General features: G+C 32.6%; 4 protein-coding genes and 1 long non-coding RNA gene across 5 annotated transcripts; 2 read left to right on the forward strand and 3 right to left on the reverse strand.

Moving 5' to 3' along the window:
* Window positions 1-2,592: 2,592 nt before the first annotated feature.
* Window positions 2,593-9,734, forward strand: LOC108208507 (uncharacterized). The gene is made up of 2 exons (XR_001804319.2): window positions 2,593-3,301; window positions 9,642-9,734. It is a non-coding gene; the product is annotated as an uncharacterized LOC108208507 (long non-coding RNA).
* Window positions 9,735-11,436: 1,702 nt separating this feature from the next.
* Window positions 11,437-17,698, reverse strand: LOC108204961 (uncharacterized). Its single transcript, XM_017374667.2, has 12 exons — window positions 17,492-17,698; window positions 17,304-17,406; window positions 16,526-16,601; window positions 15,740-15,836; window positions 15,401-15,503; window positions 14,575-14,708; window positions 13,971-14,148; window positions 13,403-13,560; window positions 12,761-12,970; window positions 12,088-12,435; window positions 11,872-11,998; window positions 11,437-11,788 (listed from the first exon to the last, which is right to left on the reverse strand). Exons 1-12 carry the CDS (start codon window positions 17,621-17,623, stop codon window positions 11,637-11,639), a joined length of 1,818 nt encoding a protein of 605 aa, XP_017230156.1. The 5' UTR covers window positions 17,624-17,698; the 3' UTR covers window positions 11,437-11,636.
* A 948-nt stretch (window positions 17,699-18,646) lies between these two features.
* Window positions 18,647-25,210, reverse strand: LOC108204727 (potassium transporter 11). Its single transcript, XM_017374308.2, has 8 exons — window positions 24,577-25,210; window positions 23,204-23,429; window positions 21,931-22,176; window positions 21,671-21,721; window positions 21,271-21,531; window positions 20,965-21,132; window positions 20,405-20,659; window positions 18,647-19,751 (listed from the first exon to the last, which is right to left on the reverse strand). The coding sequence occupies exons 1-8, from the start codon at window positions 24,700-24,702 to the stop codon at window positions 18,721-18,723; spliced, it is 2,364 nt and encodes a 787-aa protein (XP_017229797.1). The 5' UTR covers window positions 24,703-25,210; the 3' UTR covers window positions 18,647-18,720.
* Window positions 25,211-40,360: 15,150 nt separating this feature from the next.
* Window positions 40,361-41,640, reverse strand: LOC108211982 (uncharacterized). The gene has a single exon (XM_017383718.2). It carries the CDS (start codon window positions 41,466-41,468, stop codon window positions 40,515-40,517), a length of 954 nt encoding a protein of 317 aa, XP_017239207.1. The 5' UTR covers window positions 41,469-41,640; the 3' UTR covers window positions 40,361-40,514.
* Window positions 41,641-55,974: 14,334 nt separating this feature from the next.
* On the forward strand, window positions 55,975-57,666 carry LOC108216610 (pelargonidin 3-O-(6-caffeoylglucoside) 5-O-(6-O-malonylglucoside) 4'''-malonyltransferase). Its single transcript, XM_017389423.2, has one exon. The coding sequence runs from the start codon at window positions 55,975-55,977 to the stop codon at window positions 57,664-57,666; it is 1,692 nt and encodes a 563-aa protein (XP_017244912.2).
* The last annotated feature ends 10,157 nt before the right edge of the window (window positions 57,667-67,823 follow it).

Here is a 67,823-nt window from a genome sequence, read left to right on the forward strand (position 1 = left end):
ATACTAATGAATAGTAAGAGATCTGGAAAGAAGATGACAAAAGGTATTATTGAGGAGGTTGAGCAGCTGCACCTGATAATGGAGGCTGGGATATTACAGGCTTTAAGGAAGGGCAACTACTCGCCACCAGGTATGCCTACAACCGCCCGTAAAGAATCAAGCATTGCATAGATTGAACATGCTAGAAAAAGTAAAAAAAAAAAAAAAGACGAGCTAGCGGTTGAGTAGGCACTTCGGAAGCTGCTACCTTGTACATAGGAAGGTCCAATCATCAAGTATGGAAGCAAGGCAATACAAAAGAGGGCAGAAAAAGATGAGGAGCTACACAGAGATTTTATATTCAGAATTGATAGACAGTAGATGAAAACGTCATGAAAATGGAGAGGGAAGGAGATAAAGATGGAATAAGAATGGCACAGGCAGCTCAGAAGGAAGCATACGAACAGTACAAAATGATGAAAAGAGTTGGCAGCTAGTTAAGATGAAAGTATAGAAAAGTGGAGGGCAAAACAAAACCGAATGTTATTGTTAGAATTTATGGGTGATAGGTATCAAACAGGTTAACTAGATGTAAATTTACTTAGTTTATTCTAAGTGGAACATGCTGTATGCATATGTTGTTTCTTTAATAACTGTCATGTAATAAGTATACTCTTGAAAAAAGTTCATTCAATTGTTCAAGCCTCAAGATGTACAAGGGAATGATAGCAAGAATAAATGAAAAGTTACTGTCGACAGTAAGACTATTGAAGACAACTAGTTGCAGGTCACGACATTTAAGTATTATCTAACAGCAACATTGACGAAAGTTTTGAAGACAACAAGTCCATACAGTAATGACAACAAGGTTTGGATTGCCTGACAACAACATGTGCAGTGAATCATATTGTCACTTCAATCCATTCCACGATAGCAAATCTTGGTGCTTCAAATATACAGTCTTCAGGGATACAGTTTGAATTGGATCTTCAACAAGACAAACTTGTGGCAGATAAAGATGTTTAAGATCAAGTATGCTGTAGAAGTTTGTTTTGTAGCACACCCGCAAAGATTACGACAGAAGTTTGAGAGCTAACAAGTCAATTCCAATTTATGGAGTATGACAAGTCATTATACACTGAAATTAGTTAATCTCAAATTTTTTCAGGTTGTTCTTTATACATTTGTAATATCAATATTATCAAAAATTTAGGAAAGTCACGTGGGTTGCACTTTGTAAGAAGTTGCAAAGTAATATTTGTCGGCAGTTTCAGAAACCCGTGATGGTAGTGATGTTTTGAATTTCTAGTCAAATATGAAAACATCTCTCATTCTATTGTAACCATTCATAGAGATTATCTTGTATCTCTTGAGAGAACTTAAACTCAAGATTACATTTTTTAAGATTGTAGCAACACTACGAAATTAATAAAATATTTATTTTGCAAAGTTAACATCCTATGTTATTACAATGGAGTAACTGATAAATTTGAATTTTGAAATTATTGTTGATTTGAGATTCGAAATTATCAGTATTGCATTCAACATCCTTTCTACAATACTTACAGGACCAACAGTTACAATGTTTATGACCGGAACAAGAGATGGAGCTAAAATTTGGGAAATATGGAATTTTCTTTTACAATAAAAAAGTTGGATAATTATATTACAACATTATTTTCGAATATCAATATTTTATTATTTATTATTTGAATTTGTAGATAACAACACCCGAGTTGATTTGCGTCATAACCATTTTTGTTTGTAGCTATTTAAGAATTAAATTTTATATTAACTCAGTTTGTTATCACTTTGCTCAAGTAAGTTATTAACTCTATTTCTTTTTATTTATTCCAAAAAAAAAACTCTATTTCTCCTTATATCTTTGTTTTTTGTACATAAATATATCAATTTAATTGTGGAATACCCTTTAGTTATAAACTCTCTTTAAACCCACAAAGGATCAGATCTATACTATACTATAATAAGTCAACATGGGTATAATTTGTAATCCAAGATTTTAGTTATATTTTTTGGTTTGGTACTACAAGTCTACAAATGTGGAGTCTATTACTATTACATTCTTAAACAGTTTCAAATACTAAAAACATTCATAACAATACATTATCATATAATATTTCATTAAAAAAATTATAATGATATCATAAATAAAATTATAAATATACAATTTTGAATATTTTTTTTAACAACAACCTTCATATAACTCTTTTTAATTTTAACGTGTTCAATTTCAAGATAAACACGAAGCATTACATAACCCTTTCTAACTCTAATCTTAAAAGTTATTGTTGTTAAAGAAAATCAAGATTACAAAATCACGTTGAAATTCGATTGATTAAATTACTGAATCTTTCAAAGGTATTACACGATCGGTTTTGTTTGGAAAAGATTTGAATTTTCAGATTTTTTTTAATTTTTAAATCTACATGTACTAAATTCGGATTAAATATAATTAACTAAAACTCAATCTATTAATATTAAAATATTAATAAAATGATGTTAAAATTTAAATAATAAATTACGAACTATATATTCGCGCGGGTTAAAGGCTAGTATATGTAATATATATTCATGTGTATTGGTTTCCTCTGTTTTATGCAATTATAGAGTCTATGGGTAAATCGTAAATATATGTGTTGGGTTTTAATAAAGTTTCAATATTGTGTATGTTTAGGTTGCATAGGGTTGAGTTCTTGATTAGTTGCATCGAGAGAAGGGGAAAAATCAAGATTCTTGGGGGTGAGTTTGATTTTGAGATTAAGGGGTTGTTTGCCAAATGTTTTTTTTTAAATGCTTGTCATATTGCTGCGTTTAACTCATCTGAGTTGTGTTGGAAATATGGTGAAGCTGCGAGAAAGGAGAAAGAGGATGAGGAGGAAATTGAGTATGATTCCGACGGATTATGACCAGCTACACTTGATCCCGTGGATATCATAGGCCTCCTACGGCTTGTTGATGAATTAACAGGACTTGCGTTGATGGAAGCTGGGGAGTTGGATTCGATTGTGATGAAGAAGATGGTATGAAGGAACCCCCGGTTGTTGGTATGATGAAAGCAGGTTCTGTATTGGGTGGTATGGGTGCAGTGAAGGGAGCACTAGGAGCGAAGGAGGATGCGATGCTGGAGAAAACTGCGTTTGAACTGATGTTGGATGCACCTGGAAAGATTAAAGAGTTGGTGGAGAAGATTCCTGCAGTGTTTAAGAAGAGCTTTTCTAAAGAAGAAGCAGAACAAATAATCATGAAGATGAAAGCTCTTGGTGCCAAAGTTGTCATGAAGTGAACTCCAAATTAATCAGGGGTACATTGATTCACTTTCTAAATTTAGTTGATGTTTGCTAGTTATCATCCATCCTGCTTTTATGTTTGATAGTGATATAGAAGCATCATCTTAGAGGTAACTTGGTTTAAGTAGGCGATATTGTGAATAATAATTGCTTGAACTTGGTTTTGTAGGGCAGAAATATAATCAACAACTTCCATATGTTATGCTAAGAACCTGTTTACTGAATGCTTTTCTTTTTCTTTTTTCTCATTCTGGGTTCAAACCGTTCACACATTTAAAAATTTTAAGAGTTTTGGTATGGTTTTTCTTTCGCTCTTCTTCCTTGTACATTTTTCTATTATCAAGTTATCTTGTCTTTGATCACTAAACTTTTGTTAGCACTCTTTACATTGTGTTTTGTGAATCTTTTGGACAATAATTGTTGTTCTCTTTCACTTAATACAGTTTTCCTGTATTACTTGTGCACATGTTGAATCGTTATTTATTTCAGTGTCCGCATGGCATGATTGCTACACATTTTGATGGATGCGAGAATAACTGCATGGCTATAAGAGAATCATCTAGTATACTGACTGATACACACATTGATCCTGGAAATATATGCATAGTTAGCATTTTATTGTCTAAAAGTGGAATGACGATTCTATTGAAACTGTTGAAAGCTATGATGTGTTATGCAAAATTTCAAATGCTAAAATTTCATGTTGTTATATATAGGGTCCTATTCCAATAGAAACTACTAGAATAGAAACTAAATGGAAACCAATGCGATTAAGTAGAATGATGCGGGTTTTGGGATCGGGGATGTACCCCGAGATGGGCCTAGACGGGGTCTAAGTGGGGCCTAATAGGGCCGGGTCGGGGCCTAGTGGGACCATGGTGGGGCCAAGGTTTGGCTCTTTAAGATTGTCTGGAGCTTGTCCAGGGCTTGTGAGTAGCTTTGGCGAGGCCCTAGCGGGCCCGGGGTGGATTGAGTGGGGATGAGGGTGGGCCCTAGGTGGGTGATGACATATAGGGGGTGGGTGATGACACATAGGGGGTGGGTGAGATGATTTAGGTATAGTTTCTCTTGTGTTCCATTTTAGTTTCTATTTTAGTGGTTTCTATTTGAGCAATTGCCTATATATATATAGGTTAGTGATCAAATACAAACCAACCCTTTAATAAAAACTAAAAACCAGTACAATTTAGTGATATTCACTTTAGAAAATAGTGATTTGCGTTACAAAAATTAGTGATTTCTTTTAAAAAGGTTGTGATACAGAATCTACAAACTGAATTGGATTTGACAATTCTATTACGACGATACCTATGTGTTTATACTTTATACAGTGCAGCATCTTGAGTCATTTATTTCAGGATCAAAACAAATATAGCTTGTACCCTTTACACAATAGTATTTGTTTTCACTTACTCAATAGTCTGTGAAAATGTAGTTACAGACCTGCATCCTCACAACAGAGAGAGAGAGAACTTGGTAGTATCGGTTTCTGTTGATACTTGGTAGTAGCTGTACTATATGCATATTGTGGACGTGTGGTTTCTGTCAATTGCAATTTAACAAGATATTTGCTGCATGAAAATTTCTTTTTATGTTTATACACGCAGTCACAAATTTGAACTTGTCCAAACTTATTACTCCTGCTTTAGAAATAATAATGTCATTCGTTTTAGAAATCAGTGATATTCGCTTTAGAAATTAGTGATATTTCTCTTGGGTTTGTAGTTTGTAGAATAAGGGAGTTTGTAGTACAATAAGATTATATATATATGTTTGTAGTACAATAAGACTCTATATATATGTGTTTGAGGCTTCATTTTACAATATTGATGATACCATGATATTAAAGTTAACCCCTGAAATTTGGAAAGTTACCTTTATGTTTGTATTCAATGTACTACTGTCATTAACAATTACTCCCTCCGTACCATTCAATTGTATACGGGTTTTTTGTCCGCTGCTCGACACATATTTTAAGGCTCTTACAAAATATAGTTCTATAACTTATTTTTAAAATTTTCTTTTTTTGTATAAAAATGTAAATGTTATATTTTTATACAGAAAAAAAAATCTTAAAAATAAGTTACAGGACTATACTTTATTGAGGCATTAAAATCTGTGCCGCGCCCCCGGTCCCCCAATGTATACTATTGGGTGGGACGGAGGGAGTAATATACAAGTACGATGTATGCGAAATGATATATACGAGTTTCGCATACAAAATTGAGTCATGCAATTGGTGTATAACCTTGAAGCACATAATCTTAGGTCTTCTTTCTCATGAGTAATCACCTCTTAAGGGTTTGTCCAGTGTTGTGAAAAGCGCAAATCGGTTCTAAGCGGCAGGAGGACTTTCTAGCGCTTAAGCGGTAAAGCGGACGCTTAAGCGGAATTTTAAGCGGGTCAATAAGCGGATTAATTAAATATAATTAAATATTTAGTTATAATATTAATATATTTAAAAATAATATTATGTTGTGTTAAGAATATGCATTTTTAATATTTTTGATAAATAATATTTTTTTTAATTTTATAATATAATTATAGTTATATTATTAAAAAATTAATATTTCAAAATTATTTTTTAAAAACAATTTAGCAAGTCAACATTTTGAGCGCTTAATTACCGCTTAATCCGCTTAATTGTCCGCTTAATTTTCAAAAACGCTTAATTTCCCGCTTAGTATAAAATCGAAGCGCTTTAGGGCCGATTCCGCTTAGGCGGCCGCTTAATCGGCCGCTTAATGCACTTTTTATAATACTGGGTTTGTCTCAGTCTGACAAATTTGATCTTATTAATTATTGTACTAAGATAAAACTGTAGATAGCTTTCATGGTATATATATGAGTCTATATTATGTATTATTCAAATAAAATATAAATCACACATTATGACTGTATTTCTTCTTGTATTCCTTCCATAACACATCTACCGGCTTGTCTAGTATATCAATAAAATATTCATCTGCATAAGAATCCTTCATTTTTTTGTTAAGTTGTGCCACAAACCCTCCTAGCAAACTTTCACAATATTCAAGAAACCGCGCTGTGATTCCGTAACCTTGATCCCATCTGTCTCCATCACCTGGGTGAGCTAATACAGGTGGATAGTAATTGGCCCTGATCATCATATAATCTGCTATCCCTTCAATGAGTCCTTGTGGAGCATTAGAAGGGATCCACTGAAAAACATGTGTCATTTCATGATAAAGAAGAGAAGTAAATTCCCATCTCATATCCATATCATATTCTTGTATGTAAACTGCGCTCACATTAATAGTGTTTCCTATGGTGATTGCTGCAGCGCTTGGATCATCGTATTGATCTATAATTACTATCACGGTGTCTTGTGGTCTTCTGTCATCAGGATTATCTTGTTGATCAAAAGTGTCATAGATGAATTGGTTTATCGTGCCCATTGTTTGTTTAGTAAAGTCAACACCAACTACTTTTTCGAACTTCATTCCTCCTGGAGTCTGTGGTACTTTATCGATAACTTGATAGTCGATGGCCAATACCACTTGGAGCAATAAAGTTGTGGCTATCAAGATAGAAAGAAGATGGAAATTAGTCATGTTTATGTATGTATTATGTGTATAATATGATTATTTGCACACACATATGCAAAGTATGACCATATATATAGAGAGAGTTATGGCCAATCTATAATCTAAAAGATTGTTATTAGTTATTAAATTTTCTATCAGATTATATGTGATGAATTGTCAAGGATTATGAATGGATATGAATAAATGAAAATCATCAGTTATGTATTTACATGGGTTTTATTGTTTTAATGTACATGGTTATAGATTTTTTTCCAGATTTCATAGTATTCCCATTAAGTGTGTAATTTTTTTAAGATTTGATATTATTGTCATTAAATGTATAGATGTTTTAAGATTTGACGTATTGGCTCTGTTTGACAATTGGGACAAACAATTGGGGTAACTGTCAGGGGAATAAATTAGCTGTTTCGAATTAGTTGTTTTAGCTAACAAATTGAAGATAGATGTTTTGAATAATGACACTGTTTGATAGAAAGCTGTTGATTGGTTTTCTGTATCTTAAATACACATGATGGTCCTCTCAACAAATCTGTAAGAACCACAAACCCATAATATATCATATATAATTTTTTATGGAATTAATATTGTTATATAGAGAGGGTCCTAACCTGGCAGAATTCAAATAAATAGAAATTATATAGAAAACAGGATAATCGGAAGGGTTGTGGGTCCGAGAATGGACCCCAAGGTGGGCCTTGGTGGAGCCTAAGTGTGCCAAGCAGAGGCGAGTGGGCCTAGTGTGGGCTTTTGGACGTGTTTGGATCCTGCCAGAGGCCTGTTAGGAATCTAGATGAGGTTTTAGTGGATCTAAGGTGGATTGAGTGGGGCCGGAGGTAGGGCTCGGGTGAATGATGTAATTTTAAGGGTGAGTAATGACATATAGAGGGTGGAGAGGTTCTCTTGGTTTTTATTTAGTATATATTTAATTAGTTTCTATTTAATTATTTGCATATATATAGGACTGTAGACTGTAGATACAGATTTTGTTAGGCTACAAACTTTACAGACTGCAGAAATAGCGCACTAAGAGTGCAAGTACAATTCACGAAAAATTAAAGACATTTAAATCTGTATATGTAGAAATAGCACACTAAGAGTGCAAGTACAATTCATGAAAAATTAAAGACATTTAAATCTATATTATTGATTGTCGTACGTTATATAAACATCAGACTCCCTCCATATGGCTTTATATGAGTCGGTCACTATTACATGTTTTAAAAACATGGTAGTCCACTAACTGGGTGCACCTGTTATTTCTGATATCCTATAGTTAATGTTTTATGTTGATGCAAGCAGGGACAGAGCCACATGGAACCGAGGGGTTCTGTGAGTTTTGGTCTCTATTATTAGGCTGCGTTTACTTGGATGGAATATAATAAATGGGGAATGAAATGAATTTTGTACTCTAACTTGGGGTTGATTAGGGAAAAGGTCCATAATTTTCATTCCTTCAATCATTCCATTCCAACTATTTAAACTGGAATTCTAACCCACAAGTTTTGGAAGGAATGGTCATTCCACTACTGCATCATGTTTCCTTACAATCTTTATCACAAGAAATCTAGACTCACTCATATATAGTCATTATTGTCTCATACATTCTTCTTTCTCCATAAAACTTGTATACAATTTTTCATCTATTCTCCCTTCATTCCATTCCATCCAAGTGAACGCAACCTTAGTGTATAATATATATAAAAATTGTCATGCATCCAAGCTCTGACATACATTTTTGGTTGCTATACTATTAAAATAGTATAACTTATATTGTAACATCCTATATCGATTAGATAAAGAGTATTGCGAACTTATTATAGATAAAGAGTATTGTGAACTTTATTAGCACAATCAAACAACGTTTAATAATCACTAGCACTTTTGGACTAACTTATGGGTCTGTGGTGGGTTGTTGGGTCCGGTATGCATGTAGTTGTGGGTTGAGGTTGTTATAAGTGGTATCAGAGCTCTACCTAGCCGGAAGTGCAGGCACTGCCTGAATTTCTTAAGTTTAATTGTTGGTTCGACGAGAATGTCCACCATATGTCGACCATATAAGATGGGGTGTTTGTAACATCCTATATCAGCTGGCCTGGATAATAGAGTATTTGTGAACTTTATAAAAACAAAGAACTAATATATGCTAATTTGCTAGTGCTTTTGGAGTAATCTGTGATGAGTTGTTAGGTCCGGTATGCATGTAATTGTAGGTTGAGGTTATTATAATACAGGCATACACAATGAACATAAAAGTTTTGGCAGGCAGGTGCTTGCTTTATTCTCGTCCTGAACAGATATTTATTGGAGTACCCTCAAGTCTAATGCTACCACAGTGCTGGATGCAAGTTTTGATGCAAGTCTAATGCTACAACTATATTTGATCTATCTGGGTAATAGAAGTATTTAAGTTTCAATTAAAATTTTGCACCGAGTATATTACTATCTATGCAAGTATATTTTTAATTAATGACGTTATTAGTTTGATAACACAGAGGTCATTGGAACAATCATGTTTGATCTATTTGGATAACGGAAGTATTTAAGTGTCGATTAAAATTTTGCACAGAGTATATTACTATCTATGCAAGTATATTACTAGTTGATGTGTTGAATCACATTATTAGTTTGAGAACACAGATTAGTACCATGTGGTTATATTATGTGGTTATTAGAACAACCATATTTGATCTGTCTGGGAATATATGCTTCAAGCCAACTATATATCAGTGTGTTTCGTTTTATTATACTTACTGACAATCCAGTGTGTATCCTTGCATTTATGTAGGCACCTGTTTGCACCATGCTTCTTGATATTTGGCTTGCAAAGACAAAGAATTTTGGATACTCTAACAGGGTGTCTCCACCAAGAACTCATGTATGAGATCATGTCTTGAGCAAAAATGTACTAGCAGAATTCGAGTACTGTTATCTTACAAACAACCAAATGTTACAACAGAGCGCAATTGATGCAGAGTTTTCTCCTGAGATTGCAACTATTAAAACCAATTCTCATAATTTTTGTTTGTAATCATCAGATAAAAAACACACACAATTGGCAGAGAAATAGTAGCAGGAGAGTGCAAGAGAGGTGTGAATTAAGCGGGAGATGATGTGGCAGGTTGGCTTTGCAATCAACAGAAATAGTAGCAGCTCAATTCTTGATAGCTGAAAATTTAGGTGACAGGAGGTCGTGGCTGGAGTTGTGCAGAGGAGAGATGATAGCTATATTTCTTATTGTTTAAAGCCAGCTAGACCCTTTGGAGTTGCTCTAAAAAATTAGCCGCTTATTTTCGCCGAAAGTTTGCAAAATTCTTTTCGCTAGAAGTTTAGTGGGTGTTTGCAGAATTCTTTGGCAAACATCTTTATGATCATGTTCTTGATCAACACCTTGGAATAATCCGCCAATCATCTTAAATTTTCACTACTATTAGCTATTTACAGAAGAAATTGCTGTGCATGAGAATAATCCCAAACAACTTATATTTTATACGACTGTAAGAAATTTTTGGGGAATTTGCTATGAATGAGATATGTGGTTTATTCTTTTTCAAAAGGGTTTTAACAAATTCTAATTCTTATTTATTTTTTGAAAACTATTAGAAATAAGATTAAACAACATCTTTATTTTTTAAAAACTATTTTGATTTTTTTAAATAGAAAACAATTTTTTTATAGCTATCGAGCATGCAGTCATTGATGTATTACTAAGAGCGTGTTTGCCAGGACTAAAGCCCGGGTTTTAAGTCATCTCTGTCTTTAAGCTTAAAAATGTCTATACGTGTAATAAATCGGAAGTCAGCTTAAAATAAAAAATAAGCCCGAAACCGGCTTAAAGCTAGAAGTTAGTTAGAGGTATTTTTTTCGGCGACTAATTTTTTTTTTAAACTTCTTTTTGATAAAAAATTACCCCTAAAAAATAAGTTACTCATAAATTATTTTTATTTTTATTATTATATTTTTAACAATTCATAAGTCATTAATAAATCAAAATTACCCAAACAGACATTTTAAGTTCTCAGCTTATGAGATAAGTCACATTAAGTCATAAGTCACAAATAATAAGCTCGGCCAAACGGGCTCCAGTACACCTCCAGATCAGAGAAGTTGCAGAACTGCAAGTCTGGTACTGGCATGGTGGTTAAGAGCATCTCCAATAGTCTTTTTATGGTGGCTTTTAAATTGAAATTTGAAGAACATTGTAATTTTGCTTGCTCCAATAGACTCCTAGCCACTCTTAAATTCTCTAAATTTCTATTCTCTCTTCTCAATTGTAAGAGCTACTAGTCACTCTTAACTAATATTTTATAATAAATTTGTAAGCACTCGTTCTCTCTCCATCCACTTTCTTTTGTACTTTTATGCACATGACTTATTTTTAATAATATAAAAACAAATAAGGAGTAAACATAAGAGGTGTTGTTGGAGTTGAACCTACATTAAATCACTAAGAGTCAATATTTTATATTATGTTTAGGAGTGATTTAAGAGACTATTAAGAGTATCTCTAAAGAATGTTTTTAGCTAAATAAAAAGAGCTATAACAAATTTATGATTGGGGAAAAAAACGAAATTCAAGATCATAAAATTTTAAAGTTTTCCATCTCACATATAAGAAAACTTTGCTCCAAAATCTTTTCTGCAAGCATACAGATCACAAACCTCCTTATTCTGCAACTCAGCCAAGGCCAATAAAGACGATGGATATCAAAATTTTACAAGTTACACATTCCGCAACCCCTGAATCAGCATCCACAAAGGAATAGATGGATTCACTTCTCTGCTAATGCCTAAAGTGCCTCACATTAGTGAAGAGAAGTGAAACTCCATACTTATTACAACAATCAACTGCATCATTGTCTCTTATGCTACCCCCAGGCTCTGCTATTACAGCAACTCCACTTTCGCAGGCTTCTTCAACTGCGTCTTTCCAAGCTGTTTACAGAAACAAGGCTGGATTAGAGCCAGACACAAGACCCTACATTCAGATATCTACTAATTCATGAATATATAGTTACCAAATGGAAAGAATGCATCACTAGCCAAAGCTGCGCCTTTAGCCTCAGTTCCAGCTTTTCTTAAAGCTATCCTCAAGCTTTCCACACGGTTTGGCTGCCCGCTTCCCATGCCCAACATACAATTATTCTGTGACAGAGAAAGAATGATCAGCATGTATATAGTAACCGAAAGAAGATTGCAAGATAGTTATTGCAAGGTTCAGAAAGTGGTTTTACCTTTGCAACTACAATAGCGTTGCTCTTTACATGCTTCACACATAACCATGCAAACTCTGCATCATGAAGCTCGCTTTCTTCAGGTGTCTTCTCAGAGACTGTTTTAAATTGTATATCTTCTGGTCTTAAATCATCAGAATCTTGAGCTAACCAACCCCCACCAACCTGTCTGAGTGAAAGCTTCCCTTTGCTATTCTGGCTAGCCTCAAGTATTCTCAATGTCTTGGACTTACCACGAAGAACCTCTAGCCCCTTTTGTGTATATCCAGGAGCCACAACTATCTCATAAAACATTCGAGTTTCTCCGTCAGTGGGACTTCTGAATTCTCGAATATCCTTGGCAAGAACCTGCCAAACAGATCAAATCATACATCAGGATGCAACGATACATAAACTTGATTCTTATATTTTTCCTATCACTCGTAGCTTCTCAAGGCATTACAGAGAAAATTATTTTCTTATCTCCACTTGGAGTGGGATGTAAGAAATTAATATTGATAATCTGTGTTCGCAGTCATACGTGTGCATGCAAGTGTGAAGTGTGCTTCAAATGACTGCAGTGGACCCTTCCTCTTGCTACGGAGTAGTGTAGGAAGAAATTTGTATGGAATGCAAGCATGCAACCTTAACCAGAAAAAAGCCCCATGAAAATTTATAATGTCAGCAAACTAACCTCATCAACTTCTATGTTAAAGGCGACAATGCCACCAAAAGCACTCACTGGATCTGCTTTTACAGCTAATCTATATGCCTCAATTATATCTTCACGCGAAGCTACTCCACAGGGATTTGTATGCTTTACAACTACACAAGTAGGTTTTTTAAACTCGCACACACAGTTCCAAGCTGCATCAGCATCTAGGTAGTTGTTGTAGGACATCTCCTGCACCAATATAAGAATATGTTGGCAATGAGAAGAGAACATACCTTATACAGATTATTAATTTTAATGAGTGTAACAGAGAAAATTGGTGGCAAGACTTGTCACATAGTTTTAAGTAACAATATGACAGAGTTGCAGAAAGTTCAATGTTCAACCAAGAATTGCAATTTTGTTGTCACTATTTATAAATAACATCTACTTGACATTGATTCCAAATTTGTATCGCACATCATTAGCTGCAATAATATATACATGTACACCACACACACACACACACACACATATACTCATACTCACTGCCAATAATGTTAACAAAAATAGTCTTCTTTTCTGACAGGGTGTGTGGTATATATAACTTTCAAACTACTATACCAGTGAATCCTGTGAGTGTTACAACAAAGGTCAGAGAAGTAAATAACATTATAGTCTCACCTTGCCATGATGTTGAATAGCAGTTGCAATACCACCCGCATTAAACTCAGCAAGACTCTTGTCAACATAAAATGCAGCCTTTTGATGAGGATTCTCACCATAACGAAGAGAACTTTTGAGAGAAAGGGGCACCGTTAAGCTGGGAGGAAATTTATCTTCTGTTACCAAATAGAGCCCGTCAGAACACGTGCTTCATAAATTACAAGGAACCAGATATAACTGATGTCTCTCATAGGTATACTAAATCAAATTATGAGATCTATAATATCACAAACATCCTTGCTTGATACACTCTAAAACAGATTTGGATTAGTATGTATTATATTATATTTTGCAATACATTTTTGCCCTATCCCCATTACATTGACATTCCTTGACTCATCTTCACAAAAATGGCGAGCAAATTTATACATTGATATTATTATTCCTAATGATAGTTCAATATTTAGTCTGGATATGCACAATTATTTCGAAATTTCATCCTCTGTATGCTAATTATATCTATAATTTATATAAAAAATACAAATGACATAAAACTAGATTGAAAGAGGTACAAGAAAAGAATTACCTCCCTCAGTCTGCTTCCAAAGCCACTCTGAAACTGCAGAATCATAACTAGCTACATGTTGGAAAGCCTTCCATGCTAGCTTCCTTCTAAATTGTTCATTGACCTTATTTGCTTTAAGAGATTCCAAAAGTTCGGGATAGTCTTTTGAATCAACCACCACCAGGACATCCTTGTGATTCTGTTCAATTAATATAAAGTGACCAGAAGCTGATAAATATGGTAATAACTAGCACTCCTGTTTGAGAAACAGAACAGGCTCTATTATCTAGTAGGGAAAAGGGCAGATTGTCTTCTAAGCTCTATATACTGTAACTTGATTTAGTAATGATTTTATGAGATACTAGCTTGTCATCATATCACAGAATGGAATACAACAAAGTGTTGAAGGATCAAACGGCTAAATATGTTCAATGCGTTGACCTAATTTACTTATTGCTGAATTAAGTAGTAAATCAAAATTGACTCCTATATATTTTGATTATTTTCTCTTTTATTTTTGTGTTGTTACACATACACGTGCCTAAAAGGATAGAAGAAGCAAAAAAAGAGAATGTTATATGAACAGTAATACTACAAAAAGAGAAGTTTTTCTGAGATAGACAACCTTTGCCGCAGCTCTGATCATGGCAGGCCCACCAATGTCAATATTCTCAATTCCATCCTCGAATGATATTTCGTTGGTTGAGGAAACCGTGTCATAAAACGGATACAAGTTCACAATTACCACATCAAATGTACCTGCAGGGAAAATTCTTAGCTGTTGTATAAAGAACAATCATTGCTCGTAAAAACCTATGAATACGGAAGAATATTGCATTTATCTGTTACCCAACACTTTTATTATTTCTATAGTTCTATCAAGAAAACTTAACTAGTTTCTTTCCTACAAGGGTTGGAAAATCACAGATAACCAACACTACACTTGTACTTACAAGGCTAGAAATAATTGTCTATTTTCGTGGCCACAAACTTGCACCCCAGAATAAATTTCAACTGCTTAGTCAACATTACCCACCTAACTTACACATAGAATAGACTGCTAAACTATTGACTTGCAAATATTAGTTTCTCAATGTATTGTTTCTTAGCAACATACAGGTCTTGGTTTAGAAGTAAACATTACTAGAAGCCCACGATGCCAAACAATGGTATTCAGATTTAAAACCAAGGTCAAAATGAACAAGGCAAGGTGGTAGAAAGACAAAATGAATCAGCCATGGTGGTAGATAGAAAAAGTGTAACAAGAGCATTATGATGTGCACATTACAAGAAAAAATGTGTTGTTCTAGATCGATTGAGCATATGAAACATTATGATGTGTTTTTCTTTAAGGCTTTGCAGCAGAGTGTCATGCAAAATAGGCTAAGATGAACTGAGGCTACAGAATGGGAGGCAAGATGAACTTGTTGAACATTAAATTCAGAACTCACCAATTCCATGCTTATCAAGAGCTTCCATGTGGTGGCTTTGATCTCTTCTAGCAAGGATTCCTCCATGGATGTTGGGATGTAATGTTTTTACACGACCATCAAGCTGTGAAAGAACATAGATTTTTCAATACCACAATCTAACACAAAGGGCATACATGAAGGCAAAATGAATAGAGGAACTTGGAATTAAAGAACACCTGGATAATTTTCGCACAAAATAAAGTAGATTTTCATCATTATTTTAATATTTACACATATATTTGTGACTGCAAGTAAGTTGAGGTGTAAGTTAGCAATTAATAAAAAGGAGTAGAGGTTTATTATATGAACTGGCTTTACCATTTCCGGAAAACAGGTGAGTTCTTCCACTCTAGTGACAGACACCCCATTACCCTCCAAGGCAGATGCAGTTCCTCCGGTCGAGACAATTTTATATCTACAAAGTAGAGAATTAGAGATGAAGTCATCAAGAGCGGTAACAAGACTCTTGCAAGAGCTTTAACAATACTACTAGAGAAATCGCACATTGCTTGCTACCAAGGAACAATTCTAGTTTGTTTTTACTTACCAAAAGATAACGACTTTGCATTTTGCAATATAATTTAGAAAAGCTGTCTCCTTTCCACAAAATCAATTGAGATTAGCTGATGGTTCTGAGCTTCTCTTAAAAAGCCTTTAGATCAGCATATGATAGTTTATGTAGGCTCCAGATTCACTATATTAGATTACATGATCAAAACCATTTATACAAATACAGTCCACTAGTGTGTCAAAGTATTCAAATTTACTAATAATATTGTCTCTAAGCTACCAGATTGTCGCATCACATGTCAACCGGCAGATCTAAGTTTCAGCAGAAATAACATATCATTACCACTAAGCAGATCAGCAGATGAAGAATCATTTACATAGTTACACCATACCAAATAGACTGGTGCAGGGTGAATCGGGATCTACTCTGTATCGAACCCCAGGAAGACCAATAAACATATTACTATAGGATAATAGTGTATGTTCTTTTTCTTTCCTTTTTTTTTTTTGGTTTGGGGGGGGGGGGGGGGGATCATAGACAAGAAATAGGAAAGTAACACAAAAACTGCATTAAGACTGGGCATCGCAAATCACCCTAATTCCTGGAGTCCATTGCCAAGCAGAGCCAAATCCTTTTTATCTGAAAGCGAAATCAGAGCTTGTTTGCTCCCTGTAAGTACATACAGTTTTAGTATTACAAACACACATATAATGCAACCAAAAGGAATTGTAGTAAGGAGCATTATGCCAGTAATCTACTCTACTCTTAATTTTCGTAAGAAATAATAATTTTACAAAAAAAAAGAACTTTTTTTAATCAAACAAATGAAATGAGTAGTAGCAGCACCAACCATTTGCTAAACAATTATTAATCACTAACTTCAGTGGCTCATAGATGTAATCAACACTTATCAAAACCAGGAAACAAAGTAAAACACAAACGAAAAAAGACGACGTATCTCCTTGTCCTAAGAAAAGATTAACTCTACGAGCACATTTTACAATATTCTCTAAAAGAGAACGCACACATCCTTCCACAATATACCAACAAGTAAAAACTAATTATCACAAAACTTAATCACATCAATATAGAGATTTCAAGAATTAATCTTCATCTATCTGAATGCATAAAAAGTTTCAAACTTTAATGCAAAGACTTCAAGTATCAAAACTTAATCTATCTACTAGTCTAAATATATACACACAAACTACCAAAAGCTGTATGTAGTATGTACACATATACATATACCAGAAAGAGGAACTAGACACAGACACAGAGGGGGAGAGAGAGGGGGGGAGAGAGAGGGAGGGAGGGAGGGGGAGAGAGAGAGAGAGAGAGAGAGAGAGAGAGAGAGGGGGGAGAGAGATATACCAGAAACGGAGGAACCAGAGGCAGCAACAGGTGAAGAAACGGTATCGACAGCTTCTGCCATAGCCTTAATTGGATAACTATTCAACCTCAACACAGCTGAGCACTAAAACAACAACAAACAAACACAAAAAGATTAGATTTTCAACACTCTCTTGCAAAAAGGTAAAAACTTTATGAAAATTAATTACCCAATTTGAAGAAAAACCGGTTCTTGGAGAGCTATGGAGCTGAGGAACGGCGGCGCAAAGGGGCTTACAGTGAAGTGGGTTTTCAAGATTTGTGACTGAGAACACGGCGGCGGAGGTAGACACAAAGCCCATGTAGAAAGTGAGAGAGAGAGAGAGTTGGAGTGAGAGAGTGTGTGAGCGCGCTTTATCTTGCCGCTAATATATTCTATTCTATTCTTTTCTTTTACTTTTTTTAATGTTATTTTGTGCTGCTTTTTGCATAATTATAATTTATAAGAGTTTTTTATTATTAATCAACAAGAATTTGTCAGATAATCAAAAAGGGTTCTGTTATAGTCCAAATAGCTAAATCTTTTGGACAAAAGTAACTTATTGGTATATCACATTCGTATACGTTTAATTTGGTAATCGTTCAAGTTATACTATATGTTTCGTAACGGTTAATCATAAAATTTAAGTTTTTAGTTTTTGAAAAAATATAATTTTTATAAACTTTTTTGGATAGAAAATTTAAGAAGATATTTTACACTTATTATTTAATAAAAATGACTTATTTTAAATTAGATAAAAATCTATATATTTTTCTTAGAAATAAATTATTATTTCTGAAAAACAAGGTTATTCAGATAACTCCGTGAGTTATCGGTAGGGAAATGGCATTGCAAGTTTTTGTGATTTTTTGGCGGGATTTTTAGCTTTTGACTTGTTTTATATTTCAGATATAAGTCAATTATCCTTGAAACAATATGTATAAGATACTATTTTTGTAATAAGGAAAATAATTAGAATCATGTTGGCAAAACAAGAGGTAGATGATTTGAGTTTCAAAGGGGAGTTAGAGGTACACAAGTACCTAAATTATATATAGAATTGATATAGGGTCGTTTGGGTAATCTTAAAATAAGTGATTTTTACTTAAAGTAAATAAGTGGGATAGAAGTTAAAATGAAAATTAGAACTTATAAGTGGTTAAATTGTTTGGGAAAAATCCTAAAACAAAAGCTAGCATTCCTAGCTTTTTATAAGTGCTTCTTGACTTTTTACACAAACAGTACGAATAAGTGCTTCCAACTTAAAAACCCGGAAGCCCGGCTTTTAAGCCCTCCCCAAACATCCCCAGTGTATATACAGAGAAAATTTTAGAACTTGCAGAGATCAGATCAGAGAGTTCTAATTTACCAACAGTGAACTTCAAACATAGAATTTAGCAAAAAAAAAAAAAACAAACTTCAAACATAGAAAATCTGTCCAACATTTAGCAGACTCTCATGAGGAACATTAAATATAACACTGTTCTCCCTACATATCTTTCTTAAAAACGCATATATATAGTCTATAGCTATCTTTTTATGGAACCCTGCATCTCGCCTTGCTCTTATCACAGTGTTCCCAAGGATGTGGACGACCCCGGCATCTCTACTAGCGTTGAGGAATTCAGTTTCATCGATCTCTGTATGACTGCTCACTTGTCCAGATGACATGCCAGTATGGTTTGCATTGGCTGGAACAATGGAGTCTATTGTAGAAATTGTGGAGTCAGCGTAGGAGATATTGGTATTTGGGTTATCTTCCAGCATCATGTCTCTTGACTGTTGGGTTTGTTGACCATACAAGCTGTACTCTTCAGAATCAGAACATCCTTCCATCATAGACTCGAGCCGAACAAACAAAAAGAGGCTAGCGAAGAGCTTTTTCTCAAAATCATCGTCTTTCTTGTGGAGATCTTTGTAGCCATATCTTGCAACACAGCGAAACATGTGAAAATTTTTCGGTCCAATGCGTTTGACAAGAAACCTTTCATCTTCAGGTACTGTGTAAACTGGCAGGTACTTGACACAGACAAAAACAACTACAGAATGAATAGCGGGCAAGTTCGTGATGAAATGTGAAAAAATACGAGGTACCCCACTTGCCAGCTCTGTGTATACGAGTCCCACCCCAGGGACACGGACCAGTCCCAAACTGGGGCCGAGGCCAAGGATCCATCCTAGGGAGACCTTACTGTGCATCTCGAATTCATAACGTTTCACAGTACCATAATGCCAAATATACATTACTATGAGAAATGCCGCTGCAATAACAAGCGGAACCCAACCACCCTGATCAACCTTGAAAAGTACAGCTGAGAAGTAGGTACACTCCACCAGTAGGGACAAAACTGTAAATATAAGGACTATAATCCAATGACAGCGCCATACTAACAGCATGATTAAAGTCATGAGAAACGTGGTAGCCAGCATGACAATAACAACTGCGGTCCCTGCACAGAGACGAGATACAAATGAGGAGATAATTAGTTCTTGGAAAAAGTTACAACATTATGTGAGAATAGCAATTAAAAAACAAAAGTATAAATACTATTGTATGCATCCAAGAAAACAAAATAAACATTTGTAGAACCCAATTCATCGTGCTCAAAGCAATAATCAGAATCCAAAAAGGTAGGATTGTTTCTAATATAATTGATGAGACTCGAGATGTACAGACAGAGAAGGGATGAAAAAATAACCATATGAATATATGCAAGGAACTGAAAACTGACTATGTATATACATATATATTTCTATTATTCATATACTAAACCTTTTCTTGGTCCGCACACACATGTCTATCTAGAGAACAAAAATTCTATCTTTTTTAACCATAAGTGCGGCTTCTTTTGCCAAGCCTTTTCCAGATCTGTATCTTATGTGATTTCAAACTTATTTGTTTCATGAATTCTAAAAATCCAAGACAAATCAATTCTCTTATAAGCCAGCAACTTGACAAATTTGAGTGGGAACTTTCTGAATGACATCTCGGAAAGATTATCTCATTTTGATGCAATCACATAATACTTGCTAAGAATAGAACATTTACGCGATAAGAAACATATATTTAACATTAGGCTAGATAAGGAATAGATGCACTGACCATAAGCGTTACCAATTTGGCTTTGATTTCGGAATCCAGCAGTAACAGCAATGCAAAGAAGCATAAGGATCCAATTAATATCGGGAATATATATTTGCCCAAGAAATTTTTTTGATGTATGTACAACCTTGACTCTGGGGAAACAGCCAAGTGCAAGGGCCTGCTTGATTATTGAGAAAGTAGCCGAGATGGTGGCCTGACTTGCAACTATAGCAGCTAAAGTAGCAACTATAAACATAGGCCAGTACATGGTGTCTGCACATTCAGATTTCATCCATCAGATATATTATGGTTACAGTCCCATTTGGTCAATTTAATAATTAGAGAGTTTTATACATATGATGGCTACTAGTTTAACTATTTAATTAGGCCGAAAAGTTTCACAATAAACCTTGGTTAATTTAAAAATATATGCGTTGGTAAATCAACTATCAAATCATATCGTCAATAGATGAAATGACGTTATTATCATCATTTTATACCACATTCAGAAGATCACAGATAATCAAATCTAAACATCAAGAATGACTAATGTTATGGAGATGAACATCAGAATGGACCTGGAATGGAACGATAGAATGCATCACGCACATGTTCGCTGTTCTTCATGAGGTAGGCTGCTTGGCCAGAATAAGCTAATAAAAGACAAGGAAAAACAACTACTGTAAAAGCAAGTTGTATTGCTGAAACCGGGAAGTGGGCCAGGTCAGCAAAAAGCGCCTCCGTCCCTGCGTAGAAAGAATCAACATGACATCATCAGCTTTCATATAGACATTTGACTCTGTGAATCTAAAGTCTAAACACATGATTTGTTTTACGTCAACAATGTTACAATTGATAATCAAAATGTACGCACAAAAAAGAACCTGTGATGCTAAGCATGATCCCTCCGAGAGAGGTCCAAGAACGTTTTCCACCCCTTCTAAAGTAATGATATATGTAAACAGGGGAGATAGCCCGCACAATTTTTCTGTCATATTTCAGAATATTGTACATTCCAATACCTCCGATCAATATAAACCAAAGCAGAACGATTGGGGCAAATATAAACCCAACTTTATCTGTCCCATAATGTTGCATGCTAAACAAACCGACTAATATGACAACAGCCACAATCACAACTACATCTGCAACAAACATAAGAATCTTAATATTCATCTGCTGATAAGAAGTTAGCAATATGCTAACATACTGAAGTTAAGTGGGAGAATAAAGTTATAGTAGGACTAAAGTTTTAATATAGATTTCTATTTTTTGCATTAGTACCATTACTCATCTGCGGATGGTCCACCTTAATTCCTCCAGAAGCTGAAAGAACTGGGAAAAATGAAATTTTATGAGCATAGTATAGTACAACTGAATATAGTGGGTAAACCATGTTTTTTGCTGACAATTCAAGCAACAATTTAATTGAAGCTACAGGACTAAGATTAAACATATTTAGAAAGTATATCTATAAATGGCTCCAAAGCATGAAGAACTCTCTTTCTAAAACGCCAATAAGAAAAAGTAACACAATTACATACCTGATATAGCTGGAGTAAGAATCCCATCACCAATTACCATGCAAGTGCCAACAAGGACGAGCATAAGAAGACTGTTTTTTCTAAATCCATTTGCTTCCAACCATTTCTTGGTTTTTGCAGCAAATGAATTTTCATGAAAGATGCTACGACTATAAGTTGTCAACTCCTCATCAGTCCGATGCTGGTTTGGAACTGTATTAACTTTTGCATGTCGGCGGAGCAGTGAGTAAAGAGCAAAAGTACCACCTGCGCAACAAAGAAATAAACTGGTTGTTACATAAATAATTATTGATATAATCAAAAAAATAAAGGTAAGTAAGAAAATACATACATAATGGTTTTTATTTTATTAAAAAAAATTACTTTAATTATTTTTTAGCTGAGCAAAACTAGGTAGATTACATTCAAACATGTCATGCTCCAACCATCAAGGACTCCATATCACAGTTATTATACAAGACTATTAAGCAAAAGATGACCTAGAGTTGGTGGCAGAATCTTAGCACAAGAATATTGGTAATTGGTTTCCTACTATTAAAAAAAAATTATAAACTTTGGTATTAAACTTTATCGAGTGAAAATCATTAAGCATGCCAATTAAATTTATCATATAGGAGATATAACTTTGAGTCAGATGTGAAGGACAAGTCTATTTATTATTGCCGGTAAATATGTTGCATCAGCTAGGAATACGCAACCAGCACACAGGTCATGACTCAACTTAGATCTCAAATTATAAACTACATTAGATAGATGGTATCTAATGAAATACACTCTTTAGTTGGAAGCAAGAACCTGAGCCAAAAGTCTGCATAAAATTTACCATTACCAGGAATCTTTTGTATTTTTTTTTCATCCTTCTTTTAATTATAAGACGCCTAGTTATAAAGTGGGCTTAGGCTAAACCACTTGCTTCTTTCCTGGCTCTCAATATTTTTCTAGTTTATTCTACACAACCTTGTGGGTATAGATATAACAAACTGAAGTAAAAGACAAGGACTTAAGTTTTATATTAAACCAACACACTCTTCCACTTAAGTTACTGAAAACATGAGGTGGTGCATACCACTTAAGTTACTAGAAAAAGTTTTAGTTTTGGTTCTACTATTTATTTGTATATCTATCTCTTCCTTTTACTTATATATAGAGGGGTGGGGGGAGAGAGAGACACGCGCGCGTGCGCGCACAAACACACACACACAGAGTGAGAGAGAGAGAGAGAGAGAGAGAGCAGCAACATACAAATAGGTTCTGCTATTTAAAGTTTGCTTACCTTGGCCATTGTCATTCGCCCGACACACAAGGAAGACATACTTTAATAGTGGGATGAGTGTGAGGGAGTATATAATTAATGACAGTGCTCCGATGATCTCTTCTGTGTCTTTGATTCCATCAGGAAAGGTATTGTAAAAGACATATAAGGGAGATGTTCCCAAGTCTCCATAAACCACTCCAAGACTCTGGAATGCAAGTCGCAAAAGCAATATAGCCGAAAATTTCTGCATTCAAAAGATAAAAATATTTAAATTTATGGTAACTGGTAAGCCGGTACAACTCCACAGTGCTGATATGATGTAACATACACTGATCATTATACCTTAAAGTCATATCAGGCTAGCATACGGGAGAGTAAGTTCCTTATTAGGCATATTCATAAAGACACGCATCATATTAGCCTATAATGTTCGGAAATACAACAAACTAATAGTGAAATAGAAAATTTAGCAAGGGAAACTAAAATAGAAAAAAATCAAACAAAACAACAACGGTCCCTGAATTGCACAATTAAATAATATTCATGTTCTTGATGAAAAGTTACTAACATAAATCCCCAAACAAGAATCCAATTCAAACCTGGACTATACAAGGAAAGAGGAAGGAAAGATTGACAGGCATCAATGCATCATCAATTTAGAACCCACATCTAAGCAGTAATGCCACAAACATATAAAACTTTACAAAGAAAAAATTCGACCTTTATATGTTACATTTACAGTCGCCCAGCTACAAAAGACCAGCAAGTAACCAAGTAAAAGCTTTGCCAGAAGCAAGAGCAGGAAGCACGGAAAGGTGACTGAAAAGTAGAAGAGGACATTGATCACTAAAACCTAATGCCATATCTGGCTTACATACAAAGAGTAAGTTCCTTATTTTGACGTCAAATAGCTTATAATGATGGCGAGTATAACCGACTAATTGTGAAATACAAGTATTAAGCAAGAAAAAAATGGACGAAAATCGACCAACACAACAGTTCTAATATGGTCCCCGCATTCATAATTTAAATAATCCTCAAACAAGATATCCAATTTAAACCTGGACAATAACATCAAAGAGGAATAAGAAAAAATTAAGGAAGAAGATGGCATCCATCATCAACTAAGAATCCACATCTAAGCATCAATGCCATATCACTAATTATTTTAATAAAGAAGTAAACCTTCAAGTGTTATAACTTATATTAACAATTGTCCTGTTACAGAAGACCAGCAAGTAGCAAAGTAGAAACTTTGCCAGAAGCAATAGCAATAGCAAAAGCAACAAGCACAGCAATTTAACTGAAAAGTAGCAAGAGGTAGATAGATACACACTATATTCACTTGGGGGGGGGGGGGGGGGGGGGGGGGGGGGGGCGCAGCGGCTTACTTTCTCTCTGTACATATTCTTTATTCTTCCAGCCTCCTCATCCATAGGCTGATCAAGCTTCTGGTCCAAATCCCACATACTCCCTTTAGTTCCACCATTTTCACAACTATCTTCCCCACTAGCCATTCAAACTCAACAACACATACACAAACCACAACCCAATTTCAAGAACCTCCGAAAATTCAACCCCAACACAAAAAGGCCTCAACTTTCAAAATCAAACACAAAATCAAGAACCTCCACACCCACAAAAACAAATCTAAGTAACTCAAGAACTCAGTACTTATCCCACAAGAAGAAGACAAAATAAAACAAAGAGACGGGCTCAATTTTGATATTATCAATTAGTGGGTCCATCGCTGCTCAATCAGGTGCAGCCACATAATATAAATTTCATCAGCCTAACAGCACAAAATGATCAAATTTGAATAACAAGCTAGAAAAAGACTATAAATGAATCAAACCCATCTCCCATTCTTGTTGAATAATTACAAAAACCTATTTATGCAACAAAATTACAAAAGGGTAGGAGCTTTATGCATTAAAGTCTGTGATATTTTACACTGACTTTATAATGGAGAGTTTTGCAATCAAGCACACAGCTTTAGATACTACCTTAAAATTAAATAATTCAATCATGAACTCTGTAGCTATCAGTGTTGGACATATGTATAGAATAATAGGATCTGAATATATGCTTTTAATAATTTTCTTGAAAATCTGTAGTATTCCCTCAGTCCCTTTTTATCTGTCCATTTTGGAAAAAAACCACATACCAAGAAATAATTGATTGTATAAATTTTTTCATTAAATACCTCTAATTAATATCTTGAAAATGATGTAATACCCCTACTTTATGTTTTGAAAACATGAATTCAACCAAGTTTTAAATAAGTCAAGCCTTGAAAATTGAAATTATGGAGATATATTTGAAAAACTATCATTAAATTAGTTTTGAAAGTATAAATGGACAGATAAATAGGGACAAATTTTTACTACTCCCTCCGTCCCTTTTTATCTGTCCATTTTGGAAAAAAAACGCATACCAAGGAATAATTGATTGTATAAACTTTTTCATTAAATACCTCTAATTAATATCTTAAAAATGGTAGAATACCCTTACTTTATGTCTTGAAAACATGAATTCAACCAAGTTTTAAATAAGTCAAGCCTTGAAAATTGAAATTATGGAGATATATTTGAAAAACTATCATTAAATTAGTTTTGAAAGTATAAATGGACAGATAAATAGGGACAAATTTTTACTTTCAAAGTGGACAGATAAATAGGGACGGATGGAGTAATATTTATCATTTTGACGAGTCCTTTTTCCAAATTTTTAAAACGTATTTTCAATTTATAAATTATAAAAATTTTCAAAAAACACAAAGTTTTGTAATATCAAAATTAATATCACATGCTACTTTCATTCGGAAAAAAGACTCTAAACATCAATTTTTTCTGAGACAAATGTCTCATTGTCATTTTAATAACATTTTATTTAATGAAAAGATGCCAAAGATAAATACGAAGAGTGAAAACAACTGATATAAGTAGGTGAAAAAGGTAATTATACAACAATATTTTCTTTGAAATAAATAAATTGGTTTGCTAATATTGGATTAACAGATTTTCACTGAAATTATTAAGTAAATTTATAATAACTAGGTGTGCCGAAATAAATTTTAGTATAAATAAATTTAGGAGAAATATGTTTAAATTATAGATTATAATGAAGCATGTTTGTTCGAACAAGTTTTAAAACAAGTGGACTCATCAATTAATTAATTTATCAAATAAAATTTTTATTTATATAAATTGATCAAAATTGCAGAAATTGATAATTGAAACTAATCGGTTTGATCATCAATTTAGGATTTATCAGCAATTTATCAAATATTTTTTTGATATATCACAATTTTTTTTCAAATCAGAATGTAATCAATAAATTGATAACAATATTTTTTTTTAAAACCGAGATAAATAAATAAAAATATTAGGAACACTAATATTAATGTATAAATATATAAAACCAAAATATATACTTCATCCATCCCACACATTTTTTCACAAATGGGTTGGGTATTGAAATGGAAAAGTTAAGAAATGTGTGGAAAGCAGCAAAAAAGACTGAAAAAAGCGGGTAAAGTAGTGGAACCAATTATTTTTTAACGTATAAACTGGAGATAGCGGAGGAAAATAGTGGATTTAGTTTATTTTTATATTATTAAATGTTACTCCTTCTGTTATATATATTTGTAAGTATTTGACTGCATTGATAAAATCATTATTTTTGAAATTTTCTTCTCTAATGTTATAATATTGATCATATATTTTTATTCAAAATAGAATTTTTTGAAAATACCGATTTCAACTAAGCAATTAAAAGATTTAGAAGGATGCATTAAAAAATTAAAAATTTAATACATCAAAACAAAAGAAATATTATTTTTGATAAATTTTAAATATAAAAAATTGAAAAAAACATGCAGAAAAAAATTGGTTTGAGACATAACAAGGGTGAACATCAGTTACAAATGAGCGCAAATATCAAAGCCAACCTGGTATAAATAGACAGATCAAAGGAAGAAGAGGGGTGGGCCAGCAGCAAGAATTAAGTAGGAGTATTGATCAAGCGACTGTATAGCTCAGATGGGTTATTTTTTTGTTGTATGCGACATTACGGTTCGACTCTGACTCATCCCAAAAATTATTAAAATAGATACTAATTTATAAGCCATATAAAAGCATCTCCAATGGGTTGGTTATAATCGTTGGCTAAATTGGACTTATAGCGCATTATGTAAAATTTGCTGAACATGTAAGACATTGTGCTTCGATGGTATTGACTATATTGGTTGGCTATAATTTGAAAATGACATGTTATTAATATTTATATTGTTATAAACAGAATATATCAGTTTAATATGATAATAAATAATGTGTAATCACCCCACAGATTTCTTACAGGTCTGTAGAGGTTCGACAAATTTAGCCATCCATAAAGGTTTGGCTAAATTTATAGATAACAGATCACTATAGTTAGAGTGTGAACTTTTGAAGTGGTTGACAAAATTTTTTATTTTTGATATGACAACTCAATTTTTATCTGAGGGGTCTTCATGGTTGGAGATGGTATAAGATAAGAGTATTGATTTGTTGTATAGTGAAGAACTTTGTGACACGTTTGTTCGTTTATACTGGCGGGGGTCGTTAGAATTCAATATTCCAAGAATATGCCAAGTACTGTGGCTTACGAGAGAAGTATCTTCAAATAAAATATAATTAGTGCATTTCAAATCTCTGTAACCAAAAATTGAGCGACGTGGTCGCATTAAATCATGAGCATCTCCAAAAGCGTCGATTATAATTGTTAACTAAATGGGACCGATAATATATTATGTAAAATTTGCTGAAGCTGTAATATATTTTGCTTTAATAGTATTAGCTATATTGGTCGGCTATAATTTAAAAATAACATATTATTAATATTTTAGATTGTTAAAATAGAACATATCAGTTCAATATGATAATAAATGATGAGCAATCTTCCTACTGATTTCTAATAAATGATGAGCAATCTTCCTACAGATTTTTTACAGACCTGTAAAGATTCGACAAATTTAGTCATCCATAAGAGGTTGACTAAAATTATAGACAACAGCGGGACATAATTGAGTATGAGTTTTTCAAGCAGTTGGGCTAAAATTTTTATTTTTAGTATGCCACTCACATTTTAGTTTAGAATTTTTAATGGTTGGAGAGACTCTTAATCATGCGTTATGGTCTTTGTCTCGTTGTGACCTTGTATTTGTAAATGAGGATCATAATTTAATGATTTTAATAAAAACGTTCAAAAAATCTTCAAATCTTTTTACTGATTATATTATTACTGAATATCAATATGCGAGAGAAAATGGTTTAAAAATCATACATATTTAAGTATTGAATGACTAAAAAAAATCTAGATATAATTTTTCTTGAGACGTCTGAAATGGTTGGTCGGTAAGAGCAAGTCCAACACTATGCTAAGAGGTTCCCTAAAAATATTATAAAATAATATGTCTTGGTAATTTAGCACAAGATTTAGCACATGAGCTCCAATAGTATTCCCTATATCCATTCCTTATTATTACTAGATTTTCTTACCCGCGCTCCGCGCACGGGTGTCCTAATATTGTAGTTGTTTTTTTTTGGCGTTGTGAAATAATTTTTATGATTAAGAACAGAAAATTAAACCATCAAATAATCCCAAATTAAAAATTAAATTTAATAAAATAAAATGTCATTTAAAATCAACATAGCCCGGATGAAAATACTCCGTCCATGATACGAAAACATCAGACTTACCACCCATCATTTCTTCATGCATCATATTTGTATTAGTCTTGCGATTCGTATTTTGAGCAAGTCAAGTTAGACCGTAAGCTCCGAATCTGAAGGTACCTGAAGAAACAATTTCACAACCAGATGGTTTAGTACCTTATGTGGTCTTCGTTTCTTCAACCATTTTAATAAATTATCGTTTGAAAATATTTTAAATAAATTTAAATTTCAAATGTTTTGAATTATAGCACTTATTGAATCAATGCTTACGTATTAGTTAAGACAGTTAAAAACAAAAGTTAGAATGAATGCATAATTTGTGGGATTGTGCTAGAATCAATGCTTTGAATTATCGTTTGAAAATATTTTAAATAAATTTAAATTTTAAATCCTTTTTGCTATGAATTATAGCAGTCTATATCCATGTATCGGGAAATATAAAAAAAATTAATATATAAAAATTTCATTATCAAGAGCTAAATTGTAGTGTTAAAAAGTGTTCCATTGATCAGGAAGTATAACAAAAAGTCTTGATTTGGAAATTAAATGTATTGAATATGGAAACCAGTATATATTATACAAAAAAGTATTGTAATAATAACAGCCAAAATCAGTTAAATCAAATAAATTTTGACTGTTTTTCCTTATTTACATATGGGTTATAGCAGGCTAGACTCATGTATCAAAAAATTTAAAAAGTCAAAATATATAAAACCTTCCTTATCAAGAGTTAAAATTATGGAGTGAGATTTTATTCGAAATTATGACAAAAAGTCTTGATTTGAAAATTGAATATAATGAACATGGAAACTGCAAAAATTTAATAGAAAAGTATTTTAGTAATTAATGTCAAAATCAGTGGAAATCAAATAAAGTCTGACTTCCCTATTTGCATATGAGCTATAACAGTCGAGATCCATGTATCCGAATATTTAAAAATCTAATATATAAAAACTTCCTTATCAAGAGCTAAAATTGTGGAGTGAAAAAGGACTCCATTAATTTGAAATTATAACAAAAAGTCTAGATTTGAAACTTGAATATAATGAATAGGGAAACATCTTCATATTATACAAAAGAAATAAATGCCAAAATAATTGAAAATCAATATTTTGACTACTTTTCCCTATTTACATATGAGTTATAGCAGGTTAGATTCATGTATCTGGACAAAAATTGCGTCATATTCATTCTCGGTGGTTCTTGTCAAACAACAATGACACACGATAAGATGTAAACAAAAAGTCTAGATCAATAAGCAGATGTTGAGGAAAAGTGAATATAAATCTTCACACGATGAGCATCCGATAGTTGCATAGACGAATCATCTCCATTCAGCAGCTGCAAGGAAAACTCAATAACAAAAAGTGGCTCAATAATGCATTAGAGTACATATGTGCATCCTAATCACTATCAATACGAAAGGAAATTATGCAAAAATAATCATTAGAAATCAAAAATAATCTCAAATTCCTGGAACATGAAATCAATAGAAATCGTGAGGACGGATTTCTCAGCTTTTCTCTGTAGCAAATTATCAAACACGTTAAATACAAAATCATATACTGATTATGATACCTGCAGCGTTCAAACAACAAACTTCAGAACCCGTTCAACAATAATAGAATAAACAAATATACACAATGGTGCAAATATTGTAAATTAAGCTCGAAATAGTGCAAACCTATTTCACGACCAATGGTGTTATTCTCTTTTTGACTTCGAGACGTCATCCCTTGTCGAAGCATTGTCGCAAAAGAACTTTGACAGATACTACCTGATGGATACACGGATCAACGCATTTTGTGCAAGATAAGTAGAATTTTATTATTAAATAAAGTAAATAAGCGCAAAGCAAAGTTCGTAGGTAGAAAAATTAATGTGAAAAGAAAGCCAAGATCAGTAGTACTGCAGTAAAATCCAATCGAGGACACAAATCAGTTCGAAAACTAAGCAAGAAAACATACTCGTCACGATTAGAGGCTTGGAAGAAAGAATGGTTTTGAATGTGAAATTAAAATTATCTGCTTTCATCTGATAAGAATATCATATGCAAATAAGTAGTAAAGCTTAAATCTGAACTGACGTCGTGATCAGTGGCACGATTCAAGGATGCGTGATTAATGCTATTTTGAAATTCTAATCTTGATATGATGATCGTGATATGATTTGAATGTGCTCTCAGATCCAACGATACTCGGGTCGGGTTTCTTGAAGATCCGAAATGTTTCATCACAGTGTTAATTTGAATAAGAAGATGCGGGGTCGAACCGGAAGCTTGATGGGTTGATCCACTCCAATGTGAAATTACCATATCAGCCTTAAAAAAGAAAAAGAAAAATAAAGATGAATACAAACAATCAAGTATATGAGGTCTTGATGACGGTTATATATATATCCACTCTCTACCAAATATATAGACATATAGACATATACATATATACATAGATATGAAATCAATCAAACAAATTAGCATAATATATATATCCACTCTCTACCAAATATATGGATATATAGACATATACATAGATATGAAATCAATCAAACAAATTAGAATAAATAAAATCGTTGTTTTAATTCTTGTCATACTATTGTTTAACGAAAGCTATAATCAAGGAAATTTGAATCTAATATTGAAGAGAGACAACCATATGATTCCAATTTTGCAAATTTTTAGATGGTAATGGAAAGAATCGAATGAAATTCACTCCATTCCCATTCTGAAGCACCAATCATGCATATAATCAACCAGAGCTAAATATTGACCACATGTGCCTTCTAAATTGCTTACAATTTCTGATCCTCAAAAGATATTATTTTTCAAATAAAATTAAAAAAATTCAAACCAATTAAATATATAAAAAGCATTGATTATGCAGCTGATTGAACATGCTTAAATATCAACTAAATGCTGCTTCACACACCCTACCATTGCGACGCTCTGTTAGTGCTTTAGTATATAATTTTGAACTAATTTCATATTTATTTTAAAATAAAAAATAAGAGAGTAAAACATATATAATGACGTATCTCACATTTTTTATATATAAGAATTACTTTATCAAAACTATAAAATAAAATAATGAAGAAAACAATAACACATAAATAAATTGAACAAAATAATAGTCAAATCATAATTTTTTAAAGTATAACATATTTATTCGTGCATTAATACCTTATTCTTTTTAATATAATCTTATGAAAATATTTTAACTTTACTTTATTTTTAAATATTTTAAGAAAAGACGATTAGTAGTTTAAGAGGTAATCACTCTTTCAATCTATTGAATTTCTTAATGCAATATCATACAAAAATCTTTTAAGTGCTTAGGAAGTCTTTACAAATTTAATTCGAAAGAGATAAGCAAAAAAATATAATCAAAAATTGGTAAATATACAAAAATATATATATATGTAGATGTGAAATAAATTAAATGTATAAAGATAAGAAAATTATTGTTTGAAATTTTCATAAATATATTATAATTTTAAATATTTTAAGATAAGATGATCAACAATTTAAGAGATAATTCAATTTTTGAATTTTTAATTTTTCATGCAACATCGTATAATAAAGTCTTCAGAGTGCTTAGGATGTCTTCTCATATTTAATCAATGAGAAATTGGAAGTAATTAATTACAATTATAGATACGCAAATATATGGATATACACACACATATGAAATCAATTAAAAGAATCAAAATAAGTAAAATAAAGTCTGTTACAATTAGTAAACTTCCCGTGCAAGTTATACTAATTATTCAATTAACATACTTGAAACCGGAGGAGAAAAATAAAAAAGATGAGAGAGATACCGATGAATTTGAGTTTTTAAAATAGATGATAAGAATTGATTTGATTTTGAAAAACAATCAATGCTTTACATATTAGTTAAGACAATTAAAAATAAAAGCTGGAATGATTGTAAGGAAGGAAAGAAAAAATAGGATACATACTAAAAATGACAACCATTCAACACGAATTAAATGTGTCATAATGACATGGAAGGAAGAAAAGGAAAAAATATCAGTCATTCAATAGAAATCAATTTTGTCTGTAGTATGCAATGAATAGGAAGCACAAATTAAGGCTGAAATTATGAGATTACATATTTATAGTAACCAATGAGCTGGATTTTACGTGGCATTTACGTAGCATTTACGTGGCTTTTACGTGGCTTTTAAAGAATGAGGTGGACTTTGTGACTGGGCATCATTCAGGAATTATTATATAAATAGATAATAATATTAAATATTAAATAGTGGACGAGAGAGGGAAAAAAAGAGAGGGGAAATGATGTGGAGGAGAGAGGGAAATGCATATTTTAATGATAAAAATAGTTTAGAAGTGGCTAGCATATTCTAAAAATAGGGAAGGGGAGGCTTGTGCTAGTGATTTAGCACATCACTAGCATAGTGTTGGAGTGCAATTTTATCCCATATTCCCTATTTTTGGATTTAAAACTTGATTTAGCACACCTATTGGACTTGCTCTAAGTCCTGGTTGTATACTAAGATCAAAAATCATTTTCTGATCACAAATTGTAGTACTCCCTCCGTCCCAGCCATTTGTATACAAATGGTTGGGACACGGAGACCAAGGAATTGGGTAAAATATGAGTAAAGTTGGATGAAAAGTGGGTATAATGGTGGGACCCGTTTATATTTAATAATAGATTTGAGTTAGTGGAGGGAAGTAGTTGGTGTAATAGTGTTTATATTATTATAAAATAGAGATAGTGGAAGAAAGTAGTGGGTGTAATGATGTTTTATATTATAAAAAGTTGCTATTTTGGGAATGTATACAATTGGTGGGACGTCCCAAAAAGGAAACTGTATACAATTCATTGGGACAGAGGGAGTAATATATACTCCCTCCGTCCCTTCCATTTCTTTACACTTTCCTTTTTGGGGTGTCCCATCCAATTCTTTACATTTCAAAACTTACCAAATATGGTCAATGGGTCCCACCACTTCTCCACTTTTCTTTCCTTTTCACACTACTTTTACTCCACTATCTTCCTTTTAGAGTTAAATGGCGTTTTGGTCACTCAACTGATCGGAAACTTGCAATTGGGTCATCCAACTCAAAAATCTTTCAGTCACATCATTACACTCTTAAAAATTTTCATTCTGGTCACTGGCCGTTACACTCCGTTAAAAATTTGACGGAAATCTGACTAAGCGCCGTGACTTGGCTTAAACAAATCCACTGTGGCATGTACAGTTAGCTGAAGCGGTATTTTGGTCACTCAACTGACTACAAACTTGCAATCCGATCATCAAGCTCAAAAAATTTTCATTAAGGTCACTTATCATAATATTCGTTCAAAATTGAAAAAAGAAAGAATGAAAAGCTATCAAGGAGCACCTTTTTTTTCTTTCTTAAAAATTTCAAAACTTATTAACAAATGAAACAAATGCACACATATAAAATCAATAGTTTCACCCACAAAAACTTAATCTTTATTTATCTCTTATCATTTTATATATCTTAAGTCCATTTTGAAAAACTCATTAATTTTTTGATGGATTTTATTTGTAAACTTCATACTTATCAAAAATTACTTATTTGTAAGCTTCATACTTTTTAAATTTTTTATGGACTTTATTTGTAAACTTCACACTTATCAAATTTTTTGTGTGTATTTGTTTCGTTTGTTAATAAGTTTCGAAATTTTTAAGAGAGAAAAAAAGTGTTGCATTATAGCTTTTAATTCTTTTTTTTCTTCAATTTTTAACGGATATTATGATAAATGACCTAAATGAAAGTTTTTAAGTTTGATGACTGGATTGGAAGTTTGTAGTCAGTTGAGTGACCAAAATGCCAATTCAGCTGACTGTACATGCCACGATGGATTTATTTAAGCCAAGTCACGACGCTTAGTCAGTTTTCCGTCAAATTTTTAACGGAGTGTAACGGCCAGTGACCTGAATGAAATTTTTTAAGAGTATAATGATGTGACTGAAAGCTTTTTGAGTTGGATGACCCAATTGCAAATTTCCGGTCAGTTGAGTGACTAAAATGCCATTTAACCCCTTCCTTTTATACATTAAAAATCAGTGGGTCCCACCACTTCACCCACTTTTTTTTCTCTTTTCAACTAATATTTTATTCATATTTCTTAAATTCCGTGTCCAACCCATTCGATAAGAAATGGGAGGGACGGAGGGAGTATAACTTTTAAAATTATACTTAGTTTCTTTTACTGTCCGATTGATTTGAGATCTTTACGACGTAGTCGCCACAGGAGCTGTATTTGCGGCTTGCGCTTAACAGATCTGGTCCTATTCTGTCCACTCAGACTAGGTAACGAATAAAAAACGAATACTGCATTATGATAGTGACATTCATTGTTTTTATAATAAATAATAAAAAATAGTTGTATTATTTTAATACACCTCTGCAGCGATTAGATTCAGCACAATCTTTAATATTATTCAAAGAAACAGGACAAAAAAACCCCTGCTCACCAGAAGCTGCTGCACACTGAAAATACACGGTTCCACCATATTAAAAACTTTTATATCTGTATAAAATGTTGGGAAAAAATAAAATATAAATTTTAAAATATATATTTTATTTGTCTCGGTGAGAAGTATAGGGTTGAGACCGACGGCTTATGTAAAATATGGTTATATAAATTAATTTAGTTTTTTCTTTTTTAAATAAAATTTTAATGTTTGACCGATTTTTAAGAAAAACGATTTTTTCACCGATTAACGCTTAATCGAGATGGTGGCCGACCGAACAACCATTAATCAGCGATCAGCCCCGATTAATCGCCGACTTTTAGAACACTGATGTCAAGTAATGTCAAAAAACTGTATAAAAATAAGTAAGACGGAAAGATTAGTTTATTATTTGAAATATTATTAACTATCTATTAGAATATGATGGTCTTGTTTGGGGACTAGCTGTTTACGGTTAGCTGTTAGCGGATTGAATTAGATTTTTTGACTAGCTGATTCAAATAGATTATTTGGCTAGCAGATTAGATTAGCGGTTTATTGTAAAATTGTTTGGAAAATAGTTGTTTGATTAGCTTTTTATGACACATATCAAAACCTCTAACCCAAAAGCTCCTCCAACCAGCTTTTTGAAAATTAGCTTTTTGAGCCAAAAGCTCTATTTCAATCCGCTAACAACCAAACACTAGCATTAGCGGATTGAAATGGTCAAACCTCTAAACCACCCCAAACCTCTAATTTTACCCCAAACCTCTAACTTCCAAACAGAGTCGATATTTATATTATGTTTTTAAATTCTATTCAAATATAAAATTTATGAGTTATATATTTTGTATTAAATATAGGATGAAATGTCAAGAGATAAATTCTTTACTATTCCGCTGCATCAAGTGCTTATTTATCTAAAATTTATATTTTTATTTAAAATACTCAATCAGATTCATATGTCATTAGTATAATTATTTTGTTCTAAAATATAAAATTTTATTAGTCTTGATTAGGCACAACTTTTGTCTCCGGAGAAGAATGACTAAATTTTCCACAAAACAATGATTAAATAACAAAAATTCATAAAAATATGTATTTCCTACGTAAGCAAGTAACAATGCAGTGATTTTAAATAAAAAGGAAGTACAAAGTACGATTCCGTTAATGAACAGTAGTACTATGTTAAGTTCTTGTCAGACGCTGCTTAAAAATAAAATATACGTACACTACTCCTCTTAGATTAGCATTGACAATTTGACATTTACTATTATTTTTAAAATATTTCTTCGCTCGTGCATATAATATAATTGTGAGTTATATTTTTGGATTCGTATTCATAAGTATACAGCGAAATTTTTATATATCAATGTGAAATTAAAAATATTAACGATAAAAAATATGTGTTGACAAACGTGATAAAGACAAACAGAAAAGGTATAAGAGACGAGAGAGTAGTAACTAAAAATATAATTTTACAAATTTCTTGTGAATATTATATACTCTTCTCCAGTTTTTATCGTTTTGTTATATTATAATCGTATAAGACAAAGCAACATTGTGAGAGTTAAGAATTAATCATAGGACTAAACTTAATTACAGATAGATCAGATTGACTAAACATCAAAGGTTTAATTAATTAGAGTTTTCTTCCTTCACGTTCTCCCACACGCTTGCAGCATGAAATACGAGAGACTCAGGCACTCAGCACATGACAAAGATATCTATTGCGTCTTAACACATGTTTGATGTTTGCATGGGTTTAGAAGATTACTACTACCTCCATCCCAAATTAGATATCCCCGTTGACTTTGGGCACGTAACTTTAGGTGCATTGATCGTCAACTTCCGAAATTTATTTTTTTATTTTTTCTTTTATAAATGAAAATTTCATATTTTAATTTTTATTTGCAAAAATAAAATTTTAAAAATAAATCACGTATCTATGCGGTCAATGAACCCTAAATTGTGTGCCCAAAGTCAACGGGACCATCTAATTTGGGATGGAGGGAGTATTAATTTAGGTGCTGAATTACTGAAAATACACGTAAAAAATGTCTTATATACCATAATTTTATAAATAATATTCAGAATATGAGAATTATAAGAAATAGTCCGATATATTGTTTATTAACCGTGAATAATAAAGTGTTTTGATTTATAAAAGAAAACACTACATCGTCTTATGTTTAAGTCTGAAAATCTATACAAAATGGAACACGATCTCACGTTTTATAAAGAAATGCTACAAGGAATAGCGCCGAGCCTTAACAAATGTAAATGGATGAATGCCGTACAATCTACCATATAAATTATAAAATGATATTTGAGACCATAATAATGATATTTAGAACCTTACCCAAAAAAATGATAAATTGGATCAACATAAAAGAAACATGTATAACGCTTAGCAAAAAAAGAAAAGAAACATGTATAACAATAAATACCAGCTTAAGCCTTACGGACATGAAAAATAATATTATTTGTTACAGTTTTTAAATAGGATGAACTTCCATTTATAACATCTAAGATTAATACAACCACACATTCATATACTGTATTTTTCTAAGATCCACTATTTTCTGATACAAATTAAAATCAAGCATTCATTTTCTAAAAAATGTACGAGACAAACAAGCTCATTTAAAATGAGACAAGTAGTATGAATTTTCGAAAAAAATATATATTAGAAGTGACTCATTCTGCAAACTAAGTTATGCAGAACAAGCACTAGCAAGCTTCAACCTGGAGCCAAAAAATGTGTTTACACAAAAAAAGAATAAAAGACATGTCACATCTTCAACAGCAGGACCATCCAAATAAATACTACTGTACTAGTAGTATATAATCACTAATTTATGATATCAAATAATGCAACTCCTGTCTATTATGAGAATAATGCAAGTCAGTAGGAGGTACAAACCCCACCAAACTCCAGAAGCTCTTTACATACGACTCTCATAATTCATGTGGCTGCAGTGTACGCTTCACTTCTGTTCACTCATATACAATGAAATGCAGACTGGTTGATTAGAAACAGTTCTTGCTATATGCACATTTTTCTGGTGCAAAAATTATCCACACAAGGCAAGATTGTGCGAAATCTATTTTCTAATGATAACGAAAAGTTGGGTTGTGCTGTGAAAAATGAAGTGCTCACTAATTTCACCTAGCAAAAGCTCATTGTCTTTAATAGAGGTAACTATATTGAAAGTATGAAGGGAAGTAGGGAAGGGAACATAGAAAAAACAATCATCAGTCCATTGCAATAGTTGACATCCCTGCACACTTATAACAGTTATGGTAAAAATTAAAGCGAAGGTGCCCAACATGTCTACTCAAAAATGGGAGTTGGGTGCGGGACATGTGGAGGGTAAGATGCTGATAGAATTTGTAACAAAAATCTTCAAAACCAACAAAGTACTTTAGAGTTTCAATTCACATTGTTTCAAGATAAGAGGGTCAGGCACCTGCGCTTTTTTCCGAGGCATCAGAATATATAAATTTATAAAGAACGTGGAGAAGCTAACCACAAACAAGGATCCCCCAATTCTATGTCCAAGCCTCACACTACTTATGGCAATTTCTAACTCTTCTAACAGACAACAATAGCCAAATGCCAAGACCAAATTCCGCCTAAAACAACCAATCACATTTTTCGGTTTTGAATGCACAAGGCAACAGCAGAAGAAAATGGATGAACAGTCAAACTAACTGTGTTTACTCATTTCAGCAGTGCACTGTGTCGAATCTTGGTGGTTGCAGTGGTTTTTGCTATATGATGGTAGGTGTGATTTATAACGACCTTATGTAAAATTAAATCACATAATGACTAGACATGCTCTCTGTCTAATTCTTTAGTCAGAGCTAAATTGTTATACAGGGGCAACTAATCAAACCCCACAAGGAAATAGATAGCAAGCCAAAGCAACAGAATATCACATATACATTGCATAAAGATCCAACATAATTGTCATACTGTCAAACACAACTTTTAATAAATAATTCACAGAAAACTTATCTATCTACTAGTACCTTGACAAAAGATTATACTTTTTCCCACAACACAAAAGATTTCAAAAGGCCCCTGCTAAGTCTAAAGAAAAGCTTCTAGTTACATCCTCCATGAATTTGATCCAACAAGATACATCTACTTAGCAAATAGCTATCCCTATGGGCCAGAGAACAACAATATTATTAGACACGATTTGAAGACCTAAAACAATTTGACATCAAATAGATATGAGCTGGGCGAAGGTACTTTATATGATGTCAAAGGGAGGTTATTACAAATCGCTAATATTCAGTATTTGTCTAGTATTCAAATTATAACTTTGTCAGTACATATTCAGTTTCATTTCAGTTTCTCACTAGGCATTTATTAATTATTTGTGTAGACTATAGAGGGGGTCCAATCCAATCCTTAACTTCTCTGGTAGGTACATTTATAGATGTGCAGGAGGTTTGATACAGTTCAACTTTCACTGATCGATAAATATTCCTGATAATAAAATTAAGGTTTTGAGATCAGGATCTTTTCAACCTATGCTGGATGTAAGATTGATGGACACTTCTATTATACATGAGTTACTGAACTCTCTAAATATCAATGCTTCTGATCTATAAGACAAATAACAAATCCTCAGCTACTATAATTGTGATATTTTCCAATCCGATTACAATACTCTGACCTGTTACGGTATGCACCAGCTCCTTCTCCACGTTGAATATACAAATATAGATTTGTACAGCTAATAACAAAATAAAGCAGGAGCACTATTCTTAATCTAATAGCTTGCTGCTCATCATCTTCAGCACATTAGGAGTTTCAGTACAATTACCAAAATATGCTACTATATTAACAGTTTTATATAAAATATGTTCTAAGATAAATGACCATGCCAACATTCAAAAATATAGGCCAGTTTCTCAGTTCTCGCATAGAACCATGTTCTTGACATAGGGAAACAGAAGATGAAAATTAAGCACACGGAACAAACAATAACAACCAAAAACAGGAATTACTCTATGTATTGTTAATGAACATATATAAGCAACATAGATAAGATAACTTGATCATACCCGTTAATGCAGCATTCCCTTTACACATGTTATCTAACAATATATATATACACAGATTAGTTTCAAACAAAATCTCAAACTTCCAAGTTCTCCATTTGAATGCTGCTTTTAAGAGGCACATATTCTCCAAGATAGCCACCAAGGTGATCATACAAAGCACTCTTATCAATTCCTTCACGATGATAACTCTTGCAAACATAATAAAAAACACTCTGCACCAACAACGCCACTAAATTCACAATCACCAGAACGCCGACCAAAACTCCACCAACAACAACCTTTCCAAAAACACCAAGACTCTCGCCATAAACCACAAAACCTCCAAAAACCCCATTAATCGCAGCACACACAACCAAATACCCGGAAACCATCACCATCGCCATCCAAGTCTTCCCCTTCAACAACTTATAACTCTTCTTCATCGCAGCAAACCCGTAAACCGGCTCAAGAACAGACACAACACTAGCCAAATGCCACAATGCACTAACATAAACATGAACACCAGCAAACATTAAAACCACCACAATCATCCCCCAAACAAACCCATTGTTCCCCCGGGAATCAACAGCAAAAACCAACATACCAACAAAACCCACAACAAAAAACACACAATATAACACCATAACAACAATCACCCATATATAAGTAACAAAAAGCCTCTTCAAAACACTTGGAACAGCTGCAATAGCCAAACTAAACGAAATGGGCTTACAGGTATACAAAGAAGCAACAGTGAACACAACAGCAGCAGTTGAAAGAAGTGAAAAGGCAAACAAGAAAATCAAATAAAAGAACTGAAAAACAAGAAGCTTACTAAATTGTGAAGAATTTGAGCCATAAGGGCTAAAAATCTGTGCTACAAGAGGGTGAGTTAAAAGGGTATGAGCAAGAATTGCAAAAGAAAGAGGGAAAATTAGGGTTAAGGTTAGTTGAATGAAGGTGTTAGGGGACTGTTTGGGGATAAAAATTGAATCTTTAAAGATTCTTGGTATTGTAAGAAACTGAAGCTCTTCAGGCTCAAGATCCATGGGTTAGTGTTTAATCTCAAGGGGTTGAGTTATATGTGTCAATGTGTGTTTAATTATTGAACAGGTGATCTGAGATTGAGTTCTTGAAGTTGTTGTAATAAGGGAAGTGACAGAAGTGATCTTTTTTTGCAAGTTGTAACACCATTCCACATTCAGGCAAATATTGAAAAAAAATGTTAGATGGAAAATTAGAAGTCCAGGAAAGCACGGTGACCCGTCCCCGATTCCAATAAAATTATAAGAAATTAACAAATTTTGGATACATTTTTGAGAATTTAGCAAAAATGCCCCCTCTTATCGTATTATTTGCAATCCTACTGCACCCTCCGGCCCAACGATTGTTTACGTACATTGTTTACACGCATTTGGAGACTTGTAAAGCATAGTTCTATAATGTATTTTTATTTAATTTTTTTAACAAAAATTTAAATGTCAATTTTTTTTTCAGGATTTAAAAAAAATGTATTATGTAAGTATACTCTATAGGAATTTTTGTTAGGTACTGGAACGATTGTAGAAGGGGGGTTGAATACAATCGTCACTTAAAAATAATCGCGGCGGAATAAATCTGATTGGAATGTAACTTGTTAATCAGATTAAGATTAATTAATATAACAATGTTTTAAGTTGTTATATAATTAATATGGTTCGTTTAATGTCCACTAGTTCGTAAAATAAATTTGACAGAAAGTATTCTAACTCAGCAGAACAAAACAACCGAATGATCAAAGCACAGTAAACTGCAGATTTAACGAATAGCAAGTTTAGCACAACTTGAAAGCTTACAAGCACTTTGAACACTTTGAAATGAATGAGAATGAACCATATTTATAGGCAAATCTCAAGAACTAGGCAAGACAATGGTGGCAAAGACAATCTAGTGGTTGCTATGACAATTTGGCACTTTGTCTTGCTGAAAAACATAAGGTAAGACAATCATAAGCATTGTCTATAGCTTAGTAAGACAATCAGAAGCGGTAAGACAATCTCAGGGACACGGTAAGACAATCTGTAGGATTGTCTTACACTCCAAACGGTAAGACAATCATCCTGATTGTCTTGGGAGCCGCACGGTAAGACAATCAGAATGATTGTCTTGCCATCCTCACGATAAGACAAAACAATGGCACGGTAAGACAATTCCAGAGATTGTCTTACCGTGTGTTGGAGGAGGGAAATGGCACGGTAAGACAATCTGTTTGATTGTCTTACCTTGTTATTTCTTAAGACAATCATAGTAATTGTCTTTCCTTTTGATCCAACAAGACAAACCCTTATTTCTTTTAATTAATTAACCAATTAATATCCACTTAATTATATTAAATGCATAAATTCATAAATTAAATTAATTCGAGATAGAATTAATTCAATAAATAAATAAATTACACATCATATATAATTATTTTGAGAAGTGGATTAAATAATTAGGTAATCAATTATCCCTTTTCTTCTTCTTCAGAGTCTTCAGTCTTCAATAAACAATTAAGATCTTCGACTTGAATGAACGACCACTTTCTTTTGACGTAGAATATTTAATCTGATGAGCTGATACACAAATGTACTGTCTGGTTCATCTGTAACTAGCTCAATTAAATATTCCTTGTCATTTAAACAATTAAGCTGTGACTTGTTCGTCGATTCTTCGTCTTCTTAGTTCTTCTTCATTTGTAGACACAATAATGGAATCTTCAGAATGAATAAAGTATTGAAACTTTATACCTTCTGATCTTCTGGACGTGCTACAAAAGATTATTTGTACACTGAGGCTTGATCATATTAATGAACTTCTTCCAGTGGTTTGCAGCAGCATCCTGAAATCCTTCTGACATAAAATCTTCAATAAATCATTTGACGTTCTTCGTACGGATTCCGGATAACAGTACTTGCTATTTATTTGCTTTCTTATCAGAGTTGAGTCGATTCCTCTTAAATACAAATAGGCTTAACATATGCCTTTCAATTTTAAAATACATACCAAAAAGTAACGTAAAGAACCTGCTGGGACAGAGTGAGTACATGTCTAAAAGTATTGCAAAAATACGTTTCTTCTATCAATTTAACTAAAACGTTTGCATAAATACGGTTTGTTCTTGCACATCTTCAACTTCTCTGTAGCGCATTTTTCTTCTTTCATTAAGGTCGACTCTCTCTTCTCACTATCTTCTCTCTCCTATTTCCTCGCACTCAATCTCTCATCATTGTCATGCCAACACTTCTCTCGATCGCGATGCAAATCACGTTCTGTGTTGGATTTGAGATAAAAGTAGTGGCAACACCGTCAAAATTGATTGTGAAAGAATTGATTTAGGAGGAGTTGAGAAGAATTGTGTGGGTGCGATCTGGGACTTGTGGCGACGATGTTAAATAGCGGTGGGTGTGTTAGAGCTTGTGTTTTGGTGGAGGCTGAGTGACAGGGAGGGGGTTGTACAAATATGTAAAAATCAGAGATACTGGGTGTTTTGAATTGATTTTGTGGTTGCTTTTGTTATATTAATATTGGCTCCGCATGGGCACTCTATTTGCAACAAATTATGTACTTATTTTGCAATTAAATATAATTTTCAATAGATTTTTTCAAAGTTGCATTTGTGGTTGCATATAGAGTTGCAAGCAGTTGCAGATATGGTTGCAGATGCAGCCACTGTATTTTTGCAATTTTTTTTAGAAAGATAGTATTCCTGCAATTTGTTTTAAAAAATGACCGTATTTTCGCAAAAAAACTTTTAAATATGGGTATATATGATAAAACCCCTAAATTTTTTATTATAATATTTAAGTGGATAAAACAACAATCAGATAAAAAAATATATTAAAATTACAAATTTTTTATTATAAATCTAAATATTTAATCACTACATTGAAATTCAGACAAAAAAAATGATATTACTTTATAAATTTCAAATTATCACTCAAATTTTAGAAGTGAAGATTTTAGCTATTATAAACAAGATAATATATCAAATTGTCTACTATTCTCGTCAAAATTTATCAAATAATTATTGTGTTTCTACCGGGACACATTTAAACCATTATAATCACTATTTTGATTACTCTACTAAATTTTGAAAAATATTAACGAAAAATTTAGCAAACAAATAATATGTTTGCTATATTTTTTCTTAAATTTTATTCGATTCTATTTCTTTTTTATAATATATGTGACTCACACATTATCTCCTTATTAGGATTTCAATGAATTTCCTGTTAATAAATTTTAAATTTTAATAATAATATATAAAGTGATTCTAGTAATAAAAATGAGTCTATATTTCATAATTTTTGACTAGAACAATGAGGACCAAGAGCATCTCCAACGGCGTTGGTTATAATCGTTGGTTAAATTGGACCTATAAGACATTATGTAAAATTTGCTGAACCTGTAAGACATTTTGCTTCAATGGTATTGGCTATATTGGTTCGCTATAATTTAAAAGTAGTATGTTATTAATATTTTAAATTGTTAAAATAGAATATATCAGTTCAATATGGTAATAAATGATGTGCAATTTTCCTACAGATTTCTTACAGACTTGTAGAGTTTCGACAAATTTAGTCATCCATAGGAGGTTGGCTAAATTTATAGACAACAGCAGAGCATAGTTGGGGTTGAGTTTTTCGAGTTATTGACTAAATTTTTTTATTTTAAATATGCCAGCTCACCTATTAATCAAGGGCCTTCAATGATTGGTCACAAAAATATATCCGGACAACCCGCTTGCTCTTTAAAACCTCGCCAAGTAATTCAATCTTATGGTTCTTCATTATCTGCATATGGGCTTTTCTTGCTAGGTGCCCATTTTGTATGGGTCTTTCGTTTAATGTTTCTATTCAGTGGACGTGGTTATTGGCAAGAACTTATTGAATCCATCGTTTGGGCTCATAATAAATTAAAAGTTGCTCCTGCTACTCAGCCGAGAGCCTTAAGCATTGTACAAGGAGTTGGGCCGTCCTAAATTAGGCCGATACCAATTTAGAAATAATTTGTCAGCCTCCGATACTCGAATTATTTTACTTTTGATCTACTTCTCAGTATGTTACTACTGGAACATATTTTCTTTGTAACAATGTTATGATCCGCAACAATTTTTAGGCCCGGGTAATCCATCAGAAGACTAGAAACTTTTTGTCCAGGAAACAATGAAAGCTGAGTTCCAATCAGTGTTACGAAAAGCGCAAGTCGGAGCTAGGCGGTGGGATGACCTTCTAGCGCTTAAGCGGTTTTTAAAGCGGGTCACTAATCGGATTATAAATAAATAGATAAATAAATATATAATATTAATTTTTCATAACCAAATATATTCCCATGTTATAATAAAACCTACAAGCCATAATATCTTTGTTCACAAAATCAAATGTACTTCACAAAACACATATCACATATGTTCAAGTTATAATTACAATCAGAAGACACAACAATCTTTCACCATCCCTGTTGATCATAATCCTTAAAATCAAATGTGAGATTTTCATTGTCATTAGTTTCATCCTCTGATTCGAAATCTTCTTCATCAAGTTCTCGAACATTCCTTCTAGTTACTTCAGTACCAATCTCCTCACTTGTGATGTTAGAATCTTGGGAAAGCTCTTCTTCATCATCACCCCCTCCAACTATCCATCCTTGAGCCATGCTAGCATCATTAGCTATCAATACATCATATTTTTCTTTCATTTTCTTTTTCTTATTGAAAAGTTTAGAATCAGGAGTCACTGGAACATGATTTTCATTATAACCCCCAACAGTAACTTAAGAGCAAGTCCAAGAGATGCCCTATATCATGTCCTAAGTTATAATTTGGGGTATTTCATGAAAAAGGTTGATCCAACAATGTCCTAATGATGCCTTATATCACTAGGACAACCTCTTCGAGCCCTATTTTTGAGGCACATCTCTCGCCCTATCCTATATTTTATTATAAATTCTCACGAACACTCTCTTTCTCTATCTACTTTTATATTATGCTTTAATGATGAAAGATAGTTTTAAATAATAAAATATTAAACATATTGTGAAAATAAAGCACATTGTTGGAGTTCAAGTTAGTAAATTATGTCCTAAAGTACTAGGACATGATATTTTATAATATTTTTAAGGCTGGAATTAGGACACTCTTGGACTTGCTCTAAGAGCAAGTCCAAGAGTGCCCTAAAATCATGTCCTAAATCAAAATTTATGGTATTTGAAGTAAAATGGTGCTCCAACAATGTCCTAGTGGCGCCTCAAAACACTAGGACATCTAACAAATACTTTATTTTTGAGGCACAATCATGCATGCCCTAAATTGATGTCCTAAGTTAAAATTTATGACATTTGGATGAAATATCAAATATGTGCTCCAACAATGTCCTAGTTGTGCCTTAAACCACTAGGACATTCAACAAATGCCTCATTTTTGAGGCACTACTAAGTATGTCCTAAACCATTTTTCTCAATAAAATATTAACTTCCCACCATTTCAATGCATCTCTCTCCTCTTACCTTTTCACTTCCCTCCAATACTAATTCAAATAAATCATTAATTTAATAATAAGGCATAATTATAAGGCATATTGTTGGAGTCCATGTGTCAAAAAGATGTCCTAAATCACTAGGACACTTTATTTTATTGTATTTTATAAGGCATTTCCTAGGACATTGTTGGACTTGCTCTTATATCAATAAAATATTAGCTTACTCACATTCCAACACACCTCTTTTTTTTTTCTTTTTCAATTACCTCCAACAATAATTCAAATATACTATTATTTAAATAATAAGACACAATAATAAGGCATATTGTTGGAGTTGTTATATTAAAATGATGTCCTAAATCACTAGGACATAATTTTTATTATATATATAGGGCATTTGCTAGTATATTGTTGGACTTGCTCTAATATATTTATCAAAAGTGTAACAATATATTCACATTTTTGACATCTAAGTTAAAATATGTTTGGCATTGGTGATAAACTGGCCATATTTCTTTGAGTTCGTTGGTGCTAACTCGGTTGCTTCAACCTAGATATGTCAGAATATGATTTTGGACCAATTTTAATTGATTAATATGAATTTGGACTGATTTATAAACCAAAACCCTATACTAACTATATTGGTTAATATATTTCAACCTCTTAAACATATTTCAACCTCTCACATCTGAACTATAACTCTCCTCTCCTAAAATCTCGCTATGATTTGATTTTAGAATCAATTATTGATCCTGCTTGATATTTTTTTTATATATATGCGATGTCTAGTAACAAGGACAGTCGATACATAAACACACAGTTCAATACAGATACTCGACTAACCCCATGTGATCCACAATATACTCCGGCTAGCATTGTTTTACTAGAGCACTAGCTAGGGAGGAAGGACACGTATGATCCTTTTATAGAGGTCAGTTATTCACATGAGACCTCACTATGGACTACCACCATTTACAGAGGTCGGTGTCGCCATCAATTATTCACATAATATCTTATGGCATTTCCAATAACGTTGAAGATGATGTTGGCTATATTGGTTGGCTATAATTTAAAAATTGTATGTTATTAATATTTAGATTGTTATAAATAGAATATATCAATTTACTATGGTAATAAATAATATTTAATCATCCGGAAGGAGGAAAATAAATTACGGGAGATGACATGAAATTCACTACTAGTGGTTCGACAAATATAACCATCCACAAGAGGATGGCTATAATTATACACAAGGGCTTGTTGTGGTTGAAGTTCCATTTTTTGTGAACATTGGCTATAATTTAATTTTGGAAAGCTACCTAGACTTTTAGAGGCATGGGAGGGTTGGAAATGCTCTTACAGAAGTTATAGCCCCTCGTTGCTTTTTAATGTTCATTTACCGGTCAAATTGATTATATTTTGACTAAAATTTATTTGTATCTTATAATTGAGAAAATTAATAAAAATTATATCATTAGAAAGTACTCCATCCGTCCCGGCCACTAGTATTATACATTGGGGGACGGGGACGCGACATAGATTTTAAAATTTTAATGCATCAATATAATACGGTTCTACAACTTATTTTTAAGATTTTCTTTTTCTGTATAAAAATATAACTAGAAACATTTCTTAAAATACCTAATACTTTTCAAAATATTTAACCCATCAAGAAGAAAAATAATTAGCCCAGATGACCCACACTGTATAATCAGTGTTGTAAAAATCAGAAATCGGACTTAATCGGTGAAGTCATGGAATAAGGATTAATCAGAAATTAATCGGATTCGTCGGGAATTAATCAAATGATTAATCAAACAATCAAATATTAAATCAGATCACTTACGTAACAGAGTTTAATCGGTGATTAATAAGAATGTACGAATAAAAATTGGTTTCTTCCGGGCTCTCATTAAACAACCTCTTAATTAATTACTCCCTCCGTTCTTTTATGTTATTTGTTTTAAATTTTTGCACGTAATTTGAAGTGTACAAAAAACATACATCTATGTATTTTTTTTCAGATTTTTTTCTGAATAAAAGTTTAACATCTATATTTTTATTCAAAAAAAATTTAAAAAAAAATATGTAAAAATATTTTTTTTTCACCTCAAAATATGTGCAAAAAGTCAAAACCACTGACGTAAGGGAATGGAGAGAGTAATCAATATTGGGATACAACCGCAATAATAAAAAAATTGTCCACGTTTTAAGAAAAATAAAAATAAAAATAAAAATTGTCCACATCTCACGTGTTTTAATTAAGTATCTCGGTTACGACAAGAAAATAAAATTAATAGTCTTGGTTTGGTGACTGCAAACATAACATGTGGTGGAGGAAAACATCAAACAATTACTAAAAGTTTCGTATATATTACTAAAAGAAAAAAGGTTTCGTATATATTATGCATATATATATAACCAATCCTCAAGCATTGATTAAACCACAAAAAGATTTGGGATTTGTATTACATTCAAGATATTGTTTTGAGCGGAGTGAACGGAATGTTGACTAGATAAATTAATAAGTTTGTAATTAAAATACTCACGTGCATATATTATTTACTTGGAGAAAAGTATCCCCGGATCAAGCATCATCGCTAATTAGGGGTTGTTTGGTTCAACTCGAAAAAATGAAATGAAATTATGAAAGAAAAATGAAGAAAAAAAAATAAATGATGATAAATTGTATTAACTATTTGGTTTTGATCGAAAATGGAATGAAAAGTTCTATGATTATTTTTATATCTGATTTTTCAAATATCACATAACTTGAAAAAAGGTCAATGATATTTATGTTTATAATGATATATTTATTTTTATAAATTAATATATTTTATTATTTAAAAATATTATTATTATTTGAATGACTTGACTTATAAATTATATCAAAATTATTTTTAATTTATAAAATTTAAACTAAAATTTAATTTTGATTTCGAAAAAAGCATTTACATATTAACTTTTTATTTTTAATGATTTGTGAAATAAATTATAGATAAAAATGAAAAAAGAATAAAGAAAGGGAAATCAAATACGTGGTGGGGGTGGGGAATGGATAAGTAAAGAAGTTGGGTAAACCTACAACCGGGAAAGAAAATCACAAATTTTATAAAACAAACACCAACAAAAAAGAGAATAAAGTGAGTTGTTTCCCTTTTCTTTTGTCACTTACCCAAAACAAACAAAATTTTATTTAATTCTTCAAAATTAGTATATTCTTTATAGAAGTTCCAGCTAATTTTAGATAATTAATAAAAGAAAATTCATCTTAAACTTTGGTCCTGTCTAATTTGAGGAGGGAAGTATCATTACTATGAGGTTAATAATAATAATTATTTTTTCATTTTCTTTTAATTTTCAAAAATAAGGTATTTTTTATAAAAATGTCGGCTATTTTAAATAATTAATAAAATAATTTTTTCCGAAAATTTAGCTCCAACTAATTTGATTGTTTACTTAGCCATTATGCATAAAAATAAATTTATATATAAATAAAACAAATTTTAAATTCTAGAATAAACTTTTTAACTAATTATGAAAACTATAAACATTTTTTTCCAAATCTTAGTTTGAATTGTATGACAGAACCGCTATGGACCATCGTTGTCATGAAAAAAAAATTTAAAACAGAATTTGAGTTATTTAACATTATTACTGTACTCCATTAATAGTCCTTTTATATCTATACACTTTTTTTTTGGGATGTCACATTTAATTTTCTACGTATTTCAAAACTTTTTCAAAATAGTAGATTTTTATAATATAAAAATTCCACTCACCCATTATTTCCTTATAGTTTTTTAATTTATTTCTTAGTCTTTATTTTATGTACATAAAATTTGTATAGGTGGCAATTATTGTAATGAGTTTTAATTGGGGTTGTTGATATAAATAAGTGATCCGTTCCAATTAAAACCCACGTCATCTATAAAATTTTGTACATAATTATGCACGACAAGCATTTTCCATTTTAGAATCACTGAGTGATAAGACAACAGAGTTCACAACTATATATACCAGTATACCAAGCTGCAAAATTACACAACAACTAGCTTCTTAACCCGTGCAAAGCACGGGTTGCTTTAAATCACTTTCTTCAATATATGTTATATCTCGTTATTTATCTTTTTTTATATTTATTTGTATTTTAAATCATAGTATGTTGATGTCTGTATGTACACATATCCTCACTTTTATGATATTTATTAAAAATATAAATACAAAAAATATATTAAAATTCGGTTAAATCGATGACTAATTGGTCGAAAATTAGATTAATAGGGTCGAAAATCAGGTAGAATATTAAAAATTTACAAAAATTTTGGGGAAAATTTAAAATTTTAAAAATGATTATATATATATATATTATTATTACATATATAATATTAAATTAATTCTGAATAATGATCCTATTAATCATTCTGATTAATCGTTGATTTTCTGATTCCCGCTTTTTACAACACTAAATATTATTTATTTATTATTAAATCATAATTATATATGATATATCAAAAACTTTATAAAATATACATTTTTATAAAAACAAATAAACATTAAGGCTTAACTTTCGTAGCCAAACATAGCCCCATAGATACTTAATTCCTACATTATACATCAAGCCAGTCCATTGACTGCAATATCAAAATACATATATTTATATATAGAGAGGTCATTATTGACTTTTAAAACTAACGTATTTTATTAGACATTAATGTCCAATCATTAATATACATTAATTATAACATGATTTTGGAATTAATTTAATATTATACATATAAATAATATATATCTAATCATTTTTAAAATTTTTTATTTTCCCAATCTTTTCTTTTTTATATAGACGTACGTTCAAATTTTGTGAATGAAAAATATCTTCTTCTTTTTTTTGAAACAAAGGTGTTAATCTAATAATAGAAAGCCATACGGCATCTACACCAATGATCGAGTCGAACAAACTGAATGTATTTTGAGTAAAGGATAGTTTAGTCATTTTGGATTAAATTAATCAAGATTCGATTTTACTGCTACAAGTATGTGTCAGATACTTAGATATATAGAATAAAAAAAAATAGTTACTGGCTAATCACTGTTTCAGGCTTCTGGTCATTAGCCACTGTACCGGGTGATAAGTGGATTTCATATCCACTTGGAAGCTTTCGTTTTGACTTAAAACGATGAAATGGCCTCAAGGTTTTGGTGTTTTTGATATTTTTTAGTGTTGTGTTATGTAGGTTTCTTGGAAGGAGGATGAAGAGGAGAATCATAGCTTTCATTGAAAAAAAACGGTGAAGCAATCGGATGCCCGAGGAGAGAGTTATGGGCAAAGAAGCATTCTGCCACCGTGAGGCCCCGGCCTGAGATGTGAGGCCCCGGCCTGAGAATTCTGCCACTGTGAGGCCCCGGCCTGAGATGTGAGGCCCCGGCCTGAGCTGTGAGGCCCCGGCCTGAGCGCTGAGCGGATTTTTGGCCCGTTTTGACCGTTTTTGATCCGGTTGAAGGCCCGTTCGTTGGGGAAGTACAAGAAAGACTTGGGGGATTAAAAACATAACCTAGAATCATTCCAAGGAGCACGTGACGGCTACGGAGAAGATCTAGATTCAGAATTTTCTTTTGTCTTCTTCCAATTAGGCGATACTTTTGGATTCTCATTCGGATTTGTTTCGAAACTCTTGTTTTACTCTTTTGATATTGTTTAGACTATTCAGTATCATGTTTACTCTTATTCCCATGATGATGAGAAGTTCGATTATGAGCTAATCATTATCGTGGGATTCTAGCGGATTTATATATGGATTTCAGTAATTGATTTGCCTTAATTATTTGTGTGGTGAATGTGATTTCTTCGTATTGGTTGTGCTTATTCGTCTTGGATGCGTAGCTAACATCTTAGATTGTTTGTTAATCTTTATTGAAGCGACAGTGGATATATTGATTTAGAACTTGCCATGCGAACATAGGATTATGTATTCGATATACATGATTAGTGGTGTGATTTTAACCATCTTGCACCGCCCTATGTAATCTTGATAGATAACTTGTTCTTCAACCGTTATGCTTTCAAATTCTATAGACATATAGGGTCTAAGCATAATTGGTGTCTGTTTACCTTCTATCTTAATTGTGGATGTGTAGCAGTATGGTACACGTATAACGACACTTAGCGTGTATCAGTTTCGTGTTATCTGATTAGTTATCAACCATCACATATCGATAAGGCATAACTCTGAATGAAGTATATAATGAAGTTAGAATCCCATGTTTTATTCTCATTAGTAATTCGATTTTAATTCTCTTAGTTGTAATTCGACTTAATTAGTTAATTTAGATAAAACCAACCAAATTGTTAATTGTCCGAGCATTGAATAATAGCCATACATTGGTGCATAAGTGCATATTTCTTGAATACACCAGTCTCTGTGGGAACGAACTGAATTATATTCTATACTACTTGTGACCACGTACGCTTGCGTGATTTTGTGCGAACACCGGGATGCTTGGCCAAACTGCTTCTTTTATCATTAACTACGGTATATATTACATGATGTTTAAACACAATTGGAAATATAACATCTCATTATGTCAGCAGCCAAACTGCTTCTTTTATCATCAACTACGGTATATATTATATGATGTTTAAACACAATTGGAAATATAACATCTCATTATGTCAGCAGCCAAACTGCTTCTTTTATCATCAACTACAGTATATATTACATGATGTTTAAACACAATTGGAAACATAACATCTCATTATGTCAGCAGCCGCGCAGCAATCGTCAGCTTAGAGTTTTGACTATGACAAAAGAGTATACCTTCATCTACGATCGAACATTAAACTACTCAGAAAGAATACCATCATTTTGACTCTGTTTTACATGATTTAAGGGTCTATTTTATGTAACTTTTCGCAAGGATTTCAAATATACAATTTGTTTTAAGTTTGTAATCAATAGAGAGTAAATAAAAAGTACACGAGTGTACCATATAGAGTAAATTAAAAGTACGAACGTACCATCGGTAGAAGTCAAAAATGCGATGGTACCATTGAAAAAAATCACTTCTACGAGGGTACCATCAAGAATTTCCCTATATATAATTTAAATTTACATTTACTTGTATTTTAATTCTTATTATCTTGATGTCTAAATGTACATATATCCTTACTATGATGATATTTATTAAAATGTAAATATAAAAAATATACACTATTTAAAATTTTATTCTATAATTAAATTATCATTCGCCTAAAATTATTGAAAATTTGATAAAAACAAATAAGATTCTTGTCGAATCAGAGTCTTTGTCGTATAGTTAAAAATCATATATATGATTTTATTAAATCATATATATAATTTTATTAAATCACAATAATTAAATATTCTAAAAATCGGCCGATTAACCGAATAATCGATAACAGACGAATTTTTAATACGATTTGGTAAAATTCGATTAAATCGATGATTAATTGGTCAAAATTGGATTAATCAGTCAAAAATCAGGTAGAATATTAAAATTTACAAAATTTGTGTAGAAAATGTAAAATTTTAAAAATGATTAGATATATATTATTTATATGTATAATATTAAAATAATTTCAAATAATGATCATGTTATAATTAATGTGTATAATAAATACATTGCTTAGACATTAATGTATAATAAATGCGTTAGTGTTAAATGTCAATAATAACTTTTATATATATTAAAATATGTGTATTAAGAGAAGGGTATATTAGTCATATCGAATTAATTTACAATGATTAGACATTAATGTCTAATAAATACATTAGTGTTAAAAGTCAATAATAAACTTTTTATATATATAAATATTGTATAATGAGCAAAGGGTAAATTGGTCGTTTTGAATTAAATTAATGTATCTCATATTTTTTTTGTTCATCTTTTTTAAATTGAGATTATTTGTAAATTTAATTTCAATTTAATATTTATTTGTATTTTAAGTCATATTATGTGTATAATTATGTGTATATCTGTCCTTGCTTCTGGCTTTTTTTCTAATATAGTCGCATATGTTTTTTTGTACCTATTTGTTTAAAAAGTCACAAGCACGCATAGGAACTTGAAATTCTAACTTTTTTTGAGGACTTCAATTTTTTTTCAAACACTTTAATCACTTATAAGTATTGACTCACTTCTCACAAATAGTCCACTTTTTTTATTTTAAGAAGGAAGTCACTTTTCATAAGATTTACCCAAATACACTCTATATTGATATATATATGTACACATATCCTCACTATTATGATATTTATTAAAATATAAATACAAAAAATATAGTACACTATATAAAATTATATAATTAAATTACCACTCACCTAAAATTATTGAAAATTTAATACGATAAAATGAGATTCTTGCCGAATTAGAGTTTTGTCATATAGTTATATATATTATTTATAGTTATTCTAATACATATGTATATAATTTTATTAAATAATAACAATTAAACATTCTAAAAATTGGCCGAGTTAACCTATTAATCAATAGTCGAACGGATTTTGATTCGATTTGGTAAAATCCGTTTAATCGATGTCTAATTGGTCAGAAATTTGAATAATGTGTCGAAAATCATGCAAAATAGAAAAATATACAAAATTTGTGAAGAGAAATTAAAATTTTAAAAATGATTATATATATTATTTTTACATATATAATATTAAATTAATCAAATAATGACCATGTTAACCATTTCGATTAATCGTCGATATTTTTATTCTCGCTTTTTATAATACTGGATATTTATTTATTTATTAAATCATAACTATAAATGTTATATACTTATATGTATTAGAGTTTTAATTATAAAGTAATTAATGCATATTAATGAAGAGACATTAATGTCTAATAAATAGGTTGGTATTAAAAGTAAATATTAATAGTGAGTAAGGGTAGTCTGGTCTTTTTGAATTAAATTAGGTATAATGAGCAAGGGTAGTTTAGTCATTTTGATTTAAATTACTCATAGTTGGTCTATTAGATATATAATAGATTTAGTTGCTAACAACTCAGTAACATACAATACCAAGAATCTAAGATGAAAGTTGAAATTCTATCCACAGAGCTCATAAAACCATATACTTCTACTCCCCTTAGCCTCAGGCATTACAATATTTCTTTACTAGATGAGCTATCTCCAACTATGAATGTTCCCACCATCTTATATTACCCTGTTGACATTCACAGCTGTGGCAAACAATACCAAGAATCTAAGATGGAAGTTGAAATTCTATCCACAGAGCTCATAAAACCATATACTTCTACTCCCCTTAGCCTCAGGCATTACAATATTTCTTTACTAGATGAGCTATCTCCAACTATGAATGTTCCCACCATCTTATATTACCCTGTTGACATTCACAGCTGTGGCAAACAATACCAAGAATCTAAGATGGAAGTTGAAATTCTATCCACAGAGCTCATAAAACCATATACTTCTACTCCCCTTAGCCTCAGGCATTACAATATTTCTTTACTAGATGAGCTATCTCCAACTATGAATGTTCCCACCATCTTATATTACCCTGTTGACATTCACAGCTGTGGCAAAGAGAATGTCACAACTCATTCAATATGCATGCATTTGAAAAAATCGCTTTCGATGGCCTTAACCAGATTCTATCCTTTTGCTGGAAGATACATGAAAGAAAGCTACATGGTTGATTGTAGTGATCAAGGTGCAGAATTTGTGCAAGCCCAAGTCGACATTCGCCTTGATCAACTTATTGGCCTAGGCAAAAATGTGCAGGTTGAGCTGCTTAATTGCCTGCTTCCGCGGCCAGTTGGTGCATGTGACAAAGACACTGACCCTCAGTTAGCTGTGCAAGTGAGTGCCTTCGCTTGTGGCGGATACGCCATTGGGATTTTGAGCTCACACATAATTGCAGACATGTCAACTACGAGCTCATTTGTTGTGGAATGGGCGAGGGAGGCAAAGCAGCTACTGGAGGGCTTAGATCATGACCATGACCATGACTTGTCAGTGTCGCCTAGCTGGAACTCAGCTATGTTGTTTCCAGGATGCAAATTGCCTCGCCTTCCTCCCAGATTTTCTGTGGATCATAAAATTGTTACAAAAGTATTTTCCTTCAGCGACAGCGCCATTCTAAAAATCCGTGAGAAGGCCAGACTGGACAGCTCAAGCGAGAAATTACCAACACGGGTCCAGTCTGTGTTCGGGATATTAGGCAAAGCTATTGTTGATATTAATTGTGTAATCCCCGGAAGGCCTAAGAGATTTTTAGTCAGCCAGACAGTGAACATGAGGGGAAGGACCGATCCACCAATTTCAAAGAAACAATGCGGCAATCTCTACTTGGTTGCATCTGCTCGGTCCGTGGCAGGGGAAGCAGGGGTGGACTTGCAGAGCCTTGTCGAGCTTCTGACAGACTCTGTCAGGAGAGAACTTGCAAACTGTAAAAAAATAGTACCAAGTAAAGGAGAGAAAATGATGATAACTCCAGGGTTCAATGAACTGGGAAAAGCTTTTGCAGATCCTGAGATTTCGAGTGTCGTTATGTTTTCTGATTGGTGCAAGTTTCCATTGTATGAAGCTGATTTCGGGTGGGGAAAGCCTGGATGGGTCAGCGGCGTTCATGTTCCTATGCCAAACATTGTCTACCTTCTCCGCGACAGATCTGGAGAAGGGATCGAAGCATGGGTAAATTTGAGTGTTGATGACATGGCTAAACTCGAGCAAGATGCAAACATCATGGAATTTACCAGTTGAGAGCTTGCAGGGTACAAATAAATGTTACTAATAATACATCTTGTTTTCTGTTAATCAATGGTATCACTTTGGAATTAGTCAATTAATTAACCAGTTAAAAATAAAGGATGATGCAGACTGCAGAAGCTTTAAATGAGTGAGTTCTGAATAAAATGGTTTGAACTTTGAAGTACTGTTTTTTCAAGTTACGGGCTCTAACATCCCCTAACCTCGCGCCCTAGGCACCAATTGGACGCAGAAGTAAAGAATTAAGCAGCTCAACCTTCAAATTCCTCCCTAGGCAAATTATAGTATCGAGTCCAACATCAACTCTGGCTTCCACGAATTCAGCACCTTGATCACTATAATCAATCATGTAGCTTTCTTTCATGTATTTTCCAGCAAATGGATAGAATTTATGACTCTTCACTTCTAGAGGTCATGTCGCATAAGTTATTCATATATTATCGGATTAACAAGGTGTTGGTGCGGTGGTTGAGCCCTTGTACTCTTTGCTGGAGGTAAGAAGTTCGACTTCTTGGAAAATATTTCGGCTCCATTCTTCGTGATGTTGCATCACTTATCAAGCTATGGCATCTCGTAGCATCAACTCATTCTTTAATGAAATATAACATTAACAAGTGAAATAAATAAAGCTCCCATGAGTGCTTCAAAGTTTAACTCGTGAGCTAATATTTGGGAGTCTGCTATTGTTGACTCGCAGCTACAGTTGCAAACGACGCATGGTAGTAAACAATAAAAATAACAGTATTTTGTTACGATATATTCAAAATAGAAAAAAATTAAATATTAACTATTCAATTAAAATTATTTATATATTATCCTTAGCAAAAGAACTATATAAAACAGAAAATATAGTTATCTTATGAAAAAAATAAGTACTCTAATATTTACATTAGCTATATTTGACCAGATTAACAAAAATTATTAGAAATGTTCATAACATCTTACATATTCAATTTAACCTATTATTTTAAGTTAAAACTCCTCGAAGCTCTTACGTAACTATTTTAATAGATAGTTGATAAAAATAATAATACTATAATAGGGAATCATAATAAAATACTATGAAGAATCAATATCCTTTATTAATAACCGAAACCACATTTCAGTGGAACATCTGTACCAAAAGTATATTTTGGTCACTTTCATACTGAATAGGATTTTATAGTCATCATTATACTATTATCAAAAGATTTCTATATTGAATAAAATTTTATTATTAAAGACCTCAATATTCATCAGGACAGTGAAAGACTTCTATATTGATTAGAATTTTATGAAAAGACTTTTATATTGATTCGGATTTTATTATTAAAAATTTCAATATTGATTAAGATTATTATACTAATATAAAAAGACTTCTATGATGTTCAGGACTTTGTAAAATTCACATCAAAATTTGGCTATCATCATATTATTTTTTATTTAACAATAATTACTATTATCAAAAAAACTTCTATATTTGACAGGATTTTGTATTATAGCAATTATCTCACTAATAAAAATATATTACCAACAAAATTATTTGTTTTAATTTTTTAAAACTCAAATAATTTAATATACGTAACAACTCTATAAATCTTTTAGCATGCTTCAGAGTTCAAATAAGGAGTTCATATTGATATTAATATAATATCCTATCAATAGAATAATAATGTCAACGAAATTATTCGTTTTAATTTTTATAAATCATACAATTTAATTTACGAAATAAATTTATAAAATTTCTATCATATTTCAGAATTAAAATAAACAAGATTCAATATTGATACTAAAGTAAAAAAAAACTTAGTCGTACATTTTTTTAATAATAATAATTATTAGCATTCAGTGTTTTTCTGAAGATAAAGACGAATAAGGCGGTGGTAACACTGACTTGACAAATTGAAACCGAAAGAAAATGAAGTCATTGTCCATATTGCAACATATGATAAAAAACCGAAACTCTAGACATACGTCGAATATTCGTTTTAATTTTTAAAACTCATACAATTTAATTTACGAAACAAATCTATAAAATTTCTATCATATTTCAGAATTAAAATAAACATTATTCAATATTGATACCAAAGTACCAAAAAACTTGGTCATATATTTTTTAATAATAATAATTATTATCATTCAATGTTTTTCAGAAGATTGTGATACAGACGAATAAGGCGGTGGTAACACTGACTTGACAAATAGAAACTCAAAGAAAATGAAGTCATTATCCATATTGCAACATATAATAAGAACCGAAACTCTATACATACGTCAAAATATTAGATATCAAATTACTTTTGAAAAGTTAATTAATTTTGTCAAACTGCAATATTAGTTTATCAAACAACTACAACAACCGTTAGATCTACAAAAACTCCAACTAGAATTATAAAAAATGTTTGCCTATTAAATGAATAAAATAATTGCGACTTGAAATTATTAATTTTTGTTCAAGATTAAAGACGCTATAAACGAACTTATATGTGTTGATTTTGAATATTATTTTCATAATTTAAAAATCATCATACAACATAGTGATTTTACTAAAATAAAACATACAGTTAGAATTAAGTTCCATAAAGTCTGCAGTCCGTATTTAAGCGGCAGTAAATACCAGTCATAATCTTTTAGTTTAATCATAAATAATATTTTTAATAATTCAAATTTATATATAATTTACCATCTTTAAGTAGTTTTAAATATATAATTATCAATTACTCATTAACATTTTTCAACATTAACAATCATTAAGATCATTATTCTACTTATGAGTTATATTTTAGAACATATATAGTGTTTAGTGATTTTCTAAAATAATTGTTTTATTTTTTGATTGCAACGATTATATTGTGGAACATAACCTGCAAATTGTCATATGTTTACAAATATTGTAGACTAAAAAAATTAAAATTGAAACGAGTAGATTATTTTTAAATAATTTTGGACTCCAATACTCTTATTTTGTGGACTCCATAGAACGGAGACCCATATCGTTATGAAATAAATCTAAAGTATGATCAAATTTTAATATATAGAAAGTCTTATATATATTAAATAACAATGATTTAAATATCATTTAAAAACAATAATTTAAATAGATATAATAAAAATATGATAATGTAATTAAAAAATATTATTCTTCCAATAAATAACAAATTTTAAAATTTTGTTTAAACCCGTGCTTGGCATGGATTATAAACTAGTTAGGTAAGTAAAAGCAAAGAGCAATAATTGTACATAAAAATGTGTAACCCAGCGAGAAGATGTATAAATAAAATATGGTTTCTCATTAAACAACCACGTTAATTGTGAATCTAATGACCTATTTCTTAATTCCCTCGCTAATATCTTCTTAATTTGTGGTACCTAATTAATTTGCAGTCGATGTATGCAATCGGATACAGCTGCAATTATAAATAAAACGGTTTTTGTATGGTGTGCCATGAGCACACAATAAACACAAAATTTGATAGTTTTTCAATATTTTGATTGGCTTACACCCTTTTAATAATCATGGCCCCTGCATTCACACCAACCACACCAATGAAAACAAACAAAATTTATGAATTTTCGTGCTTAACATGTGCCCATGGGCACACACTAGACAAACCCTAAATAAAATAGTCCATGTATCATGAGTATTTTAATTAATTATCTTGGTCAGGATAAAAAAATAAAATTACTTATTTGGGAACTGCAAAAATTGCATTAAAAACTTCAAATAATTACTGAAAATCTACTTGTATACTGTATATAATAAGACAAGCAAGGGCAAAAATTGTCAAGAAAATGATCGCGAAAAGTCGAATATGCCCCTACTTATCTCATAATCACAGGAAACCCATCAATTAATGCATTTATTACATTTAAACTATTAAATATTATTGAACAATTATATTCCTTTGTTATATTAATTGTATTTATTACATTCATTACTCACCCATTTATAATAGCGTCATTATTTAATTAATTTTGGCACATGGTTAAATAGTCCTGATTAATTAATTTGCGCAAAAAAAATTGTTTTGAATTAAAATTATGTCATTGAACGCTACAATACCCACTCCTATGTGTGTGACCTAAAATAAACCATAAAAAGAAATTGAAGAAATTGAGAGAGTTCATCTATATACCGTTGATTAGTAAATAATTTAGTGATTTTGAATTGCACATTAAATTTACTTAACTTAATAAGCCTATTGAGAATAAGTACTTAGACTTGAGAAATACAATGATCAGAACGAGATATATGAAACTTGACAAATATGGCCAAGTTTTGTTCAAGTGACCAAGAGTTATACTCAAAATCAAGTTACGTGTCATGCAAATAATGTAAAAATCAATTAAGAGAATGATCTATGTTCGAATATCGACTGAGTAATTTCGTAACACCAAATATAATAAATGAATGATAGATAAATAATTATCATAAAAATTTCTTAAAGAAGCATGTAATATATAGATATATTTTCATTAATAATAGAGTAATAGATAATCAATTAAAAGTGATGAATGTGTCGTCCAGTCGACGAGTGACAAACTGTAAGTATATATTAAGGAGTTTAAAATAAATATTTATTATAAACTACGGGCCGTGCCTCGCACGGGCTTTTATGCTAGTTTGTTATATATTATGCATATAACCAATCCTCAAGTTATTTAAACATGAAAATTTGGCGAGTAGTAGTTTTCCGACAATTTTTCAAAATGAACTATCCAACCCTAGAGTTTGCCTTGTGACGCCTATTATGGAAGAAATACATGGGATTTTGAATGTGCAGCAGGGAATTTAGGGTTGAGGTTAGTGAAATTAGGAATGTGGTGTTCTGGAAAGATGAGGTCTCTTCCGAGAAAAAAAATACAGATAGTCTCTTCTCAAGCAAAAGTTCTCAAGCGCAGACGGTGGAAGACTCAGTGAAGTCTTCCCTACATCCGGAGGTGATGTCAGTAGGGGCCCTTAGTAATAAAAGCGACGACAAGTCGGTTGGATCCTCTGTTGAGCTCCTACAGGATAGCTGTGATGATAGTATAAATTACATAGAACCGGTTTCAGAGGAGTTAAGATATAGACAGGCAAGGATGAAAAATTGGAATAGAGTGGCGGAGAGTGGTACCTCCCTTTTTTCTGGCGAGAAGCTGTTGGGAAGGAGAGCCTTAATGAATCTTCCGGGAACTATATCAATACCAGAAAATGGAATCGCAGGGGCGAATGTGAGCAGTACTATAACTCGGATCATGACTCTCTTTCCCATGATGTTTTGAATGCTGATACCAGTTCGAAAAATTCCCCGACCCATTCGATTAGGTCACATCCTGAACTGTGTTCTAAATTCCAAAATTTGAGAATCAAAAGCAAGGGTGGAAGGATGAGGAAAGGGAGAAAGTTTGGATGTTTTGATAAGAACCGAAGACAGAAAAGAAAGAAGGAAGTAGTCCCAGATTGGATGATCGGTCGCTACGTTAGAGTGTGGAATTCTGCGAAAACTCGTAAAGCCAGAGGCAAGATGATAGAAGTGAGGAAGAAAAAGGTCAAAGGAACAGAACAGGGTAAACAGGGTGAGATGGGCAATATTTCAGCGGAGGATATCTATCATTTGGGTGTCACCCTTGGCCTAAAGCCGACAAAAGATGAACGCCAAATGATTGATTTGATAGAAGGCCGCTTGTAATTTCCCTAAAATAAGCAAAGGGTATCTAGGAAGCACTTCCTTTGGTTTTTATGGATAAGATCAACATTGTTAGTTGGAATAGTAGGGGTATAGGCAATGATGTGACTAGATCAAATGTTCGGAAACTTTTGATGGAGTCCAGGGCGAATTTCCTGCTACTGCAAGAAACGAAATGCTCTAAATGGAATGAGAACTGGTCAGATGGTTTCTGGAAAGGAGAAGATAACAAAGTTGTAGTATGTGATGCGGTAGGCCAGTCAGGTGGTCTAGTTATTTCCTGGCTTTCTCAGGATTTTAATGTCGTCTCAGTTTTTAAGAGCCGATCATGGATTTGGCTGAGGGGTAGATTCTGCGGGCATAATTGTTAATATTGGTAATATTTATGGCCCATTAAAGTCAGATTTGAAACTTGAAGTTTGGAGTTCGTTGCGGGAGCTAGTGAACTCTTACTCTATTGAACCAATATGCCTCATGGGTGACTTCAACTGTGTATGCAGAAGGGAAGATAAAGAAAATTGTGTTTACAATCAAAGGGACTTTAATAGGTTTAATGAGTTTCTTAGAGATTGTAATCTCATTGAAATTTCTCATTCCCAGCTTGATTTTACGTGGTATGGTCCTAACAACAAAAGAAGTCGGTTGGACAGAGTTTTTGCTAACGATGTTTGGATGTCAGGGCACTCATGGTCGGTGAAGAAATGGAATAGGAAGCACTCTGATCATTGTCCTATTTCCGTTTTTACTCAACCCAAGGATTGGGGTCCAAAACCTTTTAAGGGTTACAATGTATGGTTACAATTCCCTGAGCTTCAACAGATCATGTTCGCTGAGATTTCCTCCTTATGTGAAAAAGATAAGATTGACTGGTTTGCAGTGCTTAGAGGCGTTAAAGCAAAGGCCAAGGAATGGAGTGCGGTGAGGTTTGATGACTTGAACTCCTCCATTATGAAGCTAGAAGCTAACCATAAAAGTTTTGATGAAGGAATAGCATCAAAGAGCGAAATTGAGAATATTCACTCCCAACTACTGCAGCACTACCATGTTAGGAGTGAATTCTCCGACAAAAGTCAAAAGTGCAGTGGAATCTGGAGGGAGATAGAAACTCGAGATTTTTCCACCAGAGTATCCAGAAAAGACGGGCATACAATACAATAAAGGGGATCTACTGGAATGGCAATTGGGTGGAAGACCCGAGTACGGTTAAACATGCGGTCCTCGTACACTTTAGTGATATATTCTCAGAACACAATGGGGAACTTCTTTTCCAGTTCGATATGTGCTTGCAGAATAAATTACTTCAGATCGAGCATGACTACTTGGAGAGAAAATTTTATTTAAAGGAGATTGAAGTCGCTCTCAAGGATAGCAATGATCATAAGGCCCCTGGCCCTGATGGACTAAATTTTAAATGGCTGAAGTCTATTTGGGCTGCTATTGAACACAAGGTGAAGGAATTTTTTGATGGGTTCTATGAGATAGGAGACATCCCTACGGGGGCCAATTCCTCTTTTATATCTCTTATTCCAAAAATAAAGGATGCTAAGCTCATGTCTGATTTCCGTCCCATAAGTCTCATAAATTGCTCAGTTAAGCTGTTACTTAAGGTGTTGGCAAACAGATTAAAGCCTAGTCTGGATTCTCTTATTGCAGAAGAACAATCAGCTTTCATTCCAGGTAGGAACATAGGCGACAGTATTCTTCTGGCTAATGAAGTTATTCACAGCATGCGTGTTATAGATGGGGGAGGCATTATCATGAAAATAGATTTTGCAAAGGCATATGACTCGGTTAATTGGAATTGTCTGTTACATATCATGGAATGCATGAATTTTGGGTCAAAATGGAATATGTGGATTAGGTCTATTCTTAGTTCGACGCGAATGTCAGTTTTAGTGAATGGCTCCCCAACGTCATAATTTAAGCCAGGAAAAGGGTTACGGCAAGGAGATCCCTTGGCTCCATATCTTTTTATTTTAGTAGGAGAAGTGTTGCATTGGTTACTATCTGAATCTTCAAAAAAAGGGATCATAGATGGAATATCAGTTGCCTCTGAAGAGGACCCGATCACTCACTTACAATATGCGGATGATACGATTCTATTTTTTAAAAATAATGTGAAATCAGTTCGTGGAATCAAGTCAGTCCTGCTATTGTTTCAGGTGATCTCAGGCTTGAAAATAAACTTTGGGAAGAGCTTTATTTATAATGCTCATAATGATCTTCCAGTTCTTGTTGAAAGTGCGGTTTTTTTGGGATGTAAAGTAGGTAAAATCCCTTTCCCTTATCTAGGAGCATGGATTGGCAAGGTTCCTACGCAGGCAGACTTCTGGATTCCCCTGATTAACCGAATTAGGAATAGACTTGTTGGTTGGAAGTGCAGATCGCTCAATGAAGCTGGTAGGGCGGTCTTAATAAAAGCTTGTATGGATAGCATCCCTAATTATTGGTTGTCTTTGCACAGGATCCCCAATGGAATTTGTAGGAAAATAGACCTCATTAGGAGACGTTTCCTTTGGGGTGAGCTTAAAGATCCTCTAGAACCATGCTGTAAACTTCATCTAATCAGGTGGAGCACTTTGTCTCTACCTAAGGATCAAGGTGGTCTAGGATTAAGTAGCTTGAGTGAGAAGAATTTGGCGTTTCTAGGTAAATGGTGGTGGCGTTTTATCCATGAGAGAAATAGAAGGTGGAATAAGCTGGTAAGAGCAAAATATCAGTTGGACCTATACTTAGAGGAAAAGTATATTAGAAATCCATCTCCTATTCTTAAAGACATCGCTGGTTGCAGCTCAAATCAGTGCTTTTTGGCTCTTTTTAATAAAACTCAATGGCGATGGATCCTGGGAAATGGTAAGCTAATTTCTTTCTGGTTAGATGTATGGATTGGTGAAGTATCCCTGTCACAATCTTCTGGTAGACTGTTCCATCTGGCTCTGGGTAAACAAATTTCTGTCTGCGATATGATAGTTGCTTGGAATGTACAATCCTTCCAGGGTAGATCCTTGTGGAGAAGGCCCCTAAGGGGGTGGGAGAGAGATATAGAAAAGGATCTTGGAGACATACTCAAGAGTATAGAGATTAGGAGTTGGGATGATAGACTGTTGTGCATCAATAATGGAGGAAGATACATTGTGAAGCACGGGTACGCCAAGTTAACTGATTGTTATGATGGAGGTACTAGGTTTTGGCGTAAAATATGGAAGATTAGAGTTCCAGCTCGTATTCTGATATTTCTATGGAAAGTGGTTCATCGAGTCCTTCCCTCGAAATTTTTTCTCAGTAAGCGATTCCAGACGGATAATATTATCTGCTCTTGGTGTAACTCGGAAGTAGAAGACCAGGCTCATATTTTATGGAAGTGCAAGGGTGCTACTCAGGTCTGGAATAAATTTAGTTGCTGGTGGGATGTAATTAATTTAAATCCCCTTGTTTTACAGGGGAATTTAGAGGCAATTATGGGTTCTGTCGCTGATTTAATGTGTTCTCAAGCGTGAGAAATCTCGATAGTGGCTGTCTTATGGTCGTTGTGGCTAGCCCAAAATGATAGAATTTTTAATAGAGCATTGTCTAATCCTGAGGGTATTTTTCTTCTTGCAAAGAAGCGTGTTCGGTTGAATCTACACGCAAGCGTACGCGATCACAAGTAATATATTAAGTTCGATCCCACAGAGACTGGTGAATTAAGAATACGCACCTATGCAACAATGTATGATCAATTATCACTGCTAAGACAATTAACAATGATTGGTTTCTTTTATACTAATAACTAAAATTACTAATCAAATTCAGAATAGGAAAACACATGGGATTCTAACTTCATTATCGAATTCATCTAGAATTGAAATTACTGATTAACATGCGACTGTTGATCCTAATCAGACAACACGAAAGTAATACATGCCAACTCTCGTTGCACACGTATCATACCAATCAAAATCCGCAATTAAGACAGAAATCTCATGGACACCAACAAAGCTCAGACCCTATATCTCTATAGCGGTAGTGTAAGCAGAGAGGTTTAATAGCAGGTCGTCTATCGTGATTACACAGGGTGATACAAATAGTTCAAGTCTATCACAAATTATGTTTCATTCACATAATCCTATGTTTACATGGCATAGTTCTAAATTCAATCATCCACTCTCGCTTCAGAAAGAATTAACAAACAACTTAGAAGTTAGCTACGCTCCTAAGAAGAATAAGCACGGCTCATGCAAAGAAATCAACGTACGTCACACAATCAAGCAATTAATATTCGTTACTAGACTACATCGATAAATCCATTAGAATCCCATGAAGGCGGTTAGTTCATAATCGAACTAATCGACATCATGGGTTCTAATGAAAACATGATAGATAAAAACAATAAGTAATTGGAATAAAAATGCTTGTATTAATAATAATAAGGATCACACGTTACAGATTTGATGTTCACGATCTTGCTCGAAACTGTCACTTCCTCGCTAAGAACGATCCAATACAACTGATAATGTGTTTTAT

This window comes from Daucus carota, chromosome 1, assembly GCF_001625215.2.
Source record: "Daucus carota subsp. sativus chromosome 1, DH1 v3.0, whole genome shotgun sequence".
Classification (NCBI taxonomy): domain Eukaryota; kingdom Viridiplantae; phylum Streptophyta; class Magnoliopsida; order Apiales; family Apiaceae; genus Daucus; species Daucus carota.

Bases quoted from the DNA above. Each gene is read 5' to 3' on its own strand.
- LOC108204961 (XM_017374667.2), bottom strand. From the start codon at position 17,623: ATGGGCTTTGTGTCTACCTCCGCCGCCGTGTTCTCAGTCACAAATCTT. The intron at 17,407-17,491 runs GTAATTAATTTT...TTGTTGTTTTAG, and splicing joins CCGGTTTTTCTTCAAATTGG to TGCTCAGCTGTGTTGAGGTT. The intron at 16,602-17,303 runs GTATATCTCTCT...ATGTACTTACAG, and splicing joins CTCTGGTTCCTCCGTTTCTG to GGAGCAAACAAGCTCTGATT.
- LOC108204727 (XM_017374308.2), bottom strand. From the start codon at position 24,702: ATGGCTAGTGGGGAAGATAGTTGTGAAAATGGTGGAACTAAAGGGAGT. The intron at 21,532-21,670 runs GTACTAATGCAA...TGTTTGTTGCAG, and splicing joins CCATCCGCAGATGAGTAATG to ATGTAGTTGTGATTGTGGCT. The intron at 19,752-20,404 runs GTCAGTGCATCT...GTCTCTGTGCAG, and splicing joins CCAAATTGGTAACGCTTATG to GGACCGCAGTTGTTATTGTC.
- LOC108211982 (XM_017383718.2), bottom strand. From the start codon at position 41,468: ATGGATCTTGAGCCTGAAGAGCTTCAGTTTCTTACAATACCAAGAATC.
- LOC108216610 (XM_017389423.2), top strand. From the start codon at position 55,975: ATGAAAGTTGAAATTCTATCCACAGAGCTCATAAAACCATATACTTCT.